The sequence below is a fragment of the Clarias gariepinus genome, chromosome 1, assembly GCF_024256425.1.
Source record: "Clarias gariepinus isolate MV-2021 ecotype Netherlands chromosome 1, CGAR_prim_01v2, whole genome shotgun sequence".
Classification (NCBI taxonomy): Eukaryota; Metazoa; Chordata; class Actinopteri; order Siluriformes; family Clariidae; genus Clarias; species Clarias gariepinus.
Genome location: NC_071100.1, coordinates 30,532,282 through 30,603,707, shown reverse-complemented (window position 1 = coordinate 30,603,707; position 71,426 = coordinate 30,532,282). Strand labels below are relative to the sequence as shown.

Below are 71,426 nucleotides of genomic sequence, written 5' to 3'. Positions count from 1 at the left end.
AAAAAAAAAAAAATCTATATGAGGAATAAAACTGAAAAGCTTATAGAACCAGGGAGTCTCCCATCCAAGCACTAACCAGGGCCAAGCCTGCTTAGCTTTTTAAATCAGGCTTGATCAGCCATTCTCATACCAGTATGCCTGGATGTGAAAACTGGGTTGAACGAAGGCCTATTTGACCATTTTTTTTTTTTTTTAATTTAAATTAAAAAAAAAAAAAATCATATGAGGAATAAAACTGAAAAGCTTATAGAACCAGGGAGTCTCCCATCCAAGCACTAACCAGAGCCAAGCCTGCTTAGCTTTATAAATCAGGCTTGATCAGCCATTCTCATACCAGTATGCCTAGATGTGAAAACTGGGTTGAACGAAGGCCTATTTGACCAATTAAAATGTTTTTTTTTCATTATTCAAAAAAAAAAAAAAAAAAAAAAAAAAAGCTTTATGAGGAATAAAACTGAAAAGCTTATAGAACCAGGGAGTCTCCCATCGAAGCACTAACTAGGGCCAAGCCTGCTTAGCTTTATAAATCAGGCTTGATCAGCCATTCTCATACCAGTATGCCTGGATGTGAAAACTGGGTTGAACGAAGGCCTATTTGACCAATTAAAATGTTTTTTTTTTATTATTTAAAAAAAAAAAAAAAAAAAAAACATATGAGGAATAAAACTGAAAAGCTTATAGGACCAGGGAGTCTCCCATCTAAGCACTAACCAGGGCCAAGCCTGCTAAGCTTTATAAATCAGGCTTGATCAGCCATTCTCATACCAGTATGCCTGGATGTGAAAACTGGGTTGAACGAAGGCCTATTTGACCAATTAAAATGTTTTTTTTTCATTATTCAAAAAAAAAAAAAAAAAAAAAAAAAAAGCTTTATGAGGAATAAAACTGAAAAGCTTATAGAACCAGGGAGTCTCCCATCGAAGCACTAACTAGGGCCAAGCCTGCTTAGCTTTATAAATCAGGCTTGATCAGCCATTCTCATACCAGTATGCCTGGATGTGAAAACTGGGTTGAACGAAGGCCTATTTGACCAATTAAAATGTTTTTTTTTTTATTATTTTAATTAAAAAAAAAAAAAAAAAAAAAAACCTTTATGAGGAATAAAACTGAAAAGCTTATAGAACCAGGGAGTCTCCCATCGAAGCACTAACTAGGGCCAAGCCTGCTTAGCTTTATAAATCAGGCTTGATCAGCCATTCTCATACCAGTATGCCTGGATGTGAAAACTGGGTTGAACGAAGGCCTATTTGACCAATTAAAATGTTTTTTTTTTATTATTTAAAAAAAAAAAAAACATATGAGGAATAAAACTGAAAAGCTTATAGAACCAGGGAGTCTCCCATCCAAGCACTAACCAGGGCCAAGCCTGCTTAGCTTTATAAATCAGGCTTGATCAGCCATTCTCATACCAGTATGCCTGGATGTGAAAACTGGATTGAACGAAGGCCTATTTGACCAATTAAAATGTTTTTTTTTTTTTTTTTTTAAATAAATAAAAAATATGAGGAATAGAACTGAAAAGCTTATAGAACCAGGGAGTCTCCCATCCAAGCACTAACCAAGACCAAGCCTGCTTAGCTTTATAAATCAGGCTTGATCAGCCATTCTCATACCAGTATGCCTGGATGTGAAAACTGGGTTGAACGAAGGCCTATTTGACCAATTAAAATGTTTTTTTTTTTTATTATTTTAATGAAAAAAAAAAAAAAAAAAACTATATGAGGAATAAAACTGAAAAGCTTATAGGACCAGGGAGTCTCCCATCTAAGCACTAACCAGGGCCAAGCCTGCTTAGCTTTATAAATCAGGCTTGATCAGCCATTCTCATACCAGTATGCCTGGATGTGAAAACTGGGTTGAACGAAGGCCTATTTGACCAATTAAAATGTTTTTTTTTTAATTATTCAAAAAAAAAAAAAAAAAAAAAAAAAAAGCTTTATGAGGAATAAAACTGAAAAGCTTATAGAACCAGGGAGTCTCCCATCGAAGCACTAACTAGGGCCAAGCCTGCTTAGCTTTATAAATCAGGCTTGATCAGCCATTCTCATACCAGTATGCCTGGATGTGAAAACTGGGTTGAACGAAGGCCTATTTGACCAATTAAAATGTTTTTTTTTAATTATTTTAATGAAAAAAAAAAAAAAAAAAAAAAAACCTTTATGAGGAATAAAACTGAAAAGCTTATAGAACCAGGGAGTCTCCCATCGAAGCACTAACTAGGGCCAAGCCTGCTTAGCTTTATAAATCAGGCTTGATCAGCCATTCTCATACCAGTATGCCTGGATGTGAAAACTGGGTTGAACGAAGGCCTATTTGACCAATTAAAATGTTTTTTTTTTATTATTTAAAAAAAAAAAAAACATATGAGGAATAAAACTGAAAAGCTTATAGAACCAGGGAGTCTCCCATCCAAGCACTAACCAGGGCCAAGCCTGCTTAGCTTTATAAATCAGGCTTGATCAGCCATTCTCATACCAGTATGCCTGGATGTGAAAACTGGGTTGAACGAAGGCCTATTTGACCAATTAAAATGTTTTTTTTTTTTTTTTTTAAATAAATAAAAAATATGAGGAATAGAACTGAAAAGCTTATAGAACCAGGGAGTCTCCCATCCAAGCACTAACCAAGACCAACCCTGCTTAGCTTTATAAATCAGGCTTGATCAGCCATTCTCATACCAGTATGCCTGGATGTGAAAACTGGGTTGAACGAAGGCCTATTTGACCAATTAAAATGTTTTTTTTTTATTATTTTAATGAAAAAAAAAAAAAAAAAAAAAAAAAAAAAAAAAACTATATGAGGAATAAAACTGAAAAGCTTATAGAACCAGGGAGTCTCCCATCCAAGCACTAACCAGGGCCAAGCCTGCTTAGCTTTATAAATCAGGCTTGATCAGCCATTCTCATACCAGTATGCCTGGATGTGAAAACTGGGTTGAACGAAGGCCTATTTGACCAATTAAAATGTTTTTTTTTTTATTATTTTAATGAAAAAAAAAATAAAAAAACATATGAGGAATAAAACTGAAAAGCTTATAGAACCAGGGAGTCTCCCATCCAAGCACTAACCAGGGCCAAGCCTGCTTAGCTTTATAAATCAGGCTTGCTCAGCCATTCTCATACCAGTATGCCTGGATGTGAAAACTGGGTTGAACGAAGGCCTATTTGACCAATTAAAATGTTTTTTTTTTTATTATTTTAATGAGAAAAAAAAAAATAATAATAATAATAACTATATGAGGAATAAAACTGAAAAGCTTATAGAACCAGGGAGTCTCCCATCCAAGCACTAACCAGGGCCAAGCCTGCTTAGCTTTATAAATCAGGCTTGATCAGCCATTCTCATACCAGTATGCCTGGATGTGAAAACTGGGTTGAACGAAGGCCTATTTGACCATTTTTTTTTTTTTTTTTTAATTTAATTAAAAAAAAAAAAAAAAAATCATATGAGGAATAAAACTGAAAAGCTTATAGAACCAGGGAGTCTCCCATCCAAGCACTAACCAGGGCCAAGCCTGCTTAGCTTTATAAATCAGGCTTGATCAGCCATTCTCATACCAGTATGCCTGGATGTGAAAACTGGGTTGAACGAAGGCCTATTTGACCAATTAAAATGTTTTTTTTTTTATTATTTTAATGAGAAAAAAAAAAAAAAAAAAAAAAAAAAATCTATATGAGGAATAAAACTGAAAAGCTTATAGAACCAGGGAGTCTCCCATCCAAGCACTAACCAGGGCCAAGCCTGCTTAGCTTTTTAAATCAGGCTTGATCAGCCATTCTCATACCAGTATGCCTGGATGTGAAAACTGGGTTGAACGAAGGCCTATTTGACCATTTTTTTTTTTTTTTTAATTTAAATTAAAAAAAAAAAAAATCATATGAGGAATAAAACTGAAAAGCTTATAGAACCAGGGAGTCTCCCATCCAAGCACTAACCAGAGCCAAGCCTGCTTAGCTTTATAAATCAGGCTTGATCAGCCATTCTCATACCAGTATGCCTGGATGTGAAAACTGGGTTGAACGAAGGCCTATTTGACCAATTAAAATGTTTTTTTTTCATTATTCAAAAAAAAAAAAAAAAAAAAAAAAAAACCTTTATGAGGAATAAAACTGAAAAGCTTATAGAACCAGGGAGTCTCCCATCGAAGCACTAACTAGGGCCAAGCCTGCTTAGCTTTATAAATCAGGCTTGATCAGCCATTCTCATACCAGTATGCCTGGATGTGAAAACTGGGTTGAACGAAGGCCTATTTGACCAATTAAAATGTTTTTTTTTTATTATTTAAAAAAAAAAAAAAAAAAAAAACATATGAGGAATAAAACTGAAAAGCTTATAGGACCAGGGAGTCTCCCATCTAAGCACTAACCAGGGCCAAGCCTGCTTAGCTTTATAAATCAGGCTTGATCAGCCATTCTCATACCAGTATGCCTGGATGTGAAAACTGGGTTGAACGAAGGCCTATTTGACCAATTAAAATGTTTTTTTTTCATTATTCAAAAAAAAAAAAAAAAAAAAAGCTTTATGAGGAATAAAACTGAAAAGCTTATAGAACCAGGGAGTCTCCCATCGAAGCACTAACTAGGGCCAAGCCTGCTTAGCTTTATAAATCAGGCTTGATCAGCCATTCTCATACCAGTATGCCTGGATGTGAAAACTGGGTTGAACGAAGGCCTATTTGACCAATTAAAATGTTTTTTTTTTATTATTTTAATGAAAAAAAAAAAAAAAAAAAAAAACCTTTATGAGGAATAAAACTGAAAAGCTTATAGAACCAGGGAGTCTCCCATCGAAGCACTAACTAGGGCCAAGCCTGCTTAGCTTTATAAATCAGGCTTGATCAGCCATTCTCATACCAGTATGCCTGGATGTGAAAACTGGGTTGAACGAAGGCCTATTTGACCAATTAAAATGTTTTTTTTTTATTATTTAAAAAAAAAAAAAACATATGAGGAATAAAACTGAAAAGCTTATAGAACCAGGGAGTCTCCCATCCAAGCACTAACCAGGGCCAAGCCTGCTTAGCTTTATAAATCAGGCTTGATCAGCCATTCTCATACCAGTATGCCTGGATGTGAAAACTGGATTGAACGAAGGCCTATTTGACCAATTAAAATGTTTTTTTTTTTTTTTTTTAAAAATAAATAAAAAATATGAGGAATAGAACTGAAAAGCTTATAGAACCAGGGAGTCTCCCATCCAAGCACTAACCAAGACCAAGCCTGCTTAGCTTTATAAATCAGGCTTGATCAGCCATTCTCATACCAGTATGCCTGGATGTGAAAACTGGGTTGAACGAAGGCCTATTTGACCAATTAAAATGTTTTTTTTTTTATTATTTTAATGAAAAAAAAAAAAAAAAAAAACTATATGAGGAATAAAACTGAAAAGCTTATAGGACCAGGGAGTCTCCCATCTAAGCACTAACCAGGGCCAAGCCTGCTTAGCTTTATAAATCAGGCTTGATCAGCCATTCTCATACCAGTATGCCTGGATGTGAAAACTGGGTTGAACGAAGGCATATTTGACCAATTAAAATGTTTTTTTTTCATTATTCAAAAAAAAAAAAAAAAAAAAAAAAAAAAGCTTTATGAGGAATAAAACTGAAAAGCTTATAGAACCAGGGAGTCTCCCATCGAAGCACTAACTAGGGCCAAGCCTGCTTAGCTTTATAAATCAGGCTTGATCAGCCATTCTCATACCAGTATGCCTGGATGTGAAAACTGGGTTGAACGAAGGCCTATTTGACCAATTAAAATGTTTTTTTTTAATTATTTTAATGAAAAAAAAAAAAAAAAAAAAAAAACCTTTATGAGGAATAAAACTGAAAAGCTTATAGAACCAGGGAGTCTCCCATCGAAGCACTAACTAGGGCCAAGCCTGCTTAGCTTTATAAATCAGGCTTGATCAGCCATTCTCAAATCAGTATGCCTGGATGTGAAAACTGGGTTGAACGAAGGCCTATTTGACCAATTAAAATGTTTTTTTTTTATTATTTAAAAAAAAAAAAAACATATGAGGAATAAAACTGAAAAGCTTATAGAACCAGGGAGTCTCCCATCCAAGCACTAACCAGGGCCAAGCCTGCTTAGCTTTATAAATCAGGCTTGATCAGCCATTCTCATACCAGTATGCCTGGATGTGAAAACTGGGTTGAACGAAGGCCTATTTGACCAATTAAAATGTTTTTTTTTTTTTTTTTTAAATAAATAAAAAATATGAGGAATAGAACTGAAAAGCTTATAGAACCAGGGAGTCTCCCATCCAAGCACTAACCAAGACCAACCCTGCTTAGCTTTATAAATCAGGCTTGATCAGCCATTCTCATACCAGTATGCCTGGATGTGAAAACTGGGTTGAACGAAGGCCTATTTGACCAATTAAAATGTTTTTTTTTTATTATTTTAATGAAAAAAAAAAAAAAAAAAAAAAAAAAAAAAAAAAAAAAAACTATATGAGGAATAAAACTGAAAAGCTTATAGAACCAGGGAGTCTCCCATCCAAGCACTAACCAGGGCCAAGCCTGCTTAGCTTTATAAATCAGGCTTGATCAGCCATTCTCATACCAGTATGCCTGGATGTGAAAACTGGGTTGAACGAAGGCCTATTTGACCAATTAAAATGTTTTTTTTTTTATTATTTTAATGAAAAAAAAAATAAAAAAACATATGAGGAATAAAACTGAAAAGCTTATAGAACCAGGGAGTCTCCCATCCAAGCACTAACCAGGGCCAAGCCTGCTTAGCTTTATAAATCAGGCTTGCTCAGCCATTCTCATACCAGTATGCCTGGATGTGAAAACTGGGTTGAACGAAGGCCTATTTGACCAATTAAAATGTTTTTTTTTTTATTATTTTAATGAGAAAAAAAATAATAATAATAATAATAACTATATGAGGAATAAAACTGAAAAGCTTATAGAACCAGGGAGTTCTATAAGCTTTATAGTTTTTTTTTAATTAAAAAAAAAAAAAAAAAATCATATGAGGAATAAAACTGAAAAGCTTATAGAACCAGGGAGTCTCCCATCCAAGCACTAACCAGGGCCAAGCCTGCTTAGCTTTATAAATCAGGCTTGCTCAGCCATTCTTATACCAGTATGCCTGGATGTGAAAACTGGGTTGAACGAAGGCCTATTTGACCAATTAAAATGTTTTTTTTTTTATTATTTTAATGAAAAAAAAAATAAAAAAACATATGAGGAATAAAACTGAAAAGCTTATAGAACCAGGGAGTCTCCCATCCAAGCACTAACCAGGGCCAAGCCTGCTTAGCTTTATAAATCAGGCTTGATCAGCCATTCTCATACCAGTATGCCTGGATGTGAAAACTGGGTTGAACGAAGGCCTATTTGACCAATTACAATGTTTTTTTTTAATTATTTAAAAAAAAAAAAAAAAAAACATATGAGGAATAAAACTGAAAAGATTATAGAACCAGGGAGTCTCCCATCCAAGCACTAACCAGGGCCAAGCCTGCTTAGCTTTTTAAATCAGGCTTGATCAGCCATTCTCCTACCAGTATGCCTGGACGTGAAAACTGGGTTGAACGAAGGCCTATTTGACCAATTAAAATGTTTTTTTTTAATTATTTAAAAAAAAAAAAAAAAAACATATGAGGAATAAAACTGAAAAGCTTATAGAACCAGGGAGTCTCCCATCCAAGCACTAACCAGGGCCAAGGCTGCTTAGCTTTATAAATCAGGCTTGATCAGCCATTCTCATACCAGTATGCCTGGATGTGAAAACTGAGTTGAACGAAGGCCTATTTGACCAATTAAAATGTTTTTTTTTTTTTTATTATTTTAATAAAAAAAAAAAAAACTATATGAGGAATAAAACTGAAAAGCTTATAGAACCAGGGAGTCTCCCATCCAAGCACTAACCAGGGCCAAGCCTGCTTAGCTTTATAAATCAGGCTTGATCAGCCATTCTCATACCAGTATGCCTGGATGTGAAAACTGGGTTGAACAAAGGCCTATTTGACCAATTAAAATGTTTTTTTTTTTATTATTTAAAAAAAAAAAAAAAAAAAAAAACATATGAGGAATAAAACTGAAAAGCTTATAGGACCAGGGAGTCTCCCATCCAAGCACTAACCAGGGCCAAGCCTGCTTAGCTTTATAAATCAGGCTTGATCAGCCATTCTCATACCAGTATGCCTGGATGTGAAAACTGGGTTGAACAAAGGCCTATTTGACCAATTAAAATGTTTTTTTTTTTATTATTTAAAAAAAAAAAAAAAAAAAAAAACATATGAGGAATAAAACTGAAAAGCTTATAGGACCAGGGAGTCTCCCATCCAAGCACTAACCAGGGCCAAGCCTGCTTAGCTTTATAAATCAGGCTTGATCAGCCATTCTCATACCAGTATGCCTGGATGTGAAAACTGGGTTGAACGAAGGCCTATTTGACCAATTAAAATGTTTATTTTTTATTTTTTATTTTTTTAAAAAAACATATGAGGAATAAAACTGAAAAGCTTATAGAACCAGGCAGTCTCCCATCCAAGCACTAACCAAGGCCAAGCCTGCTTAGCTTTATAAATCAGGCTTGATCAGCCATTCTCATACCAGTATGCCTGGATGTGAAAACTGGGCTGAACGAACGCCTATTTGACCAATTTAAATGTTTTTTTTATTTAAAAAAAAAAAAAAAACATATGAGGAATAAAACTGAAAAGCTTATAGAACCAGGGAGTCTTCCATCCAAGCACTAACCAGGGCCAAGCCTGCTTAGCTTTATAAATCAGGCTTGATCAGCCATTCTCATACCAGTATGCCTGGATGTGAAAACTGGGTTGAACGAAGGCCTATTTGACCAATTAAAATGTTTTTTTTTTTATTATTTAATAAGAAAAAAAAACATATGAGGAATAAAACTGAAAAGCTTATAGAACCAGGGAGTCTCCCATCCAAGCACTAACCAGGGCCAAGCCTGCTTAGCTTTATAAATCAGGCTTGATCAGCCATTCTCATACCAGTAAGCCTGGAAGTGAAAACTGGGTTGAACGAAGGCCTATTTGACCAATTAAAATGTTTTTTTAAATAAACAAAAAAAAAAAACCATATGAGGAATAAAACTGAAAAGCTTATAGAACCAGGGAGTCTCCCATCCAAGCACTAACCAGGGCCAAGCCTGCTTAGCTTTATAAATCAGGCTTGATCAGCCATTCTCATACGATTATGCCTGGATGTGAAAACTGTGTTGAACGAAGGCCTATTTGACCAATTAAAATGTTTTTTTTTTTTTTATTTTAATTAAAAAAAAAAAAAAAACTATATGAGGAATAAAACTGAAAAGCTTATAGAACCAGGGAGTCTCCCATCCAAGCACTAACCAGGGCCAAGCCTGCTTAGCTTTATAAATCAGGCTTGATCAGCCATTCTCATACCAGTATGCCTGGATGTGAAAACTGGGTTGAACGAAGGCCTATTTGACCAATTAAAATGTTTTTTTTTTCATTATTTAAAAAGAAAAAACATATGAGGAATAAAACTGAAAAGATTATAGAACTAGGGAGTCTCCCATCCAAGCACTAACCAGGGCCAAGCCTGCTTAGCTTTTTAAATCAGGCTTGATCAGCCATTCTCATACCAGTATGCCTGGATGTGAAAACTGGGTTGAACGAAGGCCTATTTGACCAATTAAAATGTTGTTTTTTTATTATTTAAAAAAAAAAAATAAAAAAACATATGAGGAATAAAACTGAAAAGCTTATAGAACCAGGGAGTCTCCCATCCAAGCACTAACCAGGGCCAAGCCTGCTTAGCTTTATAAATCAGGCTTGATCAGCCATTCTCATACCAGTATGCCTGGATGTGAAAACTGGGTTGAACGAAGGCCTATTTGACCAATTAAAATGTTTTTTTTTTATTATTTATTAAGAAAAAAAAACATATGAGCAATAAAACTGAAAAGCTTATAGAACCAGGGAGTCTCCCATCCAAGCACTAACCAGGGCCAAGCCTGCTTAGCTTTATAAATCAGGCTTGATCAGCCATTCTCATACCAGTAAGCCTGGAAGTGAAAACTGGGTTGAACGAAGGCCTATTTGACCAATTAAAATGTTTTTTTTTTATTAATATAAAAAAAAAAAACCATATGAGGAATAAAACTGAAAAGCTTATAGAACCAGGGAGTCTCCCATCCAAGCACTAACCAGGGCCAAGCCTGCTTAGCTTTATAAATCAGGCTTGATCAGCCATTCTCATACGATTATGCCTGGATGTGAAAACTGTGTTGAACGAAGGCCTATTTGACCAATTAAAATGTTTTTTTTTTTATTATTTTAATAAAAAAAAAAAAAAACTATATGAGGAATAAAACTGAAAAGCTTATAGAACCAGGGAGTCTCCCATCCAAGCACTAACCAGGACCAAGCCTGCTTAGCTTTATAAATCAGGCTTGATCAGCCATTCTCATACCAGTATGCCTGGATGTGAAAACTGGGTTGAACGAAGGCCTATTTGACCAATTAAAATGTTTTTTTTTTTTCATTATTTAATAAAAAAAAACATATGAGGAATAAAACTGAAAAGATTATAGAACTAGGGAGTCTCCCATCCAAGCACTAACCAGGGCCAAGCCTGCTTAGCTTTTTAAATAAGGCTTGATCAGCCATTCTTCTACCAGTATGCCTGGACGTGAAAACTGGGTTGAACGAAGGCCTATTTGACCAATTAAAATGTTGTTTTTTTATTATATAAAAAAAAAAAAAAAAAACATATGAGGAATAAAACTGAAAAGCTTATAGAACCAGGGAGTCTCCCATCCAAGCACTAACCAGGGCCAAGCCTGCTTAGCTTTATAAATCAGGCTTGATCAGCCATTCTCATACCAGTATGCCTGGATGTGAAAACTGGGTTGAACGAAGGCCTATTTGACCAATTAAAATGTTTTTTTTTTTAATTATTTTAATTTAAAAAAAAAAAAAAAAAACTATATGAGGAATGAAACTGAAAAGCTTATAGAACCAGGGAGTCTCCCATCCAAGCACTAACCAGGGCCAAGCCTGCTTAGCTTTATAAATCAGGCTTGATCAGCAATTCTCATACCAGTAAGCCTGGAAGTGAAAACTGGGTTGAACGAAGGCCTATTTGACCAATTAAAATGTTTTTTTTTTATTATTTAATAAAAAAAAAAAAACTTATGAGGAATAAAACTGAAAAGCTTATAGAACCAGGGAGTCTCCCACCCAAGCACTAACCAGGGCCAAGCCTCCTTAGCTTTATAAAGCAGGCTTGATCAGCAATTCTCATACCAGTAAGCCTGGAAGTGAAAACTGGGTTGAACGAAGGCCTATTTGACAAATTAAAATGTTTTTTTTTTTTATTATTTAAAAAAAAAAAAAAAAATATGAGTAATAAAACTGAAAAGCTTATAGAACCAGGGAGTCTCCCATCCAAGCACTAACCAGGGCCAAGCCTGCTTAGCTTTATAAAGCAGGCTTGATCAGCCATTCTCATACCAGTAAGCCTGGAAGTGAAAACTGGGTTGAACGAAGGCCTATTTGACCAATTAAAATGTTTTTTTTTTATTATGTAAAAAGAAAGAAAAAAAAAACATATGAGGAATAAAACTGAAAAGCTTATAGAACCAGGGAGTCTCCCATCCAAGCACTAACCAAGGCCAAGCCTGCTTAGCTTTATAAAGCAGGCTTGATCAGCCATTCTCATACCAGTAAGCCTGGAAGTAAAAACTGGGTTGAACGAAGGCCTATTTGACCAATTAAAATTTTTTTTTTTATTATTTAATAAAAAAAAAAAACATATAAGGAATAAAACTGAAAAGCTTATAGAACCAGGGAGTCTCCCATCCAAGCACTAACCAGGGCCAAGCCTGCTTAGCTTTATAAATCAGGCTTGATCAGCCATTCTCATACCAGTATGCCTGGATGTGAAAACTGGGTTGAACGAAGGCCTATTTGACCAATTAAAAAATTTTTTTTTTTATTATTTAAAAAAAAAAAAAAAGAAAAAAAAACTATATGAGGAATAAAACTGAAAAGCTTATAGAACCAGGGAGTCTCCCATCCAAGCACTAACCAGGGCCAAGCCTGCTTAGCTTTATAAATCAGGCTTGATCAGCCATTCTCATACCAGTAAGACTGGAAGTGAAAACTGGGTTGAACGAAGGCCTATTTGATCAATTAAAATGTTTTTTTTTTATTATTTAATAACAAAAAAAAACATATGAGGAATAAAACTGAAAAGCTTATAGAACCAGGGAGTCTCCCACCCAAGCACTAACCAGGGCCAAGCCTGCTTAGCTTTATAAAGCAGGCTTGATCAGCAGTTCTCATACCAGTAAGCCTGGAAGTGAAAACTGGGTTGAACGAAGGCCTATTTGACCAATTAAAATGTTTTTTTTTTATTATTATAAAAAATAATAATAATATGAGTAATAAAACTGAAAAGCTTATAGAACCAAGGAGTCTCCCATCCAAGCACTAACCAGGGCCAAGCCTGCTTAGCTTTATAAATCAGGCTTGATCAGCCATTCTAATACCAGAAAGCCTGGAAGTGAAAACTGGGTTGAACGATGGCCTATTTGACCAATTAAAATGTTTTTTTTAAATTATTTAAAATAAAAAAAACATATGAGGAATAAAACTGAAAAGCTTATAGAACCAGGGAGACTCGCATCCAAGCACTAACCAGGGCCAAGCCTGCTTAGCTTTATAAATCAGGCTTGATCAGCCATTCTCATACCAGTATGCCTGGAAGTGAAAACTGGGTTGAACGAAGGCCTATTTGACCAATTAAAATGTTTTTTTTTTATTATTTAATAAAAAAAAATAAACATATGAGGAATAAAACTGAAAAGCTTATAGAACCAGGGAGTCTCCCATCCAAGCACTAACCAGGGCCAAGCCTGCTTAGCTTAATAAATCAGGCTTGATCAGCCATTCTCATACCAGTAAGCCTGGAAGTGAAAACTGGGTTGAACGAAGGCCTATTTGACCAATTAAAATGTTTTTTTTTTATTATTTAAAAAAAAAAAAAAAAACCTATATGAGGAATAAAAATGAAAAGCTCATAGAACCAGGGAGTCTCCCATCCAAGCACTAACCAGGGTCAAGCCTGCTTAGCTTAATAAATCAGGCTTGATCAGCCATTCTCATACCAGTACGCCTGGAAGTGAAAACTGGGTTGAACGAAGGCCTATTTGACCAATTAAAATTTTATTAATTTTTTTTTTTATTTAAGAAAAAAAAAAAAAAAAAAACCTCTATGAATAATAAAAATGAAAAGCTTATAGAACCAGGGAGTCCCCCATCCAAGCACAAACCAGGGTCAAGCCTGCTTAGCTTTATAAATCAGGCTTGATCAGCCATTCTCATACCAGTATGCCTGGAAGTGAAAACTGGGTTGAACGAAGGCCTATTTGACCAATTAAAATGTTTTTTTTTTTTATTTAAAAAAAAAAAAAAAAAACTATATGAGGAATAAAACTGAAAAGCTTATAGAACCAGGTAGTCTCCCATCCAAGCACTAACCAGGGCCAAGCCTGCTTACAGTAGCTTTCTAAATCAGGCTAGATCAGCCATTCTCATACCAGTCTGTCTGGAAGTGTTAAATGGGTTGAAGGAATCCTTTTTGACCAATTAAAATGATTTTTTTTTAATTATATGAGGAATAAAACTGAAAAGCTTATAGAACCAGGGAGTCTCCCATCCAAGCACTAACCAGGGCCAAGCCTGCTTAGCTTAACCCCCTTATCAACAAAATAAAGATAAAGACTTGCACAGGACTGCATTTCAATATGTTTAAAGGCAGAAATGTGATTTAATAGATTTGACAACAGCCTTTTAACATTTGAAAATTATGCTGTAAATAATTTAGTATAATTGAGAAGGGTTCATAGGCTTTGGAAAATGTGGTCATTAAATCAAAATTTCTGTAAAAGTAATGGAAGATGACTCAAAATTCAATCCACATAGACCTCTGTTTTGCTAACAGTAAAATGTTTTGACCGATGTATCTTAGCAATTAAAAAGAACCTGTAACCTGCCTGAAAGTTCTAAAGTCTCAACATACTAAAGAGAGTAATGAGGAAAACAAAGACCTCATCATGCCATCATACACCACTTTCTCACTGTTCCCAAAAATAGAGCTTACAAAATGATAATTTCAGACATACATCTAAGAGAAAATCTATTGAAGGAACAGAAAGGTTGAGTTTAGGAATGACCATATCAGTCTGCAAAAGTGACATTTATTGAGGGAATAGGAATAATAATAAAAAAAGCTTAAACCAATCCTTCAGGCAGAACATTAAGTTCTTTCTAAAAGGGCTTTCCAATCACATACATTACAGCATAATGCCTAGTGCTGTTCCCTTTCAGTCGATTCACTCGGTACAACACATATTGTATGGGATATCACGCCCTCTCGTATCCTGGCTGAAGCCACCTTTATTCACGCCGTAAAGGCAGGCAAACCTGTGGTGACGTCTCCTCTTTGGGAGAAAGGCATTCGCATATTAGCCTATTTAGACGACTGGGCGCTAATAGCGAGCTCAAGCGAGCAGGCAGAGAAACAGACAGCACTGGTTCTGTCTCACATTCAGACTTTAGGGTTCTCAGTAAATATGCAGAAAAGCTCACTGACTCCGAGTCAACAGTGTTCATTCCTGGGTCTGGAGATATGCTCCGTTACCAGCCGAGCACGTCTCTCAGAGCACAGAATAGCCGCGTTTCAGCGCTGCCTTGTTCTGTTTCAGTTGCAACACAAACTTCGTTTCCGAGTGTTTTTACAACTAATGTGAATGATGGCGTCTATGATCACTGTGGTGCCTCTCGGGCTGTTGAACATGCGTGCATTTCAGCGCTGGGTGCGCTCTCACCGCCTATGTGCGGCGCGCCACCTCAACAGGAGGCTGACGGTGACACCATCATGCATGTCAGCCCTTCTCTCCTGGAGGGAACCCAGGCTATTACGTCAGGGCTCTCCGATAGGCAGGGTATCGTTTCGCAAAGTGGTGTCAACAGATGCCTCCCTCAGCGGCTGGGGCGCTCTGTGCGACGGCTCTGCGGTCAGGGGGGCGTGGTCACAGGAACAACGCAGGCTTCACATCAACTATTTGGAGCTGTTAGCAGTGTTCTCAGCCCTGAGACATTTTCGTCTGGCTCTGACAGGCCATCATGTTCTGATCAAGACAGACAATACAACAGTGGTGTCGTATATAAACAGACAAGGGGGGACTCGTTCACTTTCTCTGCTGAAACTATCTCATTCTATTGGTCCAGTGTTCATCTTCTGTCACTCAAGGCCACTCACATTCCAGGGCACCTGAATTTGGGGGCGGACCTTCTATCCAGAGGGGGCCCGCTTGTGAGGCAATGGAGGTTTCACCCATGGGTGGTAGCTCAGATCTGGGAGCGCTTCGGCAGGGCAGCAGTGGATCTTTTTGCATCCAAAGAGAATGCTCACTGCCCACTATTCTTCTCCATAACAGATCGCAAGGCCCATTGGGGATCGATGCGCTGGCACACTCATGGCCCCCAGCTCTATTGTATGCTTTCCCTCCAGTAGAACTGATTCTGCCTGTCACAGAGAGGGTACGTCAGCAGGGCCTGTCACTAATCCTGGTGGCACCTCATTGGCCGGCGAAGTTGTGGTATGCAGAAATAGTCAGCCTGCTAGCAGCAGAACCATGAAAACCTCCTCTCCTCAGGGACCTTCTGTCTCAGGCAGGGGGAGAAGTAGTGCACCCGCGTCCCGAGCTGTGGAACTTGCACACTTACCTGTTGAAAGGTCCAATTTGTTAGCAAAAGGGCTTCCCCCGAATGTGATTGAGACAATCCAAAGTGCTCGGGCCTCGTCTACTAGAGGTTTATATGCTTACAAGTGGCGAGCATTTGAGCAATGGTGTCAAGAACATAATGTTCTTCCATTTCAGTGCTCCATGGTGGAGATTTTGTCTTTTCTACAAAAACTATTAGAGAAAGGCCTTTTCTTCTCTACTATTAAAGTATATTTGGCGGCTATATCAGCCTGTCATGTTGGTTTTGACGGAGTGTCACCAGGGGCTCATCCGCTGGCAGTACGATTTTTAAAAGGAGTGCGACGTCTGCGACCCACTGCGAGGTCCAGTGTTCCGTCTTGGGATTTATTGTTAGTGCTTGAGGCCCTCTGTGGTCCTCCTTTTGAGCCAGTTGAGTCTATAGATATGAAAATTCTTTCATATAAGACGGCACTTCTTCTTGCTTTAGCGTCTGCTAAACGAGTGGGTGATCTCCACGCTTTGTCCGTGCATCCATCCTGTACACAGTTTGCTGCTAATGGGTTAAAGGTTACTCTACAGCCGAACGCAGCCTATGTACCGAAGATCGTCTCCACTGATTATAGCTCTATGGTCTTTGACCTTTTTAGCTTTTTTCCTCCTCCTTTTGCTTCTGATGAGCAGAGAAAATTGCATAATTTGTGCCCCGTACGTGCACTACGGGTGTACATGGACCGTACAGTAGATATGCACTTATGTGATCAACTGTTTATCTGCTTTGCCAGTCCAGTAAAGGGTAAAGCGCTGTCTAAACAGCGGCTTGCCCATTGGATTGTGGAGGCTATTACACTAGCTTATAGCAGTAAGAGTGTCCTATTGCCTCTGGGTGTGAAAGCACATTCAACGAGAGCTATGGCAACATCATGGGCTCTGTTCAAAGGAATGTCCGTGGGTGATATTTGCGCGGCAGCCAGTTGGTCCTCACCACACACTTTTGTCCGGTTCTACCGACTTGATATAACGGCCCCCTCGCTGGCTCATTGTGTCCTCTCTGCGGGGTCCATAATGCAGTAGAGTAGCTATCAGGGTTCTTGTGGCTAACTTTGGTAGATACTCGGCGGGGCGTAAATATATGTCCCATACAATATGTGTTGTACCTCGTTCCTCTCCTTCAGGGAACAGAGGTTATAGTCATAACCATTCGTTTTTCTCTCCAGGGAAGGAAGGTTTCACCTAATATTAATTGTAAAAGTGATGTTAGGGTTTTTTGTGCAAATTCTATATTATCATCACCAGTTCAAAATTCCCCCAATGCATGCTAAATATTACTTGTCTCTTTTTTCTCATTTTCATGACAATAGCTGTATTTAACTTTCATTACATATTGGCTATGTCTCTAGCCCCTAGTTTATACTGTTACGTCCCAGTCTAGGGTTGGGCAGTACAGCAAATGTTAAGTTTGGGGTTCTATTTTAAACTGTTTGAAAAAGGTTGAATATAATGGTGTAATATACCGGAAAGAAATAGACAGGCACTTCAGCTGGCAAAAAGACAGGGTTTGTATTGCTTTACACAGAGCAAACAAAAAATACTGACACAACACCAGGATCAGCTTCAGGGTGGACCCAGGCCAAAATAATAAACAAAACGGGTATCTGTATTTTACAAGCTTGTTTACCTAAACAAAACACAAACAAAAATACAGATAACTCACCTATCTCCCTAAACGAAAAAAACAGTGGATAAATTCCCTTTTCCCCAAAACAAATGGCAGCCACACCCCTACTACTGGTGCGTGCACAAACATAAAGTGAAATTATTTACAAAAAATATATACAACAAAAACCAAGCAAACAAACCAAAAGGGACAAAGCAATAATCAAAGTCAAAGGGTTGCAATAAAGTCAAAACCAGGGTACACAAGCCAATATCAAAAACACCAAAAGAACAAACTCTCTCCGTCCAAACAATCAACACCTCGCCTACACGCCTTCCCATTCCCGCGTCTCCGCCGGTTTATAACTGGTCCGCTCGTTGCTGACGTCACTCAGGGCGGAAGTGCACGTGTGGAAGGTCAGCCAGCCGCTGGTGTAGTGGCAGTCGAAGCGGAGTGGAATGGGAGCGGAGCCGAACCTGGACACGCAGTAGTGGCAGTCGGAAAACCTGGAGTGGAATAAGGAGCGGAGCGCGACCTGGGCACAATATACACACACGCTACAAAGCACAGAAGCCTAAACACACACAGCGCGACCAACATGTTGCGGGTTGTAACAATACAAACAATGAAACCAGAGTTTTAAAAAGTGGGTCAGCTCTTTGCATACTTTGTACCACTAAATGTGGACTGCTTTGGATTCTATTTCTGACTCATGTCTGTCTTAGCATGTGTACCCATAAAACAAACTCAAGTGTTATACTGAATGCTTAAAGATTAAATCTTTCTTCAGTTCTGCCAGCAATAATTAAAATTTCCTCTTGTCATCACATTGTGCATTATACGCAACACATCTTGCTACCAGATTGATAATTTTAGAGAGAGTTTTTAAGCATAAAATTGTAGGCTTTAAATAGTTCACAGATAGCAGTTGCAACGATAATGCAGTCTTACATACTGTATTTTGTACTATATTTTTCATTATTAAGAGGCAGCAGCAGTTAAATCATTTGTTTCCTTGAATCATTATTTTAATAATTTTCTCTGAAATCATTCTGATCCAGGATGGTTCTTTTCTCTTCTTTGGCAGCTGTCCTAGTTCCCGTTGGGACAGTGTACTTTTTTCCTGCTCTTTTATGAGTCCTTGCCAAGAGTCACATTCCAGTGCCAGAAATCTGGCATTAGGGCAAGAGAGAAGCTTCTATACAGATGGACCACACATAATATATGCACACAATATACCATATCCATAAGATCATACCATGTAATTATCTGAAAGGGTAGCCTCCAATACTTTTTTTGCTAGTACCATGATGGGTCTAGAGAAGGATTTTTGTAACACTTTAACTTAGTAACTAATTAACATGATTAAACCATATTGTTTAACATTATTGCGCAATAAATAATGTGAACAAAGCTATAAACACACATGCACTTGAAAGAGGTACCAACATGTGGACTTATTTTTAGTCATCAGTTAAATAAAGAGTCAATGCAATGTTTAATTGTGAAAGTGGTATTTTATTTGCATTTAAATATCAATTCATACGCATTATTTAGTTTCTTTGGTAACTTTATTTATAGTTCGTCAATAATGATAAATTTGAGAAAAATCTCATAAAATAATAAATATAAATAATGAAAACTTAAAAGTGTTATATACTTTTGCAGAAAAAGTACATTCCTATGTAGTCACAAATTGGCAATGCACTATTAGTCCACTGCTCTCAGTAGGCCATTTTGCGTTTATGGCATTTGGCTTATATTTGTCTTTGTATACATTTATGCAGTTAAGACTTGAGGGTCTTGCTCAAAGACCTAGCCATGGTGGCTTTGTGCAGGTGGGGTTTGAACCCATTAGCTTCTGAGCCACAGTTCAACAAACAAAACACAATCCAATTATAGATTATTTTATCAGCAACAACTTGTGTTAAAAGTAGAATCCTTTAGCTTTGATGACAAACTGGAATGGATTTAACACATTGAAATTTTTAAATAAAACTTTCAATGAAAGTGGTAAAAACTAAGATATTTAAAATAAAAATGAGTGAGCCAGTATGACCTTTTTTTTTTTTTCCTTTAAATTTAATTAGTCATTTACAAATTGTGCTTGGTGTTGAACATTAAGTATTCATAATCCTGATCATGTCTTTTTTCAACTTTCATTAAGCATGAATAATTTCGGATGTCACTGCATGACAAATCTCAAGGGGTTAGCCATTAAATGTATCAGTTTAATCAGACTTTTGGTCCCTAATGTATGATGTATGATTTTTTTTTTTAATAAAGTGTATACACACACACACACACACACTGCTCTATCAGCTGGGCCTATGTTGTCATTACCTTACTGATTCTGATTGGCTTATAGACTGGTACAGGGACCTTATGGCCAAAGAGAATTCTAGGTATGACTGTCTGGTTTCTAAGGTCATAGTACAGTTTGCGGCCATTCCCAGCAAACGCCAGTCTAGTCTATTCACTTATCAGTTGGCATGCAAATAAAATTGTGTAAAATTCCAAGAATCCTTATTATTAGATTTCGACTTTTAAGTCTAGAGTTGCTGGCTGTTTAAATTCATAGCCTATCCCACATACACTGCAATGTTCTATGCTTGAATCATTACTGCTTCTTTTTAGCATGGGCATTATTTTGAATTATGATTGCTAGCTAAAATGTTGTGCATATCAAGAATTTTGCACAACATTTAAGCCATTAATCATAAATCAAAATAAGTATGACCTTAGTCACAGGAGCAAGAGATATTACTGAAAATATGCCAAACATCTTTAAAACAAGGACACACTCTTGTGAAATCCTAAAGATTGCTTCTGAGAAGTTCTGGTATGGTATTAAAACACGAGACATCATATCCAGAAAACATATGAGTCACTTCAGACCTTTGTTATGGGTTACAGCAAAGCAATTAATCTGTTTCCATCATTTTATTTCTTGACTGTTTGCCTTTTTTTTAATGACGACTGCACAATGCCTATCACTTACCTGCCAACTCTGCATTTATGACTTCTAGCTGCACATTCTAAAGCATATTTGCAGTTTTACAATGCCAGCAACATTTTAGATTCGTCAGTTTGTAAGCTGTAGCTGACGTTACCTTTAATCTGAATCTGGATGAAAGTCTAGTGGAAAGGTGAAGGGTAGAGAATAGAAGCTAAAAGTGAGTCAAAAAGCCTTGCAGTCAACTTTGCTGTATACTTTGTGGGCATTATCTATGTTAATAATTATATTTTTACGTTTCATACACTGTAGGACCCAAAACCTCAGAAAAATTTCTGTCTGTATTTCCAGGCAGATTTTGTCATAGCATCACGCAAAACTGGCTGGACAGAATTAAGTAAAAGTGAAGTTTTGAGAAGTTTTATAATGACATCACAGCATCTACCACTTTTTCTGGACATATATGCTGCTTTTTCCCTTGAGGTGAGTGTGCCTATACATGTCACTCAACAGATCCAATCAACGCGATAGTGTACAGACAGAGAATATGGAAGACTGTAATGCATCTAAAAGCTGCCACAATCCTCACGAAATACAAACGAGGCTTCCTCAAAAAAAAAAAAAAAAAAAAGGCCAAGCAGGCTATGAAAGCTAACCCTTCAAAGATGAATGGGCAGATCACTTACTCTCTTACTCACTCATCGTCTATACCACATTAACCTGTATTCAGGGTTGCAGGGAGCCTAGAGACTTAGGGCATAGAGCAGGCTACACCCTGGACAGGGTGCCACACTATGGGCAATTTGATAACTCCAATTATTACAGGCTTTATCCTCTATTCATGGTCGCGGGGACCTGGAGCCTATCCCACTGTGAGCCATTACACTAAAATCAAAATGTTAAGTAAAAGGGAAGTTATGAGCAATTATGTGACAGATTATATCATAGCATCAGGCAAAACTGGATGGAGAGTATTAAACTTCTGCAGTACATGGATATCACTTTAAAATTTAACCTGCACCATCAATCTACTTTAAAATATGTTATTACTAAGCTTCTTACTCAATGTAAACAGACACCTGCACAAAGAGATAAAACTTATTCTTTATCCGAAGTACTTTTTCTATTTCTTATCAGTGATTCACTCTCTGATTACAGAACAGGGAGTGTACATGGCTGATGATGAAAGTACAACATGGCGAAACCAAGGCGCAAGACACTTAACTTTAAAAAATGTATTTCTTTGTATTAATAAGTTAGGCAGAGAGTTCTGCTGTACAGAATGACAGGCAGACATGTACGTCGGCTTCAACCCAAAATAATAATCTCACTGATCACATTAAAGATGATTAGCTTATTTTTAGCTTTGACCTTGTAACTATTTCTAAAAAATTTTTTTCCATCGACGGGTACTTACACTAGCAAATAATGTGAGTTCCCTTTTTTATTATTAATATAATTTTTTTTGTTATCATTTATTTTTTTAGATTTAGGATGCATCTGGTTACACGTTCCCTCCTTTCTGTAACAATGGTGGTTTTACAGGCCAGTTTGCTAACCTTACATTCAACCCTTCTCATTTTCCATCTGGACCTTGGGACCGGCAACAGCTAAATAATTTTGTATAGGTATAGGATAAGGACATTGCCCAAGGACTCAACTGTGACAGCTCGGTCTCAAAACTTTAACCCTCCAATCAGCAACTCAGGGCCTCAAACAGCTGAGTCATCACTGCCCCAGAGACCATTTGAGGCCCATTAAATCTTTTTTTTTTTTTTTCTTACAAGTGGTGCTCTTCAGTAATTCAGCTCTAGTTCTCGAATTCTATTGTAAAAAAATACCTTCTATAAATTCTCTATGCTTTCACTGCTCTTCAGTGCCTATGGTGTAGTGATGATTAGAATGTATGTATGATTTTTGGGTGTCTGATGACAGGTTTGCCTTCTATACTTTTTCCTTATAAAACATTTTAATTTACTAACAACATTTTATAAGTAGTCCTGAGGTCATGAGGTTACCAGATAGATTTCTAACATTACCATAGCAAAAAATGAACTTTCTAAATAAATTAAAAGTATCTATCAATAGAATTAGCTTTGTAACAGAATCAGTTATAAAAGCACATTCCAAATTAATTAAAGGTATTGAATTCATCTTTATCCTCAGACTGGTGGGAGCTTACAGTGTACATGAAGTCAACTTGTAGAATTAGTAGCTTACTTCCAATAAAAGTACATTGAATAATGAATTTAGGGTGTTTTAATGGTAGGTTGTTTTACTTAAAGGGGTCATACAGGCCTACATGCACTTTTTTAAGCTGTTTGGACTGAACTGTGTGTTAGGAGAGTGCGTACACAACCACTCTACAATGATAAAGAGCCGCCCAGTGGTTTTCTTTTCATTTATTACAATAACATGTCCCTTCTGAAATCAGGCCAATCGTACCTGTAATTCCTTTTACTATGACTCTTTGCAGATCGCCTTTTCTAATAATCACGGTGAATGCGCAGTGTAAGTTAACTTATACTCTCATAGGACATGGTTATGGCTTCTTCTCTGTGTACATCCGTCTCTATATAATCCCTAATCGCCCGTTTATAATAAACAATGCATTAAGGTGATTGTCTAGTTGCAAACTGTATACATAGTCGGAAAACTATATTATGCTTACCTTTGTTACGATAGATGGTTTATAAAAATGTCTGTCGAAGATTAAGAAGTCATGTAAACACATCAGTAAACACATCGCGTCCGTATCTCTCTCGGTAAGTTTCTCCGCTTTATGTTGTTGTTGCTCGCGGCAGCGCAACAGCCCGTTAATTCATGCCCATGCAGTGATGAGAAAGACAAATCGAGTCGATGCATGTCCATTCTTTTAATTTCTGCGTTGTCAGGCGATATTACAAACTTCCGCGTAGGTTCCGTACTTAAATCAAACCAAAAACGACTGAAGAAAACAGGCTCAGGCTCTATATTTCAGCGTTTTCCAGTTTGGACTGCATTACCCACAAAGCACTGCGTTGTGTCAGGCTCAGCAGAGGTCATGAGCATTTAAATTAGCATGTACTGAAACAGGTTGCTGAGAACAGAGCTTGTTTTTACCAGGTAAAAGTAGTGTTTTTTTTACACAATCCTTTTGAATTTTTAATTAACGTATAATACAAACTTTTTTATTAGGACCCTAAAGATCATATTAACATTTAATGAAAAATGGGATGTGTAGGACCTTTAAAGTGTTCTTCAGAGTAAACTAGGAAAAAATAATCAAAATTGGAGTATACATGAAACAGCATGGTGTACAGTGTACTGTAGCGCACATACTGTATGATGTGCCTACATGTGGGCATGTACACGGTTAAACTGTGGCTTGTTTTTTAATAAACCCTGCCTCTAGTTAAGTCAACTATAACTGACCACATGATCAAATATTAGACTGACTTTAATAGTCTAGGATATGGAAGTGCAGTGTATTCTTTCATGTCTTGTGGAAACATTAAAATTTCGAAAATGAGGTTATTTTTGCTGCTTTACCTTCTTTTTTGCTTTTCTTTAATCTTTGCTTTGCTTTACTCTTTTTTTTTTTAGTTGATGTTAGGTGGAATGACTGCACAGTAGCTTAATGGTTAGCGCTGTGCCTTGCACCTTCAGGATCCAGTTTCAATTTCTGCCTCTCCCTGTTCTTGGTGGGTTTCCTCTAGGTGCTCTGGTTTTCTCTTACAGGCCAAAGACATGGAGATTAGACTAATTGCCATTCCCAAATTGCCCATAGTGTGTGAATGAGCATTACGTGTTTGAGTGTGCCCTGAGATGGATTGCCACCTCGTCCAGGGTGTACCCTGCCTCATGCCCCAAGTCTCCTGCTGGAATAGGCTTCAGACCCCAGCGATCCTGTATACGGGATAAAGCTGAACAGACGATGTGCGAGTGAGTGAGTGGTAGAATCACATTAGATTTAATCATAGCTATTTTTATTCTGCTATCAGCAAAATTTAAGGTGGAATAATTTCTTGCATACTGTGCAATACTTGTATACTGTTATTGATTATTTTGCATGGCATACACTTAACTGATAATTGGATCTTCAAATGTACATGAATTTTGGAAAAATACAGTATGTAAATATGCCTTCTCCTGACATGGAGAAATGTGGCAGAGCGTCAGTCTGATGCTTTCCAGTTCTTCAGTCGCCTTCCATCTCCTAAAAACATGCCAGTAGGTGAATCTGCAGACTAAGACAAAGTAATTATTGAAAGTGAGTGGGTATTATATGTTTGTAGACTAAAGCATGGCTTTTGTTCTGTCAAAACAGCACTGCGGTTTGTTGTTTTCAACAATCTTTTTTAAATATGTGCATTTTTTTTTCTTTTGGTATATAGGTTTGACACACAAAATTTATAAAGAATTTCATAAAGAAACATAAAAAACAAGTTTTTACAGTGTTTATATGTACAATAAGACAATTAGTGCACAGGCTACAATTTAATTTATATGTTATGTTGTTAAAGTGCCTCTTTTAGTGACAATTTTTTGACATTTTTCACTGGGAGAAGATGTCGTGATTTCTGGGCATGATCTCAGCAGTAGAATACAGAGGTCCGACTTCCACATTGACCTTGATCTACTGTAACACAGCTGACTAACCCAATGACGGAGCAGCTAATGTACTTGGAATTTTGTTGTCATTCACCTCTCTGCATATTTTATCTACTTGAGATAGAAAAATGTCATAGCTGCAGATATTTAAAAAAGAAAAAGCGAAGTGTGAAAGATTAAACAAGCTCAAAGGTCATAAAATCTTCATTCTGCATGCAAGGACAGTGTATTGCTCCAGATATTGACCAATTTTAAAAGCCATTGGTTCTTGGCTTATGAATTGATCTAATTCTAAGTCAAAAACATATGCACTATCCAAATTATGAGGTTTTTAAAAATTATTTGCAAGTAGAAGACTTTTTAATATGCTAGGTTTATAAAATGAGATCATTTGTTTGTTTAATTTGTGTGGAGCTAAATAAAAATATAAGGTAGCTTTTTAGCAAATAATACCTGGTAAATAAGTTCTCCTAATTATGCTGTATGCATGGATAATACACCAAGATATTTGAACCCTGCCTCAGATATTTGAAAAGGGGGCATCGTTCTGTGTCAACATATTGAGGGATATTAAAGGGCAAAGCTAACGGTTTGCCAAGATTAATTGCGTAATCAGACACTTTGCAGTATTTAGATATCGGATTGAGAACATATTTAACAGAGGTCTCTGTACTAGACATATTTAAAAGAACATGATTAACTTTTCATATTTTACCATACATTTACTATTTGTACATCAGGCGGTTAAGTGTGAATAAAGTAATTGAAATTAAAATGCTATTTTATTAATGTTTTAGAAAAGAGAGTGACAGTCACTGCTGGTTTGTATTTCTAGTAAAATACAAACTAGTAAATAATCTGTAATAATAAACACAAAACATGTGGTGTAGTGGTTAGCACTGTCGCCCTGCACTTCCAGGGTCTGGGTTTGATTCCCGGCCAGATTTGATTATTGTTTCTGTGTGCATGGAGTTTGCATGCTCTCCCCGTGCTTGTTGGGTCTCCTCTGGGTACTCTGATTTCCTTCCAATCAGAGTGGCATTCCCAAATTGCCCATAGTGTGTATGTGTGTGCCCTGGGATGGATTGGCATCATGCTCCCTGTGACCCTGAATACAGGATAAAGCGGTATATACGATGAGTGAGAAACTCACAATGCCTCTATAACAAATCCTGTTAGCTCTGTATTAACCAAATACTGTAATTACTTAATTTAGTAAGGTTCGTGCCCTGTAAGAAGGGGAACACTAAGGTGAAATATTATAAATATAGCATTACAATATAATAAAGAGAGAATTTCTTGCAGAATTTTACCAGATATTCATCTAATGCTTGGGCTTTGCCAGAGAGCATTGTGTGCATTATTTGCAACAGTTTTGCTTTCTTTTCTGTATTTTTTTTTAATTAATGATTATCTCATTATATGATCAGAAAGTATAATCATCTGATCTAAGCTCATATTGTAATCTCTTCTCAGTTCACAAAAACCACTAATCAAACAAGTAAACAACAAAAAGTTGACCTCAGTTTATCTCCATGGTCCACCAACAGTCTACAACCATTTAACCAGTTAATACCAGTCCTAACTGCCTATTTGGAAGATGACAGTATGACTTCCTGAACAAGAGGAATGATGTAAGATGAATCATCTATATTTATCAGTAACATTTTCTTGCTTGGTTATGTGACCATTGACCCATGATGATAAGCCTGAGATGATTTGTGTTGTTTCTTCTTGCATTTTTGCTTAATTTCACACTTCCCATAGCCCTGACTGTAATTTCACCCAGGCCCCCAGAGGACTGCTTATCCCCATCACAAATATTCAGCAAACATGTGATGTCACAACTGGGTACAAAAAGGCAAAGAGAGACAGGGAGGGAGGCAGAGAGAGACAGAGGTGAAAACTGGGAGACTGGGTGTCTCTTTAGTGACTGGAAAATATAAGAGACTTAAGATTGTGACAGTAGCCTCTTTTGCCTGCAGTTACTCATCAGTTCTGAGAAAGTTGTGCTTAAGCCTATTCTCTCGGCATGAAGGAGCAAAGTCATTTCAGCAGAAAAGCTATTGCAGCCTGGTGCTTGGTGTTTATGGTGCTCATCCAACAGGTATGTGTATTCTTTCCTTGAAGTTTAATGAGTTATCAATGTAGTTTCACACAAAGCTGTAATAATAATAATAATAATAATAATAATAATAATAATAATAATATCTGTTCCATGTGTTGAATCATGTTTCCTGCTATACAAAAATTTATATTTGAGGTTTTAAACAAATAATATATTAAATCTCTGTTATCTTACCTGAGCATATTCAAATGTGTTTTAGGTAACTTCCAGCCCTGTTCCAGAGATGAAAGCCGCATCAGGCTCTGTGCAGGGAGTTCAGAGGTCACTCAGGAGAATGGCCCGTATGACGCCCCTTTGGAGAATCATGGGTACTAAACCCCATGGGGCATACTGCCAGAATAACTATGAGTGTTCCACAGGAATATGCAGGTAATCATATTTCAATATAGAAACTGATGATTACATTATTGTGTTGAAATGTGAGCTGTTGTTTAATGCATGCATTTTTTAGAAACAAATGTTCATTATTATGCTTACAGGAAAGGACACTGCTCCTTTAGCCAGCCTATAAATTCCTAAGAGTGGAATGGCTTATACGTTCTCCAGCCCACATGTCACTGACTGTCCAGAACACTGCAATTAAAGGAATTGTACAAAAAGGTGGTGAAAGAAAATGTAATGTGCAATTTAATGTCAGAAATTTATGTCGATAGAAAGTAAAAGTAGTTTTTAGATGGGCAAATAACTTGCTTAACTTAATCACACAAGTTCATATATGCAAAAGTTCACAGTACAAGTAAACTTTTTTCCGTTTAACAACATAAACCTCATAACCTGCAATATAATACATATTTTTATATTATTATTATTATTATTTGTATTTAATATTCAGTTTTATCATATACTGTTCATATGTCAGATTTTGGCTGGTGCTAGTGATGTGGTAATGGATAAAATACAAATAGAGTTGGCTAACACAACCAGCCTTGAGCGAGGGTGTTTCTATAAGAACGAATGTTGCTATTAGATAACTTAATGCCTGAATGCTGCACAAGTAGATCTAGCAGCAATTTGCACGTACAGCCTGGGCAGACTTTCAACCCGAGTGTCATTGACCTACAGATAACCTTCAGTAGAAAGTGAGAGAAAGTGTGATCAACAGTGCAAAGATTAAAGACCTTAGTTGAATGAATGAAGAGAATGATATTGCAGTTACACAGATTACTTTTCAGTTTTCTGGTGTGCTAAAGTTTTATTGCTTTTTATGTGAAAAATATTTTCTGCCTTTTTTTATAAGTGCTGATAGAGAGCTGACTTTTCTCATACTACTCACATAATCCTTTTAGAATAATTAACATTCTTTTGTTGGATAATCTATTTATTATATTTGATTCTTTTATATGCTTCAGTGTGCTTGTTTGTATGCTTTTGAATGACCTAAAATATATTTCTTAAACTGTCACCTTGTATGTGTAATGAAAAGTGTTTTTTTGCTTTTATGTATGCTACTCATAATGTTTAAATGAAACAATATTAACTAATTAAAAATTTTTATTACCACACATATGTAGCTGGAATGTCTTATATTACCAATACAAGGCTTTGAAAATTAAGTAAAATGAGTGATTACAATACACACACAGAAAAGCGTCTCAAAAAGCAAACGTTGCAGCAGAAGACCACATCAGGCTCCACTTCTGTCAGCCAAGAACAAAATGACTAGACTGCAGTCGGCAGAGTGGGCACAAGTGTACTGGACAAACCTAGCATTGTCTGATGAAGACACACAGATGGTAGTCAGAATTTGGTGGTAACAGCATGAATCAATGAATTCAGCATGTCTTGTGTCACGAGTGCAGCTAAATAATCTGCAGAAATTCCATCATGTCAATATGGACCAATGTCTTAATGGATTCCATGTCATTAAGAATCGTGGCTGTTTGGAAGGCAGGGGAGGCCGACATCAGTATTAATATAGTGTGAGTGTGTATTCTTATGTTTCTTATGGCACTGTCTATACACTGTTCAGCCATAACATTAAAACCCAAAATATTGTGTGGGTTCCCATTGTGCTGCCAGGGCATCTTTGGTCCCTCAAGCCACAGCCTCTGCGGGAGTGTTGTGGTGTCTGGCGTGAACATATTAACAGCAGTTTCTTTGGATGCTTTGAATTCGCTGGGTGTGGAAAATCTAGATCTGATTTTTTTTTTTGTCTATGCACATCCCATGGGTTCTCGATTGGATCAAGATCTGGGAAAAATGGAGGAAGCAACCTTGAATTCTTTGCCTGCTAAGCTTTATACACAGCAAGCTGTGATGCATTGTGTTCTGATACCTTTCTATCATTGCCAGCATTGACTTTTTTCAGCTATTTGGACAGGCCTCCATACAAGCACACATAAACCCTGGATGCCCATAATCCTGTCATCAGTTTGCTGGTATATAATTGATAATAAATGTTATTTAATTCAACTTTGTGGTGTACTTAGTGTTGTGACTGATTGGTGTATATACAGTCAGAGATTACAGCTGCTTTCAAAATCTTTTTTTGAGAGACAAAAATCTTTCAAAGATTTCATGCACACATTAGAAGGCTGCTTAAAAAAAGTTCGTTTTTTTTTTTTTTTTTTTACAGTGGACTGGCAGTACTGTGGACCTTTAGATTCAAGTGTTCAATTCCCACCTCGGGTTTGTGTGCATGGACTTTTCCCGGGGTACTCTGGTTTCCTCCAACAGTCAAAAGCCTTAGCAGATTGGGCTAATTGATGTTCCAAAATTGCCCTGTGTGTGTGTGTGTGTGTGTGTGTGTGCGCATGTCCTGCAATGCATCGGCATCCTGTCTAGGGTGTACCCCACCTTGTGCCCAAAGCCTCCTGGGATAGGCTCCCTGTAACACAAGGGCGCAGATTTGCTCTGGACATTGGTGGGGACCTATGACTTCACCCCCAAATTCACTTTTTCTAAGTCTTAGTGTGCAAATCTCGAATCAAATCATTAATGTTTGCAAAGTCAGTGAATGCATTTTAAAAACTATTTGTGCGAAGTGGATTGTCTATTGGTGAACTGTCAACAAAATTCTAACATGGCAAGATTAGTATGTAACATATCAATTTCTTTCACAAGACTGATTTCTGACAAATAGTCGTCATTAGATTAGGAGAACTGACAGGGATCATATTTATACTTTTACATTTAGCTGTTTAATCTGCTGTATTCACAGACTATAGCCTGTCCTGCTATAATGAATGTGCCTCAAAGCGGTAAAAACAAACAAACAAACAAAAAAACACTCGCATTAACCTTAACTGTTGTCGTTACTTTGATGGATTCATTAGCGAACTTGAAGTGACTTACACTTCACTTTCTTTAAAAAAAAAAAGCTCCTTATGTCCAGCTTTTTTTTTTTTTTTTTTTGCTGCCGCCATCCTCACATGGATGTCAACCAACGGAAAAAAATCCACTGCATTTGGCGCTGCTTGTATCTGAACGCAGCCATAGGCTCTCACATGATAGCAGGAAAAGGCACAGCCAATCAAAATGTTCATGTGTTTTGGGGGCGGGAGGACTCAAGGAGAGAACGTGATTTATCCCTTTCTGCGTGTCTAGGTTAATGTTGACAGCACATTTTTTTTTTTTTTTTTTTTTAAGTGGATTAAATTATTGGTGGGGACATTTCACTGGTGGGAGGATATTGGTGGGGACACACCCCCTCCCTCCACCCTAAATCTACGCCCCTGCTGTAACATGATAAGATGTATAGAAGATGAATGAATGAATGAGATTAAAGAGAGTGCAGCGCCTCCAATTCGGAATCCTGTTGAAGACATTGCGTTGTGTGTGCTGCCACCTAGTGGCAAAAAGTGATACAAATTTAGTGAAAAAACAAATCCAAGGTAAAGGTCAGCCTTTCACTTTATCTCTGCAACAGCTAAAAACAAATTTGACACCATACTATTTTGTTACTATTTTAAACACAAAAAGCAGTTTTCTACACAGCAGTATGTACATTGCCCTGGACCAGTGCACAAAGACACTTTGTTCCATGCATATTTGCACACCATCTTTCTTACAAAATTTCTTAAATGCTCTTGTACAGTACAGTATATTTCAATTTGTACAGTATATTTCTATTTTTCATGTACAGCATATTTCTATTTTTTTTCCTAGTTTAATTTAATTTTTTCTATTTAATTTTTCTATCTTATTTCTTTTATTCATATTTATTTCTATTATAAGCTTTCATTCTCTTTTAGGGTCACTGGCAGTCGTATAAGCATTTCACTACATTTCGTACTGTGTATGACTGTGTATGTGACAAATAAAATTTGAATTTGAATTTGAATTGTCTGGTTCTCTGGCTGTTCGGATTATTAAAAGTAGTCTCTTCCGTTTTGTGTGAAGCGAAGCCCATAGTTGGCGCTCTTGTTCAGGTTTTTGGTATGCATGCGAGGTGTTCACACTTCACTGCTCTTCTCCTGCTTCAAAGCTAGCTATCAAAATACAAGCCTGATTATTTAATTCACATGTTAGCTTTTGGTTTCATACGCAGCAGTAGGGCAGTTTTTAAGCTCATTTCAATTGCACTTTAAATGTGTACACTTTAACTCTACTCTTCCGGAACACCGCACCTAGCGTGTTTGTTTACTTTAAAGTGTTACTTTGTAGCCGCGGACGGTCTCACATCAAAGGCTGAAACTGCTACAAGTAAATAGTTACAGTGTAACGATATTTGGCAGCTCTGCATTAATGCACTACCGGTTCGTAGACCCTACTTTGGATATGTGCAGTCTGTAGATTTACGGGAACTCGACTGAACTACATTTGCGGTTCGTAAACTTTTTAAAGGATGAAACTCGGGGACTGAAGGAGCAGCGAAAATGAGGAGTCGCAGTAATTCAGGAGTCAAACTCGACAACTATGCTCGGATAATTCAACAAACTATCCTTCGGCATCAGGTGCGTACATATATGGAAACGAGCTGAATGAAGTGGATGATTCAGAATGTTATCTTCGACCATGTTCACTTGTTTAAAGAGCACACACACAATGTGGGATAACGTGTGATATTTGTCCTACTTGTTCCTTGTCATCAGTGTGACTTGAGACTATCAGTTCCTCTCTAGTTAAAATTCGAAGCAGGCTTTGTTTTTAATACCAGAACTGGTTGTGTTTAGCATCATAACACACAAACTACAGTAACTGGCCCAGTATCATTTACAGTTCAGATCTGATCTGGCTAGTGTTATATGTGCTTCAAATATGTATAGTATCCACACTCTATTTCAATTTTCAGCTCTTTCCTAACTAGAACATTGTGCACTTGCTGAACTGTTTCCTGGCATTGCAATTCATACATATCATCTTGCAGAGTTCTGTGAAAGTCGCATACACAGAAAGACTATGAATACATTTTGTCCAGTGCATGCTGTAATGTTCAGTCGGTTCAGTTACATTCTTTTCTTTCCTGCATTTAACTTTTTTTCCCCCACAATCAAAGTAATCCGTTATACGAGGGGTGTTCAAGTCAAGACTCGTGACCTTTGATTGTGCAGAATAGCAGAACATGAGAGTAAAAACTCCTTTATTTCTCTATATAATTCCCATCTATACTGATGCACTTTTCAGTTTTCACTACCTCTTGGATACTATCAAGGTAGAAAGTTTTCTCAATATGCCGGAGCTATGATTAGACCGCCTGCTTCATGCCCTAAAAGCTGGCCTCCCAGGAACTCCTTTAATGGCATTTAATTAGAACTGTACGGGGGATGTGGCAATGACTCCCAGCCGAGTTCCTTGAACGTGCGAGTAGTGTTCACAAACAATTTTGTGTGAAGTTCCCACAGACAGATCTGTCACTTACGCAGTTTGGTCACAGGTTACCTGGCAACTTTAAAAGGGGGCTGTACTTTTAAAGAAGTGTGTGAATTACGATTTTGGCCAAGGTGGCTTAGAGCCCAATACAGTTGTTTTCATGAACCTTCAGGGAGTGCAATGGGAATGCCTGATCCTTAAAACATTTGCTGCATTCAAATTATTTATAGTGACAATTGATTGTATAGCGCCATGCTTTGTTGATCAACAAGCTTTTAAAATATATACACTGACTAGTCATTAATCTTGTGTATCTTGCAAATGTCTCTTTTTGTCTACTTTTAATTGTTTGAATGATGTAAAGGATCCAGTGACTGGTCTTCTTCCTGCGAGTGAGGAACAGCCCGATGCCTGGGTCAGGGATAACGTCTACAGCATCATCTCAGTGTGGGCTCTGAGTCTAGCTTACAGGAAGAATGCAGACCGAGATGAGGACAAGGCCAAAGCTTACGAGCTAGAGCAGGTAGAGGACTTGAAGGATTTGACCCTGGAAAAATGATCTGTTCAGGAATTCAGTCAGGTGTGCAAAGTGTGGTGCATTATACAGATTATAAACCCAGTTACACTTTTCAGACCTGAGTTATACCTGAATGGGAAACATGATTAAGCGTAATATGTCAAAAGGGTGCAAAATAAATGAATGCATGGTAACCTAGTCAATAGTTGAAATTAGTGGAGGGTGGGGAATAGGAAATCTGTTTATATTATCTGTTTATAATATTAATCTGCATCTTATATTAATCTCCCAAATGTCTATGGGCAATACATTTTTAAAAATAGTATTTTTTACTTAAAAACACTTTTTCTGTATGATTGGCATTTTCATGCTTATGATAAGTTATTCTCTTATCATAAGCATTTTTAAGGATGTGTTTGGGGGGGAAAAAAAGAATCATACATTTTGTTAGGTATTTTGCTACAACTTATCTTTGTATGGAGTCTTTTGGCACACAGTAAAGAATGACCTTTGAATTTTTTTTCTAATGTGACCTACTCAAGTAAACCAAGCTGTCCTTATTGTATATACTCAAGAGATGTGTGACTAGCTATTTATGTGTATACTTGGTATGTGTGGACTGGAAAAGCTTTTGCAGTGTCAGATTACCATCTAAGGGTGAGATGAAAAGGTCAGAGCATGGTCTGTGCATTTGTTTCTTTTTGTTACCATTTGTAATTAATCTATAGTTTGTCTCTTTCTCTCCCTTACACTTACATTAACCTTATTTTTTTCCTCTATGTAGAGTGTTGTGAAGCTTATGCGAGGCCTACTTCAGTGCATTATGCGGCAGGTATTTTAGCACTCTTTCTGCTTTCTTACCTTTTCCAGTCATGAAACATACTGACATAAGATTTGTGTACATACCAATCCTTAAAGAGCCCCAGGCCGTCATGTTATTTTATTTCCCAATGGTACACTTTAGGCATACCTCAGTCACATCTGTCCTCTCTTTGTCCTGTACAGCTGAATTTACGATCCAAAGGGTCTGTGTGACTGACTTTTGCTTTTGATCCTCAGCTGGACAAAGTGGAAAAATTCAAGTACAGCAAGAGCACCATGGACTGCCTCCATGCCAAGTACAACACCTGCACTTGTGCCACAGTGGTGGGCGATACTGAGTGGGGCCACTTACAGATGGACGCCACCTCGCTCTTCCTGCTTTTTCTAGCGCAGATGACGGCCTCTGGTATGCCGTGCAATGCATCTTTACCAAAACATACCTGATTGTTCTTAAGCTTTAAATGTCCGAACCAGTGTTTGTTCATAGGCCTCCTAGTGATATTTTTTTCCATTGGTGTGAGATGCTGCCCATCAGTTCCAACTTAAAATAGTAAATTGGTGTAAGAGTCTGCTATTGTCAAAGTTTTAAAATAAAACACTAATAAGAATGCAAAATTGTCGAAGCAAACAGAACAAACTAAATTTCAGGGGATCACTATTTATTTACTACTATTTCTATATTAATCTAATACCATTCTTTCTTTTCCTTTAATTCAGTTGCTTTTGGTTAGCATTAGCCATTTGGATGTTGGCTAGGTGCATCATGACTGACAGCCTCCCCAAAAAGTTTGAAAAATAGTTTATACATAAATGTGTCTAAGGTTTTCAAATTTGGTATAACAGATTATAATTAATTATCTGATTTATTTGCATATTTAAAATCATGTTGGATATGAACTTAGCTCAAATAAATCCAGCCTTGGGTGTTTGAAACTGCATCCAGATTATCTCTTGTGATTTGGGCATCTGTAGGTTTGCACATTGTATACACTCAGGACGAAGTGGATGTGATCCAGAATCTGATGTTTTATGTTGAAGCTGCATACAAAGTTGCAGTAAGTCTCTCTAAATAACTAGAATTACAGTATGTGTTTTACATGTGTGTGTGCTGTAGGTAGGTAATTTTTCATTATGTGACTCCAGCTTTAATAAATCTTTTCTGGCCAGGATTTTGGAATGTGGGAGAGAGGAGACAAGACTAATCAGGGCATCCCTGAGCTCAATGCAAGCTCTGTCGGCATGGCCAAAGTAAGTTGGTTTTGTATACAACGTTGGATGTTTTTTGAGTATAACAGACTAAACATGTGCTGATCAGAAATTTTAGTAGGACAGTATTATTAAGTATATATAAAGTCTCAATAATGTATTTAAATATACAAAAGATCTGTTATGTCTTGTGGCCATGTCTTATTTACGCTACACACTCACATGCACATTCCCACCAACAAACTTTAGATCACTGCTTCTGAGCAGCTGAGAATGCCGCTGAGGTTAATGACGCTTTCACTGGTGTGCTCGACCTATTATGAACTCAGCAGGTCAGCTCTGCCAAACTCCTTTCACCCGTCTCCCACGAAGTCCAGCCAACTCCTAGGGCAGTTCCTCTGTTTTAATGCAATGCAACAGTGAAATCATTATTCTCATTTGATAGAAAAAAATACTATTGATTCTGTTTTATTAACCCGGAACTCTGAAGTAGAAAGGCTCTGTGAAAAGTTTAATTTAGTGCCTAACATGCACTGTGTTAACATGCACAGTGGATTTAAATGTTGTGTTTCTGTTATGGCCTGTACGGTGGTGTAGTGGTTAGCACTGTCGCCTTGCACCTCCAGGGTCTGGGTTAGATTCCCGGCCAGGCTCAATTCCCATATCTGTGTGCCTGAAGTTTGCATGTTTTCCCCGTGCTTGGTGGGTTTCCTTCGGGTATTCCAGTTTCCTCCCACAGTCCAAAGGTTAGGCTAATTGACGTTTCCAAATTACCTGTAATGTGTGTATGTGTGGGTGCCCTGCGATGGATTGGCACCCTGTCCAGAGTGTACCCTGCCTCATGCCCTAAGCCTCCTGGGATAGGCTCCAGGTCCCTGTGACCCTGAATACAGAATAAAGTGGTATAGAAGATGAGATGAAGAGGAGTTTTTTGTTATAAACCTTGAGTTTAAATGCAATGTATGAATGGATGCTTTGTTGCTGTAGGCAGCACTGGAGGCACTGGATGATCTGAACCTATTTGGGGCTAAAGGAGGGCCAAGTTCAGTGGTCCATACTCTGCCGGACGACATCCAGCACTGTCAGGTGAAGTCAAAATAAATGAATTCTAAATCTTCATTACATCATTGCCTTAATGCAACTATTGCCTACAATATTGCCTATTGCCCATAAATTGATAGATTAAGCATGGCCAAGGCTATGAATCCACTAATCTATTAATTTGAATAGTACTTGATGTACAAGTATGCCTAATCTGAAAAAATAATCAAATCACACCTTAAACACAAATAAGGAATGATATAAACTGATCTCACTTGCAACTGAAATTAAAGAGTCTGTTTTACCCACTGCAATTGACACTTTTTTTTCGGTTAAAATAAACACTTTCTTTGGTTATGATTACTGAGCTCTCTATATAAACCTACTTGATGGAGGTTTTTTGCTTAGGGACTATCAACCATAATGCAAACACATTTTCGGTATCTCTCATTTTTACTCAGTGTGTTGTGTTTTTTTGTGCGTATTTTTAACTGGGAATAACCTGAATATGGTTTGAATATACTGCAGTATACATGTACAAATAATTTGACTTTAGATACTGTCCTTTTGTCCAGTCCATTCTTAACTCCATGTTGCCCAGAGCATCCACATCGAAAGAAGTAGATGCTGGCGTTCTTGCTATTATCTCATATCCGGCCTTCGCAGTGGAGGACATGGAGTTAGTCAACATCACCAAGGAGGAAATCATTTCCAAACTACAGGTTGGATTTTAAGTCATTTAAGAATACACATTATGGTAACATTTTGAATGTGAATGCCTTTTTTAACTGTGTTTTTTGTGTTCTGTAGGGGAGATATGGTTGCTGTCGGTTTCTTAGAGATGGTCATAAAACTCCTAAAGAGGTTGGATATTAGGAATTTCGCATCACGTGTACCTGATATATATTGTAGATATACAGTGTAATGGTTGGTATTATCATATCATCATTTCCCGTTCAGTATATCTTCTCTGTGTGCACAGGATCCCACTAGGTTGTATTATGAATCTGCTGAGCTGAAACTGTTTGAGAACATTGAATGTGAATGGCCTCTCTTCTGGACCTACCTCATCCTTGATGGCATCTTTCTAAACAGCCAAGAGCAGGTGAAAACCCAATATTTTAGAAAAGTTAAATAGTAATGTTGCAAAATATTTTTGATATAAACTGCTGTCCATAATCAAGAGAAAATTAGATATAAATAAGGACTGTGTCAATGCTCTATCACGTATTCTTAAACTTTATCTCACTGAGAGGGGTTTGGTCATACACAACCATACACAGTATGATTATGCAGTGAAATGCTTGCATGACTGTTTGTGACCTTCAAAAGAAAAAAGGGAAGTAAGGAGGCATAAATTCTAATAGGAAAAAATATATATATATATTAAATACACAAACTATGTATGTACTATGTTTTGTTACAATTAAATAAAATAGAAGCAAATAAAGTAGAAATATGTAGAAGTATGTGAAAATGTAAAACTATAAAAAGTAAGAACTACTGTATATAAATAAACCGTAATAAGTATGGAATGTGTAATGTGCAGACAGCAGCAGGACAGTGTGGTCATTAAGTGAGAAATAGAATGATGCGCCATGGTGATATTATCCATCTTTAAAGTGCAGTAGTGCAAAAGTTTTCTATGCAAACATAGAATTTTAAAACATGAGCCAGAAAGTGCAACCTACGATTGGCCAATGTCACTGTAACTGACATGAGAGTGTAAATAAGACATAACTCCCACTCAGACAGCATGGCCTGTTTTGCTCTCTTTGGCTCCTGGCCACAGATGGCTGTGACACACTTAGGACATGACTTTACAATCACCAGGTGATGAGACAACTTGTATTAGGCTCCACTTAGGAGACCCTGTTGTTGAGATTTGTATTCTGCTCTGGATCATGTTTTCTCACACCTACTTAAAACATGCTGATAGATAAATACACTGAATTGCCACTACAGTAGGTGTAAGTGAGGTGTAAGCCTGTGTTCATGGTGGTGTGTGATGGACTGGCATGCTGTCCAGGGTGTATTCCGACCTTGCGCCTAGTGTTTTTGTTATAGTCTTTGAATCCCTGATTAGGACAGAGTGGTTAGGAAAGATAAATGGAGGGAAAAGATTCTGATTTGTTAAACTGACTTTTATCAGGTGCAGGAGTACAGAGAGGCACTGGATGGTATACTAATCAAACAGAAGGACGGGATACGTCTGCTACCCGAACTCTACAGTGTCCCTCCTGATCGGGTATGGTTCATTTAATTGAAATTTTACTACAACAGCAGTAAAACATTTATGGAAACTTGGCTGGATTTGAGAATCGAACAATAATCTTCTAGGTAGATGAAGAGTATATGAATCCTCACTCCGTAGCGAGGATCCCTATGGGAAAGTGCCCTCTGAAGTGGGGCCAGTCACTGTACATACTGGGAAGTCTTTTGGCAGAGGTGATGGCACACTTCCACATCTTTAAAAAAAAAGGCCTCAATATATGAATTGCATTATTAAAATCATGTTCTTCTAAAATAAAAATAAAAACCCTCAGGGCTTTCTGGCTCCCGGAGAGATAGACCCACTCAACCGAAGATTCTCCACCATTCCCAAGCCTGATGTTGTTGTTCAAGGCAAGTTCCATTTTTATACAAATGATATCAGCTGCAATAGATTAAAAATTTCTTATAACGCTCTAAGCCCTGGAATTTATGTGTATTTGTACTTGGTCTTGTGTAGTGTGCATTCTGGCAGAGAATGATGAGATTAAGGAATTGCTCCTGAAGAATGGGATATCAGTAGATGCAGTCACAGACATCCACCCCATCAGAGTGCAACCTTCACGAGTTCTAAGTCACATTTACGCTCGACTAGGTAGGAGCCATGTACTACTCTTAAAAAATGTCCCAACAGATCAGACTGCTAGAAATGATTTATTTGGCTAATTGTTTCTTTTTTTATCTTAAAGGACGTAACCAGAGGCTTGGGCTTACTGGCAGGCCGTATCGCAGGATTGGTGTGTTGGGGACCTCAAAGCTGTACATCATCCGCAACACTATCTTCACCTTTACACCTCAGGTACTGGACCAGAGAACACATTTTAAATATGGATATTATTTGTAAATTGCATGAAAAAGAGTGCAATGCAGTTATATTTCTAGTCAGTGTATTTCCTTTCATTCTTAAATTTTCCCATTTATTTTTTATTCTCTTTTCTTCTGGTAGTTTATTGATCACCAGCAGTTTTACTTGGCTCTTGATAGCAGGATGATTGTGGAAATGCTGCGTACTGACCTTTCCTACTTGTCCTCTCGCTGGAGAATGACCGGCCGGCCTACTGTCACCTTCCCTGTCTCCCAGACCATGCTGAGTGAGTGGGACTGATGTTCATGTTATTCTATGCCACAGCAATAAAGGGGTTATTATGCATTTAAAATTTGGGTAAGCTTATTTATGATGCAGCTCATAATGGTCTGTCGGTTGGATCATGGAAATTGGTTAAGTAGTCAATCACTACCTAATGCATGCAGAGGTGGTTGGAGTAGCCAAAAATTGTAATTAAGTAAAAATAGCTGTAATTCAAAATAATATTACTAAAGTAAAAGTAGTCCTCCAAAATATTTACTCAAGTAAAAGTAAAAAAAGTATTAGGTAAAAAGACTACTCAAGTACATAATTATGTAAGCAGCAAAATGATAAAATAATGTACACATTCTGACATTTCCAAATAAAAAAAATAAAATGGATAAATAAGACTAAATATCTTTACAACATAGCAAATTAAGGAACAGAAAACAAATTTTCCTAATCTCACTTTTTTCAACATAAAGCTTCTGAATCAAATACCTACTCACTCACTCATCTTCTATACCGCTTTATCCGGTATTCAGGGTCGCGGGAGCCTATCCCAGGAGGCTTAGAGCACAAGGCAGGGTACACCCTGGACAGGATGCCAATCCATTGCAGGGCACACACACATACACACACTCATCCACACACTACGGGCAATTTGGGAATGCCAATTAGTCTAAATAGCTGCATATCTTTGGACTGTGGGAGGAAGCAAATACCTACTGTAGGTAACATGTATGTTTGAACAGTGTAAATTATTTTCAGTTTAAGCTATACTGTATATTCAGTTGCCCTCCAAATGGCTCAGCAGAAAGAAAATAACATTAGAACATGTACAAGAGGTCTCACTGTACCATAAACTGATGCAAGAAACGTATATTTTTTTGCCTCTAGCTTATTTGACAATTATATATGTTAACATTGCAACATTAAATAAAACAGCTAAACTAACCGCGAAATGTTTCCTTCGCTGTCTATCACGTCATGTGTGTGTGGTCATGTGACTACATTTGGTTATTGTTATCGCAACTGATTAGTCAAACGGAGTCATGTAATTATTGTCTACCACAGTCATGTGGTAGATCCACTGGCGAAGTGTAGCGCTTCTTCTTCACAAATCTACTTAAGTAAAAGTAAAAAGTATGGTGCAGTAAAACTACTCAGTGAAGTAATTTTTTTTTATGTAAATGTAATGGAGTAAATATAACTTGTTACTACCCACCCTTGAATGCAGGGTAACATTTTCTAGAATGAGACAGTCTGTCTGCAATCGAGATACTGTGGATCGCTTAATCCTGCCGCATCATGTCCAATCATACAATATTATGATACTTGTAGGTTGAATAGGTCTGTCTTTTCTAAATTATGTGTAAATTAAAAAAAAAAAAAATCCAACTATAATGAAAGGCAATTAAAAATAAAACTGTCCAGCTTAAAGATTTTAAAGAGGCACAACCACAAGGAGAGACATGGTTCCTCATGAAGTGATGTAACTTTATTTTCAGCTGAGAACCACACAGACCTGGACCCTGTAGTATTGGCCACTCTGAAGAAACTTCAGGATGGCTATTATGGAGGAGCAAGGTCAGAGCCAAGCATCAGTATGAGACATGTAATTAACCATTCCTTTGTCAAGTTTTAGGCAGATATTTAATTTCACCTCTCTGTTTTTTTAGGATACAGACGGGAAAGTTGTCAGAGTTCTTGACCACATCCTGCTTTGCTCATCTAAGCTTCCTGGATAGTGGTAAACCTCGCTCCAGCAGTCTGAGCTGGGGTGAGGATGAGGATGAAGAGTACAGCTTTCATAGTGAAGGCACTGTGCATGATCTCAGCATTAGTGATGGTAAGGAGGAACAGCCACAAGAAACATTACCATCAGCATAAAAACCATGTTATTATTTCCCTAAAATATTTATTATAATTTAAAATCATTGGAAGGAGAAAAATTCTAAATCTTTTCTTTTTATAACATGCTGCCCAGTTCCTGCTTGCACCAATTGATATTTGCTATTTACATATTCACCAGTTGCTATGAATCCACAAATACTGATGAGCCTTGGGATATTGTAGGGTTAGATTGTGGCTTAAAAGGGTGACCCACCGCGGTCAGCAGTTTGCCAGCATGGGCGTCTATTTTAAAATCCTGTTGAAATTTTTTTTGAGGTAGTGCTAAAGCTATTTATGACCCATTGGTCTGATGCAGGTCCACTGTACAGTATAAACCATGTGATCATGTGTGGCCTTCTGTAGGCAATTGTAGGCATCTGTAGAAGCGTTGTGTCATGTGATGGCAAGGAATTTTAAGCACCTTCTATCCAATTTGGTTTTCTTGTTCTTTTACTTCCTTCCATCTCTCTTGGATTGTTGACTACATACCATCCAATAGTGCAACTTAAATAGACTGTCCTGCAATCATGTAAATTGGTAAAAAGCTGAGCCATTTTGCTCCTATCAATCTGAAATGGATTAAAAGTAATAAAATCAGTATAGTAAATAAATGTAAGAACTTAAATATAGTTACGTCTGTGTGCCCATTGGTTGCTTCAAAAGTAGACACATTTCAACATTTGGCTGTTGAATTATCTTTAAGATATCTAGCCTATAACAGAAACTTCGCAGAAGGTAGCCTGTAGTCATGATTATACAGTACAATGTCTTCATATACAAACATGATTTCACTCTCTATTATATTATCATATATTCTTCACAAAAAGAGCACATTTCAAGACCTTTGCAGAAGTCAGAGGTTATTTTTTTTATCAACCAATAACATTCCTTGAATTGCTGCATCACCCTTAAAGATAAAGGCTTTTGTACTTTCCTTACTCAGAGTTGCTCTGAGAAGTTTTCTAAACCGCTTTTAGTCTAGGACTCCCAGCTAGAACTTTTTAGCTAAGATAGGAGCTCTCTGAGAGAATTCCAAGAAGCTTTGTGAATACAGGATGTTCAACTCTTGTAGGCATCTGTCGAAACTCTATTTGCTCACCATCTCTCAACCATATCTTAAATTAAAAGAGGCTCTAATTGCTTCTTTATTAGCTAATGATATCCAAGCGTGTTGGAGAGCCGGCTAGTTATGTTCCTCTGTATGCTTCTAGTGGTTTGTTTGCTGCATCAACTAATGTGAAGCTGGTTTTTGGATGATTTTTGAGTTTGTTTCAATGTATTGATTCATTGTTAGAGATGAACTAAAATGAATGTTTTTATTTGTGGATATATATTTTTGGATACTATGTAGGTATTTAAGTAGTTCCTTTACTTTATTTCTTTAGACCTTTTTGTTCATATTTATCCAACTTCCAAGCAAACACATCATCAGACACTTTTCTCCTTGCAGATGGAGATGATCTTGCACAGTATTTGGATCAGCTTTTGGCCACAGCAGTGCCTCGGCGGGTGATGAAAGCAGAGGACAATGTCAGCGGGCTCTGCCGCTTCAGGGCTGCAGCCAATCAAACAAGAGAGATGGTGTCTTTAGTCAACAAGGCTAAAGATCTTCAACTACATAGTGAGCATCGCTACTGCTTATTGTGTTCCCCCTGCAGTTTGCCTATGCGTTTCATCCATGTTGTTTTTTTGATGCTTTTATTATTACAGATGTGCAAATGTATTTGCCCACCAAGCTCTTCCGATCCCCTCAACCGTCTCTTAACTTAAAAGACTCCTCTAGATCAGAACCAAGCCCGGTATATGCACAACCATTTATGCATATACACACGAAAGATGAAAAAGTAAAAAATCTTTTTTGCTGTAGCTAATTATTTCTACTTTAGGCCCCACAGGTGTTTGTGTCATCAGATTTCAACCTGCCCCGTGGTGCTGATGGAACTGTAGATTACATGGCTCTGGTTCAGCTGCTTAAGGATACACAGGGTCTCCAAGACCAGGCAGACATCCTATACATCCTCTTTAAAGACAAGTCAGCTTTCACCTTTATATTTGTTTATATATATATATATAGGCATTATCATCTAATGTGTAGCTTAGAATATCTTTAATAGTTTGTTTGCTTGACAATTAAATGTCTAATATGTCTATGTTGGTAACATGCTATTCATTTATAATATCAAAAGTTTGGTTGTGCAGTTATCCTCAAGGTTTTAACTCAGTTTGTGTTAAGTACACAAGGGGTTTCACTTCACCCATAATGTGAGGCTACAAACATAATGCAAAATGTGTACAATGTAAAACAATGTTTTGGCCTGTCTTTACTGTTTCGTAGTAATTTATGCTCCTAAGTGTGACTATTGTGTGTTATTTTAGAGGGATGGATTGGGATACACAGCTTCATGGTAAAGGTACTACAGTGCACCGTCTGCTGCTGGAGCTGTATGAAAAGGCAGGAGACCTGCGCTGCTGGGGCCTCATCCGTATGATCTCCGGCATGCTACGCAAAAAGGTGGAGGAGCTTGACTGGGTAAGTTGGCAGTCTTAGAGCTTTGAGATTATTATTCTCGATAATTTAGCTTTGGTTTAAGGTGTTTTACAGAATACGCCTAATGATGAGGTGTGTGTTTGTGTTTGTAGGCTTGTTCTGATTTGCTAGCTCATCAAAAGCACTTAACAGTAGGTTTACCTCCCGAACCAAGAGAAAAGACCATTACTGCGTGAGTTGTGACATGGACACTCTTGACAATTTGTTTTAGTTCAAAATGTTTTAGTTAATTTAATTAAAATGTTAGAATTTCAACATCGTGTCTACAACTGCAGCTACAATACTGTCTGATTTGTGTCTTGGTGCAGGCCAATGCCACCTGACCTGCTGGTTAAACTTATAGATGAGGCCAGTGAGAACAACATAACAATCTCAATCCTCACTCAGGTTTGAATGCACTCTTGACTCTCAAACATCAGGAATCTTCATATAAAATAATATAATTTGTCATTTTTTTGTGTGAAAAGAATGAAATCTCTGTGTGTGTTTGACAGGAGATTATGGTGTACCTGGCGATGAACATCAGGACACAGCCAGGTCTGTTCAGTGAGATGTTTAGGCTGAGGATCGGCCTCATCATTCAGGTCATGGCAACTGAACTGGCCCAGTCTCTTAACTGTTCAGGTACTACAGACATAGTTCCAAACAAAATGACATCTTTTCTGTATTAAATCAATGGATTGATTAATGACTTTATGTACTGTATCTCTATTCCAGATGAGGAAGCCACAGAAAGTCTGATGAGTTTGAGCCCTTCTGAGATGAAGAATCTTTTACATCACATCCTCAGTGGCAAAGAGTTTGGGGTGCAGAGGCATGGTCAGTTACTTATGTTTTGCAAAATGTAGATTGCTCAATTGTCTTATTGTTTACCAGTTTTATTTCTGAGTCTGTGATCAATGTCAGATTTTTCTCTGTAAATAACAGAATGTTAATCTTTTTTGTAATTTTAGTTTTTATTTAACTACACATTTAAAGTTTGGGGGCAGTGGTGGCTCAAGCGGTTGAGGGCCTGTAATGCTTGATTAGCCGTTCAGAGGGTTGGGAGTTGCCTGGTGGCTACTGTTGGGCACTTGGGCAAGGCCCTTAACCATATAGTGATATATAATACCCAGGCACTAAAATACAGGGGTATACCCTCAGTGCCAGTCCCAAGCCTGGGAAAATGGGTGGGCTGCAGCAAAAAGGGAATCCGGGAAAACACTCATGCCAATAAAATGCAGATTGATTGATACGATGTGGTGACCCGAGAAAGAGAAAAAAGTTCACGTTTAAAGGTCAGGTTTAAGGTTCTTGAAAATGACATCAGATGAATGAGTATGCAAATAGATTTTTTAGATTTACATGGTCAAAGGTATACAGTAGGTCCAATTTACAGCTGGGCAATATGAAGGAGTAATATCAATATTGGGGAAAATTATTTCATGCTACATGTAAAACATTGTAGATATTGTAGGTATTCTTGGTGTTTCAGTTTTCAGATATACTGAACATTAAAAATCTAAACACAAAGAAATTGCGCATGCTCAAAGTCTTCTTCTCCGTGTATAGTGCATCTCTATGGCAGAATTACAGCGCCCCATACTGGTCTGGCATATATACTACACCGTTTACAGTGGTTTCGTGTATACGCAGATATTTCTTGAGACGACGCCGTGTTTACGAAAAAAAAGGATCGAATAGGGAACGCACAGGCTTCGTGTGGACGAACCCTCAGCCTTCAGCACACTTCATTAATTACCAAGTTGTTTACGGTGTTTTACCATGTTTTTTTCTGTTTAGTAGATACGGGTGTGAGTCCTGGCATCTCCATACATGAAGTTGGCCATGTGGGTGCCACCAAAAGTGAGCGTGCTGGCATCAGCAAACTGAAGAGTGATATGAAGCTGGTTAGTAATTACTTAGCAACCAGTACAGTGCCACATCCCTTTTGTTGTATTGCCTCAGACAGCAGCACTGGTATAGGGAACTTTAACTTCTCACTCAACTGTCCTCTGTTGTGGGAGCGGTAAGAACAAACTGTGTTTTCGTTTTCAGCTGGAAGACAGGAGATTATCTTGGGCTACTCAGAGTAAGGTGAATCATGCCATGCTTCAGTCTGGCTCACTTTGAAGCAATCAGAAAAATTTCAGACTTGCTGTAATAACTAACGCTTAAAGGGATCTCTGTATACAAAATAGTAGTCCAGTGATACCTCGGCATACGAATTTAATCCATTCCGGAGGTGAGTTCTTAAGGTGAAAATTTGTATTGCGAAACGTATTTTCCCAGAAGAAAATGCATTTCATAAATCAGCCGTAAGTAAATATCCGTACCAGCCACCAAAAAATATTACCAATATTACCAATTTTTTACACTATGATTAAATTTTTTGCTTATAAAAACAATCAAAACATTTAGACAGGACTGTACACACACCGGACGCGCACACGACTGGCTCGGTTGCTCGTTTGCTGAAAATGCTTCGTATACCGAGACAAATTTCTTGCAAAATTTTAGTTCTTCGCCAGGTGGGGCTTTTGTATGCTGAAGTACCACTGTATACAATTTATAAATAATATGCTGACAGAATCACCACCTCGCAATGGGTAAAAAAGAAGCTACTGTGATCAGTGATTGGTTTTCTCCTGGCTAGCATGCATGTTAGTGTGATTAATGTGTGGTCTGTGTGAAAATGTTCAGAACAGCTTTTTCCAGCAGAATTGTACTGGAAATCCTTAACTTTACACTGTTTTCTGTTTTTTGATTCTCCCTCTGTAGACCTTCTTAGGACAGTCCTTTGATACTGACACCACAGAGTGTGTTGTAAGTCTTGGTTTGTTTTTGTTTCCTCTGTTTTATTCAAAATTCTTCATTGTTAGTTTTTTTTTTAATGAAGCCACTAGTTAACTAAAAATACCCTGAATGCATTGCCCTTGTTGCTATTATTTATTTATAACTTCCTTTTTAAGTGTGTTCGATAATAACAGCGATAATAACATGTACTGTATGTACTCACTTATGTGACTGCTACAAGCACCGTCTCTCTTCGTTGGAGTCATTTGATGGCTCTGTGAGTGCTCCTGTTGCGCTCGATAGCCGTCAGGGCCAGTGGCTTCGCAGGAGGAGGCTGGATGGAGCCCTCAACAGAGTTCCAGTAGGATTTTATCAGAAAGTCTGGAAGATTCTGCAGAAGGTTAGCAGCATTCCAAACACATTTGCTATGTTTACATTTGCAGAGATTTTGGCCAGTATGTATGAATTCATTGCAGTTCCAAACAAAATGTTTATGTGAGTCTTTAACTGAATCATCTGTACACAACCTACAAGTTATATATAATTTAAAGTAATGCACATAAGGAGAGCAAGGTTTAGCATTAATGAGAAACGCACCCGTTCAGGCAGTGCATTGAGCATTTTAATTGCTCTGCATTTGTTTGTATTTAATTTCTTTCATCTTAACAGAACCCAATCCATGTATAATTATTGAATGCACAGTGAAAAAAGAAGTGTTTGTGGCCACAACAAGGTTGCTCAACATTTTATAGTTGGCCAACATTCAGAAACCATGATATTTAGACACAGAACATTTTATTGACACATTGTCCATCAGTTAAATACTGTTACTTACTTAATTATTGTTAACAACATTAAAGGCGTGCGGTAGTGTAGTGGTTAGCACTGTTGCCTTGCATCTCTATGGTCTAGGTTCGATTCCCACCTTAAAGTCTGTGTGCATGGAGTGCGCGGTAGCATGTTTTTCCCGTGCTTGGTGGGTTTTCTCCGTCTACTCCAGTTTCCTCCCACAGTTCAAGAGTATATGCAGATTAGCCTAATTCACTGAAAGAGAGATTGGTAGGAATTAAGGAGACAATCGGGGTTTCTGTATTAAAATGGTAATAACTACAAAATAGTTTTTTTTATGAAGTTTTTTTCCACTCCATGTATATTCTGATTCTTTACTGAATGTCCTATGCTGAGCCAACTTTTAAGTGTTTAATATACAGTTCATTTCTCATCTGTCTCAAAATGACAACTTTATCTAAGTACATCCAACTTCGCAATTATTTACAAAATATTAAAATCTGTGACAAACATTTTTTATTTTCAGCTGTTTTAGTGTAGATTCATGACTGTCATTGAACATGCATTGGTTCCAGTAGTGAAAATGTAAATCTAAATATTATCCTTCACATTGTATTGTATTGCTGATTAAATGTTTACCATGGTACGGCTTTCTGTACAATTTGACAGCCATATAAATAGACACTGTATTTTCAGCAAGTACTTTATAATTATAGAACTATAAAAAGATTAAATATATGCAACCCTCTCCCTCTCTCTCTTCCTCTTTCTGATAGTGTCATGGGCTGTCTATTGAAGGCTTTGTTCTCCCATCGTCCACTACAAGAGAGGTTTGACATTAGCCTAACCTGTTTTTTTTGTGATTATTGTATTAAATTAGGCCGTATGTGTGTGTGGGTTTATTTCACAAAGATCTAAACAGAAGTCAGAAGCCCATGTCCCATCAGGCTAGTGTGAAAACCAATTCATTCACATATGCATAAAAAATGACGTTTAAGTCAGGGCTCTTCAAACAGGCCTGAATGGCTAGTATCTAGCACAATTTTGTGATTTCTCTCCTGAAACTCAGCTGATCTAATAAGAAGTTAATTGTTAGTTTCAGTGTTGGTGAATTACAAACTGTGCTGGACACTGACTCTCCATGACTGGGTTTGAACAGCCCTGAATCGAGTTTTATTGCTAACAAGGAAATCTTTTTATTCTGCCTCTTTAGATGACACCAGGTGAGATTAAGTTTGCTGTGCATGTGGAAACAGTCCTGAACCGAGTGCCTCAGCCTGAGTACAGGCAGCTGCTGGTGGAGGCGATCCTGGTGCTCACCATGCTGGCTGATGTTGATATTCAAAGCTTTGGCAGCATCATCCATGTGGAGAAGATTGTCCACATCGCAAATGACATGTTCTATCAGGACCAGGTACAAGTGTGTGTATGTGCATGTGTGTTTGTAAATGTAAAGCAAGGCGTAATGTCTGGGAAATCTGGGTGTGTGGCAAAAAGGTGTAATTTTCATTCCAGATTAAGAGCTAAGTATGTATTTATACCTTCATCAACAACAATGTAAAATCCTGATTTATTTAAAAATGTAACCATTCTCCTTTTTTATTACAGAAAGCTCTTAATGCTGAAGAGAACATTTTAGAAAGAGACACAGCCACAGGCATCTGTCGGCTCCTGTACGATAGCGCACCCAGTGGCCGCTTTGGCACGATGACGTACCTCACAAAGGCAGTGGCTACCTACGTACAGGACTTTCTGCCCAGTGGTTCATGTGCTTTGCAGTGATGTACTTTCATTAAAGTAAAGATACAGTAGCATGGTTTTAAAGATGGTTAAAATGATTTGTATCATTTTAGGTCATTGTACATATTTAAGACAGGAACTATGATGGGGAAGAGGGAAGTTATTAGTTTTCATAGCCATTGTAAGTGACTGCAAAGTTTCTCTTTGAGTGTATTTAACAGTGTGTAAACATTTGGTCATTTTATCATGGACCGTTTGTTTATGGTACATAACATAATATACCATATTTGAATGAGGTTGATTGCATGAAAGTACAGTTGTTAGTACAGCAGCTTTTTCTTACAGACAAGAGCAGAGTTCTGCCTTTTCTTTTTTCATTTTTAAGACAACAGTTTCAAATCATCTCATGTCACCCAACGGTCTAACTGAAGTTTAGCCATCAGAAAAGCATTAAGAAAAAGACAATTTTTTTTGCAGCATGTTTACTTGTTATCAACATTTGTATTGTAATTCAAAGATTATGGTGATATTTACTAGTTAAAACATTATTTAATTTTTTCAGCCTCATCAGCAAAATAATTTCTTTTAAATGCCAATATTTTTCACATGTTGAACATAATATGGAAATTATTACATAGTTTGTGAATCTAAAATAGGTTTTCAGATGTGGTAAAATAAATAAGTAGATGTATTGTGAACTTTAAACTGCTACTACTACGAACTACTTGTTTTACAATAATTTATTTGCATGACAGGTAGTTACAGAGAAAATGAACAGATTTTTTACAAGAAGATCTTGTTTATTGAAATAATTAGTAAATAAACGCTCATATTGCACTATTTGTTCAATAGCAGAGGAAGATTACTCAAGTTTTCCTGTGATATTGCTGTTTGCAGTTATAACCTTTTCATCATTATGTAAGACCAGAAACACACTGTAATGAACAGAAATAATTATAATAATAATAAAAAAAAGAGAATGTTTTCGTACTGTGTTTGTGATGACCTGAGGTACTGTAAGCTACTATTTATTGCTGTTACTTAGTTTTAGAAAGCAGACACAAGTGTCTAAAAATGCCTTTGATCAAATGATTTCTACCGATAATTAGCTTTTAAATGAAATTACCTGGACATGGTTTAGTAATGTACATTAAAAAGGCAGTCTAATAAAGTCTGGGGTAAATGCTATCAAATGTCTAAAGAAATTGCCAACTAAACACGATTTTTGAAAGTTTTTGGAAACTTAAGCTTTCAACTTTTTGTGGTGCTCCTTGCCATTCATTATGATCTTCGTCATCCTTAAAAAATTAGAAGAGTGCTTGCAGTGATGAAAGTTACATATGTCTACATGATTCTTAAAAAAGGAAGTATTTTCAAGATTTGCCTTCCCTAATCATGTAGCAGGTGTTTTGAAATCAGACGTTGAGACAGTGATGAAACAGAGTAATATTTTTAAAGTACTTTTACCACTGTAAAATGGTAAACAGGGCACTTATACTTTCGCTGTGAGTAATATTTTACCCAGGGTATCTCTACTTTTATTGAAGAACAGGATTTGTGCACTTTGCTCACATCTACTTTAACCTCACATAACAAGGCAGAGACTGATGCTGGTAATCAAATAGGTTTTACATTTTAAATATTAAATAACTCTTTCAGTCCATAAGCTATAATAAATTTGGTAAAAATGTATTTCCTTAAGTACTAAATAAAGTACTTTTTGGGGAAAACTACTTTTAAAATGAGATTTTCTCATAATACAAATTTATTCAGGTTGAGATACGTGTGCAAATGGCAACCTGTAGTTTATAGATCTACACTGTAAAAAAAAAATCACATTTATGCCATGACAGTTTTCACCTTGGAAAATTTAAGCAGTTATTTTAAAAACTGGAAAATATTGCCTTTTGGTCACTGAGGTTAGAATGAAAGTTGAACATGGCATTTACAGTAGTGTAATAGAATTTTACAGGTTTTTTTTAGACACAATTTACCAAGTCTCTGAAAATACCCCACTAAGATAGCAACATGTGCGTGTGTGTGTGTAGTTGCACGGCTGGAGGCTCCTGGAAGACTCAGGTGTCAGTGCCACGCGTTTAATGTAAACAGATACGGCATGATGGATTTGCCAGGAGAGTGGAGATGAGAAAAACAGACAGGGACGAGTGGCGAAGTAGCAAGCAGACAAGAAAATGTGAGAAAGACGTAAGTGTAACTTTGCGTTTGTGTGTGTGTGTGTGTGCCAGGGAATGGGGATGGCTTTATGTCAAATGGATGAAGTAATGAAGGAGGTACTGGTGTGTGTTTAAACTGAGTTACAGGTCAGAGAGACTAATTGAGTAGAGGGAAGATCTTGGTCAGCAAGTTGCTTCAGGTCAGCAAGATGACCAACAAATGCATTATGAGAGAGTGTGCAAGTGATATAGCCCATTAATATGAGAAGCAGAGCTGATGAAACATGCTTGGTCTGTATGCTTCTTGCTTGATTGTAAATGCTCTGTAGAACAGGCTAAGCTCTAAGAGCTTGCTGATGAGTGCTAAATACTGCTAAATTTTCCTGACTGCACAATAGTATAACAAAATTTTATAATCTTTTTGCCATTTCTACGTAACTGTGTGTCATGGCATTGTTACCTGAGAAAGTGTAGCATAAGGGATGATGTTACAGTTGTAAGTATTGGGCTGCCCTTTTATAGTGATTTGAGCTCTTTACCAAAGTTACGCACATTGACTCTTCTATGTGTATGTCCTGATTTGAGATGTAAGATGACATAAAGTACACATGCAAAGCCACATGTGCCAATTAAGCAAGATGCCCATGTGTCATAAATGAACCTTTTTACAACAGGGATGTACAGTGGTTAGATACAGTGTTGTATTCTCCTGCCAGGGAATCAGTCCATTCAAAGAACTGCCAGTTGGTCTGGAGCTCAGGATCTGGTTGTCACGGTGACAACAAGCAGACAGGTACAGTATGTGAAAGGAAACACTTGTTGCTCTTCCACCTCTCTCCTGCAGTTTCCCTGTGTCATGCTTTTAGTTCAGCTGAAATATCGCTAGCAGACATTTGAGCATTTCATTCTTATTACCAGCTGCATCAACAATATGGCGTGATGTTAAGGACCAGCTGATGAAAGTGCATAGATGGCTAGGTAAAGCCAAGATCTTGGGAAAACACACTGAAGTGACAAAAGTCGTTTTGACGAAGGAAAAAGGTGAGTGCTCAGTCTGTGTTAAGTAATGGTCTAACTTGGCTCATTTTCACAGTGTACGCATTTAATAATAATTTGATAAATGCAATGTGTGCAGAATCAAAGGATAAAATTTATCATATTTGGATAAGATTATTATTATTTTTTTTTTTTGAAAGTGCTGTTCTCCATCCAGCAGCTTTTCTTTAACCAAGCAGGAATTCCTTCTGAAATTCACTTTTTAATGTCTCAAAATCTTCAAACATCTTTTCTAAGGCAGTTTATTCTGGATAATTTAGGGATCTAGATGGCTACTTCAAAGACCATCCTTTTAATTAAATAAAACAAAAATGCTCGCATTTATTCAGTATTATTCTACATAATGGTAAATATATTAAGTCTTATTCTACTTCTATAAAAAAAAATCTGTGATTCAATTTTTTTTCGATTTGTTCATATGTAGTGGGTACAAAGTTAATATATTTTTACTGATATAATATGTTATAAATATATTAATGTTTTAAATTATACAGACTTACGTTATATAATTTTTTTATTTGTAGTATATTATGGAAAAGAAAGTTGTTAAGAGTTTACTACAAATAACAGTTTTTTTTCTTTCTAATATTATTAATGTATAAATGTAATTGTTAAAATAATAGTAAGAATAAACAATTTAACCTAGAGTTTATTTCTGATTTTTTTATTACATTCAGTTAAAATATTTTTTAAATATATAGTATAATGTAAATTTTTTGCTTCCTAATTCATTATTTGCCTTTGTTATATTGTATATGTAGATGTACAGTACAGTTGTAGATCAAATCAAAATATGAACACAACAATAAAATGCATTTATTAAATACATTTTCATGTCATTTTACAGTTTATTTCTTGAAATATTATATATTTTATTTTGTAAAAATGTTTAAGTGCATCCAGGCATTTTATGCTGTTTGGCTGTAAATAGGTTGCCTGGTTTGTTGGGGTGATGGTAATGGCCTATGTGGAATTTGCATGAGCTCTTGAACCCACAAATTATCCTGGCATACACACTGACACAGACGGAGTGCTAGATCATATTTTGCTGCTTGATCCTGGCCCCAGGCCTGCCCCTTTTCCCCTGCCAAAATCCAAAGAGCTAAAACAGCCTCTTTGAATCATAGCTGCCTCCTTTACTCTACCCATCATTCAGTGTTAACTAATAATCTGAAAGAGTGTATCTCTTGGTACACAGTCCGTCAAATCAAGTATCAGTTTATAATATTTTTTACAATTAGTTTAAATTAAATTATTTCAGGAAAAGTACTAAAGATTTCAGGTCTCAGTTTCCTCTAAACAAACTTTATTAAAATCCTGAACTTTTAGGGTTGAAACACAGCAATGCAATGCTTTTCCAATAAGATTTAAATTGTTTTAAGGAAGGAAATCGTGATTTCATTTACTCATTTATGTATACTTGCTACTTAGATTTGATCATCTCCAATTATATATGATGATTTTTAAACTGAAAATTCTAACCCAAAAATACATAAACTTTTATTTTACAATAATGACCTTGAAAGTTAGTTTTCTGTTTTGAAAATCTCAAGAGGATTACTAAATACTAAATCATTTGCTTCCAGTGCAAAGCATATTAGTTTAAATTAAAACAGTGACTATGACATTACTAGAGCATGTGTGTATCAAAATTCATGCGGATCCAGTGAAGATAAGTATAGAGGTTTTTATAAGATTAAAATCATGTCCTGTCCACTGTCTTGTTGTCCTGACACTGTGTCATCGTCTCCTGGCCTCTGCAGGATGCCACAGAGAATTTCTCTGTTTCATGGTCAGAACTATCACAAGCTTAAGCGAGCCTGTTTAAGGCATGGAGCACTTTTCAAAGACCCATATTTCCCTGCCTGTACTCAGTCACTATTCTACAAGAGAGCACCACCTCCAGGACTCACATGGAAAAGGCCACGGGTAAGAAATATCATAATCTATGTACTATATGGACAATAGGTTAATGTTAAATCAAAGTTACAGTTAATATTGTGTTCACTAGCAATTATGTTAGCCACTGGTACAGTTGTACTCACCATTACTCCTTAGGTTTCAACTAAGCAAAGAATATAAACCAATAGGAAATCTCTGCCACAAAAAAAATCTCTAAATGCGCACCATCATCACCTCCTTGTCAAAAGTGAGTTGGTGCTGCTGTTTCTTTGGGCTATAGATTTGTCTATTTGTATAGACTATGAGGGTTTCGAAGTTCATGATATTCTCTTTATGTGGGCGTCTAGCGAGTGCCAGTCTAATTACGGTTGCACAGTCAGCGGTGCTATTACAGATATGTTTGATTAAAGGCCTTTCTGATGCTGGCAAGGCATTAGCCTATTGCAATTCAAAACTGTGTCTGTTGTGTGGTTGGCGTCAGGAGCATTACCAAAGTTTGTTTTGGTTGTGCTGTAAAAAACATTTAATAATTATTTAAAAAGTGTCTGTATCTGCTAAAGTGTGGCCAATTAAGTCTAGCAGTAATGGGGCTTTCAGTGGTGGGTCTGTGAGCCGTGTGTGAGGTTTAAAAATGAGACTAAAGTTAGCCACACAGACACAAACCACTAAAAGCTAGCTAATCTGAACAGCATCAAGTTAGCTGGTACTGTATAAAAGCATATAACTATAATTTGGCCAAAGACTGCATGTAAATAATCATCACTAACTCAATGTTGAGCTCTTAGTTTATCTTAACAAGATGGTAGCAAACTAGCAGACATTAAGCTAGATACCTGATTAGCAGCCAAAAACATTAATGTAACTGTGCACTTATAGAAAGCTTTGATATTAATTCCTGAGGTTTACTTGAGTAAATCTGTCATTTCCTTTTCCATGAAAAAGACACAAAATACCTAATTAAAGGACTAGTATGGGGTATTTAGTTGGCTAAACAAAGCTTACATTTATGTAAACAAAGCTCATAATTTTAGTATCCTCTGTACCATACATCCCCAACAAATAGATGGCCAGAGAAATCTGATCAGATCTTAGGACACCATCTTCTGACAAAGTGGTTAACTGATATCAACCTGATACTTGATACTTGGTCTAAAGGGCAACAACTGTGATCACCCAAGAGGATTAAACGCATGGAATAATCATCTAATTAGTAATTATTTGTTAAGCTATTGGTAAACTCACTGTTAGTGTTAGAAGTGTAAAAACATCAGTCTTTGTGGAAAAACAAAAAAAAAAATTCTGTTAATATTTAATTTTAATCCAATGCTATAGTAGACAAACATGTTGACACACACAGTGGCAATCTTTCATATGCTTTTGATTTTCAGAAAATCTTTGAAATATATATTGTACAACCTGCTATCCAATGCATTTTTATTACTGTATGTGAAATGAAATGCTACCCCTGTTTGGCATCAGTAACCTGACACCAGGAGATCCTTGGAGACAGGATCCAATGTCAGTGTGTGTAATGAACAGGTCCTGGGTGACAGCACTTCCCTCTTTTACTCAGTATGCACACGTGTTTATTAGAATCTCTCACATAAATGTCCACAGTATTTATCCACAAGATATGATTTATGCCTATTTAAATTATGTTAATAAAAAACATTAAGTCAATGTATTATACTTCGGGTAACGTCTAGGGAACTCTCTCTCTCTCTCTCTCTCTCTCTGTGTGGTCCAGGAACTGTATAAAGACCCACGTCTTTTTGTGGATGGAATCAGTACCCGAGATCTGCACCAGGGGAGTCTGGGTAACTGCTGGATGGTGGCAGCTACTTCTTGTCTTGCAACAGAGCCATCGCTTTGGAAGAAGGTGTGCATGTGAAAGAAGAGGTTGAGAAAAGTAGACTATGTAGATTTTCCTCAGTCGTTAACATTTCCTATCCCTCCCTGCACATGATATGCATATCCAGGTCATCCCAGATCACATGGAGCAGGAGTGGAACCCCAAGTGTCCACACCTGTATGCAGGAATTTTCCACTTCCGCTTCTGGCGGTTGGGTCAATGGATAGATGTGGTGGTGGATGACCGCTTACCAGTCAGTGAGGATGGAACTCTTCTCTTTTGTCGTTCAGCCACACCACGGGAGTTTTGGAGCGCCCTGCTGGAGAAAGCTTATGCCAAGTATGACATAATAATTACATACATTTTTTATAAGAATACTGCAATAATAATCTCTAATTTTTTTCTTTTAGACTCAATGGCTGTTATGAAGCCTTAGAGGGAGGAAACACTGCAGAAGCTCTGGTAGATTTCACTGGAGGAGTATCCGAGCCACTGAGTTTAAATGGAGAGCAACTGAGCCAAAATGGTGACCAAAGGAGGGCACTGTTTCAGATGCTAGCCAAAGCACACAGCTGTAAAGCTCTCATCACTTGCTCCATACGGGTATATATATATATATATATATATATATATATATATATATATATATATATATAAGAGAACATACAGTATTCACATATTCTAAATGTCTTTGCATGTACAATAACAAACTGTATGCTGCCCTGAACATCCAAAGGACTCCCACCAATTAAGCAACAACTTGAACTGTTTAATCAATTGATGTCTTTTTAAGCCACTGTTTGATTTCTCTGTCTGTCTGTATTTATGTAGCCAGGAGAAGGAGAGCAGGTTGAGTCTGTACTGGAATGTGGTCTGGTAAAGGGCCATGCATATGGTGTAACTGCATTTAGGAAGGTCCGTATTGGGGAAAATCTGTTAGCTGTTTGCGGAACATCACGGCTCTACATGGTGCGAATGAGGAACCCATGGGGCACAGCAGACTGGACCGGAGCCTGGAGCCAGGGGTAATAAGTAGCCTATCATATCCGCAGGCATTGATTTTCCCGATTATGTGTCTAATTTTAGTAGTCCTTAGGCTGATATGACCACGATACTCATAGAAGATCTTTTTTTTGTAGAGGTGACAGTCCATGTTTTTTTAATGCTTATCATTTCCATATTTTATATCTGCAGGTCCCAGCAATGGCAGCAGGTGGGTCGCTGTGAGAGAGAGAAGATGGGGCTGATTGTCAGAGATGTTGGAGAATTTTGGTAATAAATCCAATTTTTTTCTTCACAAAAACTGAATCACAATTCAAGTAGGTTTGCATCAATAATGATACTGATATTTTTTCTGATGCTGTGCTTGTATACTTGTAATATGCCTGAGGACTCCTTTATGCTCTATATTATAAATCTTAAATTTAAAACTTACCACAAATAATACGTTGCTAAAAGAACACTAAAGGTACTTAATAGATAAAGCTAAATAAAATGTTTTGTAACAGTTTCTTAACTCTCAGTAGTAATTTGGGATTTCTTATAACTTATTATAAGATGTGGCAGACCTTTGTTGGTTTCCCTTATCAGGATGGAGTTTGAGGACTTCTGCCACTACTTCACAGATATGGTGGTGTGCAGGCTAGTTGAACGATGCCCGTTGTGGCATTGGGGTCACTGGAGAGAGACACATTGTACTGGAGAGTGGACTCATGCTCCTCTAGACTCAACAAGACCAACTGATTCTCAATCCAAAACCCAGAAGGTCTTCTCAAGTTCCCAATGGTCTCTTCCAGTTATTGTGCCAAGAGGAGAGAAAAAAGAAAAAAGGCTGAGTGAAAAACAGCTGCATGAGAGGAAGGAAAACTGGTTAAAAGAGAAGAAAACAAAAGATGAACATAAAACTAGGCCAACACAAAAAGGAAAGAGGACAACAAGGGAGAACGAAGATGAGTTTCAGGGAAAAGAGAAAGCAGTGGCTGAGCAATGTTGGCGAAGAGAAATGGACAAAAGAAGCAGGTGTGGGGGATGTATTAACCACAGAGAGACATTTCTTCATAACCCTCAGGTACGGCGGGCAGGTCACCAGAGAACACTGTCAACAAATTCAAGGAAGATCGAATGATGGCACACTGTAAACCCTAATGCTCAAAGTAATTAAACATATTGAGTACTGTTAACTTAAATAATTACAATTAGTTCAAATTACTAGACCTTTATGAGTATTTAGAACTTTTTGGTATTTATGAGTTTGTAGAAATTACACTTTTCAAGTTAGCTGAACAAATTTTATTTTATGTATCTTTTAAGTACTTAAGTAACAGTAACTGTCACCTTAAAGTTCCACCAACTTAAAATCTTTCAGACTAGCGATTTTGTGTCTGACGTCATCAAGGCAATGGGGCACTGGTGGCTCAGTGGTAGGTGTTTCACCTGCCATGTGAAAGGCCCGGCTTCGATTCCCAACAACTGGATGAAGTGCCTGTCCCAAGACCAGATAAAATGGAAGGGTTACGTCAGGAAGGGCATCTGGTGTAAAACCTGTGCCAAGCTTGTGTGCGGGACGGATTGTCTGCTGTAGCGACCCATTGCTAGGAGCAGCCGAAAGACCAACAACAATTTATTTGATTTGCAACAACTAAAAAAAATGAGTACAACAAACTCAAAAACTCATAGTTCCATTTACTTAAAACTGGAAACAGTATTACTTAAAAAAATTGATGTAACTAATTACCTCAAATTTTTTGAGTTTTGCCAACTTATTCGGGTTTACAGTGCATGTAAAACATACAATTTACTCATTTTCGAAATACTCCATAAATGGATTTTTGGGTTGAATGGATGAAATATTTCCACCAACTTGCACAATTACAATACATTTTCTAATTGCTCTTTACAGAATAGGTGACCTGGGTTTTTTTTTTCTTTTCCATTGTTCCTTTAGCAAAATAATGTTCTACACTTTTACTTAACAATCTTCTCTTCTTCAGTTCATGTTCGAGCTGGAAGGAGAGGGGGATGAGGTGCTCATATGTCTGCAGCAGGAGGACAGAAGGATGAAAAGGAGGGAAGGAAGGGGTGAAAATCTTCCAATTGGCTTTGAAGTGCTGAGGGTAAGAGCTGTTACTGTTATGAGTTATAAGCAGATATGGTACATGGAGAATTAATGTTGATGGAAACCAAATGTACTGTACTTAGGAAAGGTAATATTTATAAAAAATTGTCCTTGTCAGAGGACAATAATCAGACCAAGATATTCAAAACTGTAGTGTTACGTTTCAAATTGCCTGTATATTTTTAATGTTTTTTTTTAGGTTGAGGTGAACCGTGTGAGTAGGGTACAGTGTTTTACTGAGCAGGCAGCCAGTTCAGTCTACATGGACTCACGTAGCATTACCCTGCGTGTAACTCTTGAACCTGGACGCTACGCCGTCCTACCCACCACCTTCCAGCCTGGGGTTACTGGTCGCTTTCTTCTCCGCCTCTTCTCACACACACATGTCAAACTCAGGTGAGAAGCTACAGACCATGTGCACGCTGTATTAAAGTGCTTCAGAAACGACTTATCTACCTATTACTTTACATTGCTTTCTCAACAGTTTGCTCTTTTATAAAGCTACATAATGGACAGGCTCTCTCTCCAATCACTGTTAATCAATCTTCCAGTGCATGAGACTAAGTGTGTATGGTCCACTGTTTTTCTGTCTGTAGGGAGCTGAAGGACGAGTTGCCTGCTCCCTCTCTGTGGCAGTGTTGTGTGCCTCAGCCCTGTGCTGTTCTTACAGTGCATCTTCACAGAGCCTCCTCACTCAGCAAAGCCAAACAGCTAGGTTGCTACAAGTTTACCACCATACTACTATTGTTAACGGCCTCAAAAGAACACAGCAATAACAGCATCAGTTTTCTCTTTATGATATATCATTTATACATGTGAAATGCTAAAATCAGCACTAATTGTTCATATTTGAAAGGTGCTTTAATTTAAAGTAAGACCTTTTATAGGGAATGTGTCGTTGTTTTATTCATATAGATTAAAACTTTTTCAATTCCTTTCTTTTTTTTTTTTTTTTTTTTACAATTTGTTAATTTTCCTGATAATTTAGACTCACAAACAAACAAACAAAAACACTCAGTTTGACAAAATACTATGTCCTGCTCCTACAATTCCGTACTTGGACCCATACAGACTGAGTTCTAGCATCGTATGTCCACGGCAGTCAAAATCTCTTTTACTTATATTGCTATTGCTTGAAAACAGAACACAATATTTCTTTAAAATCTTATGATTTTATTTCAACAGAGCTGCATAAACTGTCAATCATACAGTACATCTCTCTGCATCTTTTTTTTTCTCACAGCTCCAGATGTATATGCTCTCATCAAGTGTGAAGAGTACACTATAAGGACACGTGTCTTTAAAAAAGATGAAAGTCCTGAATTTAACACTAAAGCCATTTTTTACAGGAGGAATCCTAAGAGGAAAATCTGCATAGAGGTAAGTTATAAGTTATCTTCTGAAATTTGCACAAAAAGTCTCAGTAATATACAGTAGAAACTTTCACCAGTGGTTGTACTGTATGTGTGTGTGTGTGCGTGTGTGTGCGTGTGCGTGCATCAAGCTATGGGGAAGAGGTTTGCTATTTGACTCCTTCCTGGGAAGAGCTTATCTTCAAACAGGGGCCAGCGAACGAGGACGGACTAGAGTGATTGAACTGCAAGGTGGTCAATCACACGGTTGCATCTATGTTGAGACTTCCACTAGTCTGTGCCTGACAGACTTATGACATTTCCGTTGACTTTTACAGTGGAACTGAGCTATTACTGAAATCTAAAAACTGGCTAGAAAAGCAAGCTTGGGACCAGACTGCTGCAAGTTTCTTCTCTACAGTCTGGTATTGAAATGCATTTACCTGTTCTCATAAGGCCAGCTACTTTAGTTGTTTAACAGGTACTGTAGCATGAATGTGTGTGCATAGTATCTTTTGTTGTGATTGTAGAACAGGAATTCATGTCAGTCTGGCCATATGTAAAGCCGAAGTTGTAGCTCACAAAATGTTTGAATATCTCTCTAGTCCAATGAATGTAAAATGGCATTTGCTAGTGTGTTTTACACTAGCAGTTATACAGTAGTTAATCAGGAATTAAAGTACCTAGTTATCTGCTGGACAGATATTCAATGCTAAGCCTAAAATTTACATAAGGGCATTGTTGCTGCTGACACTGTTACATGTAACCAGGCCTCTGATGCAGTTTGTTAATCCCAGGCCACCTAAGAGTTTTTTTAATCATTAAAGTTCAGCAGTGTTTCTGTTTTCTTTGAATAAAAAGATGTTGTCTATTGTGGGTGGTCAAAGAATTATTTCCTGTTGAAAAGATTGTGACACATACTTGGCATACTTATTATCTTTACAAATGGGATACAAACACAAACAAATAATAATAAAACAACAACACACTTTTCTCTTTTTGATCTACAACTTATGGAGTAATTTGAGCTACAAAAGCACTCGTAGGCATCATTGCTCCTGATTTACAGATTTTGTACATTTTTGTAACTTTTTGTAGTCTTTAATCCCCAGTTACCCTTATAATTTGTTAATACATTATCTGTCATCCAGTTCAATAGATACAAAACATGAAACCATCATTTTTTAAACACCATATTCAATGTTACTGGGAGATGCTCTATATCCACCCAACTCTAATCAACGACTAATGTGCACTTTATACTTTCATTATTTTTTCATAATTGTTTTAATAGTTTACATTATATTCATTAATTGTATCCAGTATATCCAGATACTCCATTTTGCTCTCCATTTGGATGGGACGATGAGGACCGCATGAATGGAAAAGTCTAGATCTCACTCCATGTGATTTTTTCCTGTGGGGCTATTTCATGTGGGGGGTTTTCTCTTCCATGTGTAATAAAGAACATGTACAATTTGTTTTAAAACATTTATATTAGAAATATGGACTTTTTACCAATTAATAGTGCCTGGTTACTTTTTACCCACCCTGTACAGTGCATCCGGAAAAGTATTCACAGTGCATTAATTTCCCACATTTTGTTATGTCACAACCTTATTCTAAAATGGATTAAATTCATGTTTTCCTCAGAATTCACACAACACCCCATAATGAGAACATGAAAAAGGTTTACTTGAGATTTTTTTTTTAATTATAAAAAAAAATAAAAAATTAGAAAGCACATGTATATAAGTATTCACGGCCTTTGCCATGAAGCTCAAAATTGAGCTCAGGCGCTTTCTGTTTCCCCTGATCATCCTTGAGATGTTTCTGCAGCAATCCACCAATCAGGCCTACAGTATACTGTATGTTAGAGTGGCCAGACGGAAGCCACTCCTTAGTAAAAGGCACATGGCAGCCCACCTGGGGTTTGCCAAAAGGCACCTGAAGGACTCTCAGACCATGAGAAACCAAATTCTCAGGTCTGATGAGACTCTCTAGCCAGTCTACCAGCCTGATTGGTGAATTAGCCCTTCTCCCCTGATCGCTCAGTTTAGATGGCCGGCCAGCTCTAGGAAGAGTCCTGGTGGTTTCGAACTTCTTTCACTTACAGATGATGGAGGACACTGTGCTCATTGGGACCTTCAAAGCAGTAGACACTTTTCTGTAACCTTCCCCAGATTTTTGCCTTGAGACCATCCTGTCTCAGAGGTCTACAGACAATTCCTTTGACTTCATTCTTGGTTTGTGCTCTGACATGAATTGTCAACTGTGGAACCTTATATAGACAGGTGTGTGCCTTTTCAAATCATGTTTAATTAACTGGTGGACTCCAATTAAGCTGCAGAAACATCTCAAGGATGATCAGGGGAAACTCGTGAATTTTTGAATACTTATGTATATGTGTTTTCGTAATTTTTTTATTTGTAATAAATTAGCAAAAATCTCAACCTTTTTTTTATGTTGTCATTATTGGGTGTTGTGTGTAAAATTCTAAGGAAAAAATGAATTTAATCCATTTTTAGAATAAGCCTGTGACATAACAAATGGTGAAAAAAGTGATGCGCTGTGAATACTTTCCAGTATTACTGTATATACAGCAAAGAAACCAAAACTAGTGACCCAAATAATTATTACTGCCAGTCCAATGAACTTAGTAGCAGAGGGAAAATATGGTTAATATTTAATAATAGTATCATATGCTAAATAGATTTTAATGTATGCAGTAAAAAACAAACCAAACAATGCAAAATGAAAACCTGTTTGTCTTGTTGTGGAGCTTGGCTAGAGGCACATTACAGAGAACTGATAGTTACAGTTCCAGAACACACAATTTAAGCAAGTTTAAACAAATCTTGATTTAATGTTATATTGCCAGAATTAAGTGGTACAGAGAAAACACACAATAGCAGAGTTAAAATAAATTTTTGGGTAATGGTTAGTAATTATTCTGTATATTTTTGGTTACATACATATACAGAATTTGTAGTAATAAATTAAAATTTTTCTTCACCAAATCAAAACATGTTTACCAGGTAATAGTCAAAGTAGGCAGATAGGACTGTGGTGTGATTATATAACATCCAGGAGTAAATAGCATCTGCGATGGATTGGCACCCTGTCCAGGGTATACCCCACCTCTTGCCCTAAGGCGCCAGGGTTCACCCCTACCCATGACCCTGAATACAGGATTAAGTGGTATAGACAATGACTGAGTGAGTAAGTGAGTAAATAGCATGGTTGGCTACAAACACACGCGTATAAATAGCCACATGGTTATTATGTTGGTTATTATATATGTTTTATATAATACTATACTATATATAATATTATTATATAATACTATTTAAATATTTACTTCTAGTTTTTTGTGCAAAATGATATGTGCATATCACTAACAGTCCAAAATTCAAAACAACTCCAAGTTACAGAGTAAGCTACACAAAAAGATGGGTGTGGTTTGGTGGGAGACAAGAGTATGCTTACCTGCTGCACCCAGTGCATTCATGTTTGTTATTTCAAACATCTAAAACCAATTGTTTCAACTAGAAAAGGACTATAATTAGGTAAAGACAAGACTTGGTAAGCCAGAGGGCAATTTTTTACTTTCTTTTAGTTTTGTGCACGACACTAGGACGCAATAAGGCATTGGAGCTTATAAAGGCTGTGTCCGTAGTGTTAAAAGTTGCCATTTCTGGAAATCAGGTAAGGCTGAACTTGTTTTATGATTGCAGGAATTTCAGGTTTGTACTGTAGGGCTGTACGTGTTTTATGTTGTGTTTTCTGCACAGGCTTATTTTGTGATTTGTTAATTTTCATTTTAAACATAAACACGGTTCAGAATTTTACATTTCACAACTGTTGGAAATGAAAGGGGGGGAAAACGGAAAGAAAATGTAATAAAAACAAATGCTTGGCGTTACTACTGCAATGTGTGGTATGTGAGTTTGGAAAGAAATGATGACATACGTCTTGTGTTATTTGGAATGCTTATTATAGCAGAAATATAATATTTTCACACAAATCATGCCCACAATACTCTTGCAAAAGCCAATCCAGATCTTAGATTTTCTGTTTTATAATTTAGCCTAAGGAAGAGATTATTATCATTTCCAGTGGATTTTTTATTGTCAATCCTCTGTACAGCTAGTATACATTGGAAAACAATGGACCAGGACCAAAGTGCAACACACAATGCAGTGGCACAGTACACAGAACTACATAAAATGCAAAAACACAACAAAGTGAGATGAGTAGGAAAATGCAATAAATACACAGGACAGTGCACATCCACTAGACCGGACAAAAAAACAGTGTTGAGTGTGAAAACTCGTAAGACAATTGTCTGGAAAATCATGACTCTGATAATGATAATAAAAAAAGCAAAATTACTAATAATGGGGGGTCAATAGCATTATAATGTCCAGATGTATAGTGATTGATGCAAAATTGTAGCTGTTTTGAGACAGAGTAATAAATGCAAGTGAGCTTTAGGAGAAAGCATGGAGGATTTATAGGAGGATATTCACATACAACCTCATACAACAAATATTATAGATACACTGTATGGCAGAAAATCTGTGGATGTCTGACCTTGACACCCATTTACAGACCTTTACCAGAACTGTTGTTGTGAAGTTGAAAGATTGAAATTGTAAAAGTGTTTCAATGTATCGTTATCCATAATATTTTAAAGAAACTAAGGTCCAAACCTCTTCCAGCATGACAGTGCCCCTGTGCACAAAGTTAGGTCCATGAAGAAACCAGTTTCCTGCATCTCAACTACCAAGCAACTTTCAGTCAAAACAAAATGTTAAATTGAGATGTTCCCATCATTAGTACATGACCTCACTACCTGTAATGGTCAAATGTCCAAAATTTCAGTATAACATATAAAAATGTGTCTTTCAGTGTAGATAGGAAACCTATGCTCTAATGTCATATAAATCTTTGTTATTAAGTAATAATGTCTCAGAATCACACAAATGTTTTCCTGCTGTATAGAATAGACTAAATAATACACAGTAGGTGTAGACCATGACATTCAAGTGGCACATGACATTCTGTCGTTGAACTGTGTGGATGTTTGAAGTCTGGAATCTTTTAGAATGTGGAATATGGGAGATTATTGTTGCTTTGAATAACAGTGACATTAACAGTTCTGGAGAATGGCTTGAGGCAAAGGATAGGAAATTTCATTAGAATTTTCAAATAAAAAAAATAGAAGCTACCTGTCATGCACACTCAGTCCGCGACCGGCACTAGGACCCGGAAGTAAGGCGGTCGCGAACCAGGAAGTATAAAAAGGGTAAACAAACCACTACACTCTGCTCAGTCATTTGAGTTCGCCCATGTCGCCTCGGACCGTTTCACCGAACTGTGAGTACTCACCCTCTTGGGTTTACTTCCAGATTGAGTGTGTGTTTATAGGACGCGGGTTAGATTTGTGTCTCTCCCTTGCTCCCCATTTGTGAGAGTCCTTAGATCAAATAGCGTGATTATCCTGCCTATTCGTGTCACTCCGCGTTTGGGTTTACCATTTACGCTACAAAGGGCTAATCGCTAAAGCTACGTCTTCTGTTCTCCTCGGGTTAGTTCATGACAGAATGACTGAGCCTTCCGCGGTAAACCCAGCGGATCACGCGCGTCTTTGCGATGTGGTGGATCGGCATGCCGAGCTAATCGACAAGCTAACCGGAGATCTTGCTACTCTGCGCCGGAGCATCCAAGACGTCGCGGCCTTGCGCCGCGAGGTGGCGGAGCTTCGGCGGGAGAACGTTGCTGGCGCGGCTAGCCGGCCCCCCGCCGCGGAGGCCGCGGCGCCGCATCAAGCCCCCCCCCCCTCCTTCTGATGTTTTTCTCTCGCTTCCAGATAAATGGAATGGCACAGACGGGAAATGTAGTGTGTTTTTGACAGCGCTAGATCTGGTGTTTGAGTTCAATTCCACCAAATACTCCACCGATCAACTCCGCATTGCTCTTCTCGTCTCGTTGCTAACTGGGCAGGCAGCTGAGTGGGCCACGGCGGTACTGCGCTCCGACTCAGACACAGCGCACTCCTACAATGAATTTTCACGCCAACTACAGCTCACTTTTGAACATCCTGCCGGTGAGGTGGAGACCGGTACCAAACTTTATCACTTACGGCAGGGAGGGTCGTCCGTGAGTCGCTACACGGCGGATTTCCGAACCCTCGCCATCCAGACCACCTGGGGAGATGCCGCCCTCCGCACAACTTACTTCGAGGGACTGGCGTCTCGCATTAAAGATGAGCTAGCCGGACGAGAGTTGCCCGCGACCCTGGAGGGTCTCATCCAATTGGCCCTCCGGATTGACCAACGCATGCTCTCGCGCCCGAAGCCAGCTCCTCGGACCCTGCCGCCCTCCATGTCCTCGCCCACCTTCGCACCCAGGCCCCGGCTTTCGACGCCCGATCTACCGTCACTCCTACAACCACCGGACCTGCCGGATCTCCACCTCCCGCCGTGGTTAACACAGGAGCCGGGGAACCCATGCTATTAGGACGCGCCTCTTTGACCGCTGAAGAACGGGAGCGACGATTTAAGGAGGGACTCTGTGCCTATTGCGGGTCAGCGACGCACCACCGAGCTATCTGTCCAGTTCGACCGGGAAACGGCCAGACCCGGTGAGGCAGGAGGACCACTCACCGGGTCATATCCAACTCTCCTCCACTTCGACCGATTCCTCCCGTCTCACGGTTCAAGTACACCTCCATTTTGGCCACAAACAAGTTAGGAGTACTGCGTTCATCGATTCCGGTGCCGCAGGCAACTTCATTGACTTCTCTTATGCCCAAAAATTGGGGTTAAAATTCGAGGCGTTATCCCAGCCGGTTCGGATTACCGCTGTCGACGGTCGGACCCTCTCCACCAGTCCCATCACCACCCAGACTCGTCCCATCATCCTCATCATCGATAAACATCAGGAACAGATCAACTTTTATGTCACCCCCATCTCCTCTCCTCCAATCATCCTAGGTTTTCCGTGGCTCATCCAACATGACCCTCTTATCTCCTGGAGACAGAACCGGATTCTACAGTGGGGCGCGACCTGTACCGAACTGTGCCTACGGGCTGCGGCTGGGACGTGCTCTAGGGAGTCCGAGGCCCCCGATGTCGACGTCAACGCCATCCCCGCCGCTTATCGGGACCTGGCGGAGGTCTTCTGCAAGAGACGGGCCACTCATCTTCCTCCTCACAGACCGTACAACCTCGCAATAGACCTTCAGCCGGTAACTGTCCCACCCCGCGGCCACCTCTACTCATTGTCATCCACAGAGATGCAGGCTATGGAGGAAAATGTGACCAACGCTCTCCGCCATGGTACCATCCGGCCATCCTCTTCGCCTGCTGCCGCGGGGTTCTTCTTTGTGAAGAAGAAAGGAGGTGAACTTCGCCCATGTGTTGACTATCGGGGGCTCAATAACATCACCATCAAGAATCGACATCCGTTGCCTCTTACCAACTCAGCCCTGGACGTTCTCTCTGGTGCTACCATTTTCACAAAGTTGGACCTCAGGAGCGCCTACAACTTGGTACGCATCAGAGAGGGCGATGAGTGGAAGACGGCTTTCATCACCCCTACCGGACACTATGAGAGTCTAGTGATCCCATTTGGACTGTGCAACGCCCCCGCCGCTTTCCAACATTTCATAAACGATGTCCTCCGGGACATGCTAGGCCGGTGGGCATTCGTTTACCTGGACGATATACTCATCTACTCCCGTTCTGTTGATGAACACATCCAGCACGTCAGGGCGGTTCTAAAGAGATTACTTGCCCACCAGCTGTACTGTAAGTTGGAGAAGTGCGCCTTTCACGAGCGCTCCACCACGTTCCTGGGTTTCATCATCTCGCCCCAGGGTGTGGCCATGGACCCGCAGAAACTCGAAGTTGTGCGTCATTGGCCCCTACCCAAGACCCTCAAGCAACTTCAGCGGTTTCTCGGGTTTGCGAATTTCTATCGTCGCTTTATCCGGGACTACAGTACAGTTGCCGCGCCACTGACCGCCCTGACTCGCCCATCATCTTCCCCTTTTTGACTAAACCAGACCGCCATCTCTGCCTTTAAGAAGCTCTGCTCCCTTTTTACCACTGCTCCTATCCTCCTCCACCCGGACGCCAGTAAACCATTCGTTGTAGAGGTGGACGCTTCAGATGTGGGCGCTGGAGCTGTCCTCTCTCAACGAGGTCCAGATCAGAAACTACACCCATGTAGTTTCTTCTCCAAAAAATTCGATTCCACTCAACAGCGATACGGGGTAGGGGACCGCGAGCTGTTGGCCATAAAGTGGGCTTTGGAGGAATGGCGTCACTGGCTCCAGGGCGCCAGGGACCCATTCATTATCTGGACGGACCATCAAAATCTAATCACCATCCGAAACCTCAAGCAATTAAACCCCAGACAGGCGCGGTGGGCTCTATTTTTTGAGCACTACAATTTCCATCTCTCTTACCGCCCGGGGTCTAAGAATACCAAAGCAGACGCGCTTTCTCGTCAACATGAAACTGACAGCCCCCGGGTAGACCCCGCGCCTGTCCTACCACCCTCAAAGATCATCGCACCCCTACTATTGGATCTGGAAACGAGGGTTCGCCAGGCGCAGACCACAGAGACCGAACCGGCAGGTGTGCCGCCTGGACGGCTCTATGTGCCCACCAACATGAGGTCAGAAGTACTCCAGTGGGGTCACTCCTCCCCCATCTCGGGACACCCGGGCATACGACGCACACTGCAGTTCCTCCAACGGGACTTCTGGTGGCCATCCATCGTAAAGGACGTCCGGGAGTTCGTTCAGGCGTGCCCGGTGTGCGCCAGGGCAAAGGACACCAACCAACCTACCTCCGGCGAACTCCAACCTCTCCCCGTCCCTCGCCGACCCTGGACGCACATCGCCGTCGATTTTATCACGGGCCTGCCGGCCTCCGAAGGAAAAGACACCATCATGACCATCATCGATCGGTTCTCTAAGGCCGTGCACCTGGTGGCCCTCGCCAGACTCCCATCAGCCAAAAAGACAGCGGAACTGATATTAGAGCACGTAGTCTGTCTACATGGGTTCCCAAAGGACATCGTCTCGGACAGAGGCCCCCAGTTCACTGCCAGGTTCTGGAAGGCTTTCTGCCGTCTGATCGACTCCACCTGCAGTCTATCTTCTGGATACCACCCTCAGACTAACGGTCAGACGGAGCGGGCCAACCAACAACTGGAGCGCTATCTGAGATGCTTCATAGCAGACCGACAGCGCTCCTGGGCTCGCTACCTCATCTGGGCAGAGCTTTCACACAACCTCCACGTCTCATCGGCCACAAAGCTCAGCCCCTTTGAGGTATGCTACGGTTTCCAACCTTCAGTATTCAACCACCAAGAACCGGAGGTCGACGTACCGTCAGCCCAACAGTTGGTCCGCAGGTGTCGGCGGCTGTGGAACATCGCCAATCGGGCCATCCACCAAGCCAACGCCCGTTACACCACCCAGCATCGCCGCCGACACCCTCCGGGACGATTGTACCACGTAGGTGACAAAGTTTGGCTCTCCACAAGAAACCTCCGCCTTCAAACTGAATCCAAGAAACTTTCACCCAGATTCATCGGTCCCTACCGCATCTCCCTTCGGATAAACCCAGTCACCTACCGGCTCCAGCTGCCTGCGGCGCTCCGAATCCACCCAGTATTCCACATCTCCCAACTCAAACCTTTCATCACATCACCCATGATTCCACCCACCCCCCCAGCTCCTCCTCCCCGGATCATAGACAGTGGTCCCGCCTACACCGTACGCCGGATCCTCGACTCGCGCCCTCGGGGTAGAGGAATCCAGTAACTGGTCGATTGGGAAGGTTACGGCCCCGAGGAACGGTCGTGGATTCCGGCTCGGTTTATCCTCGATCCTGAACTTATACGGGACTACCGTCGTCGGGTATCCTCCACCTCAGGACCGTCTGGAGCCGGTCCTGGACAGGGGGGTACTGTCATGCACACTCAGTCCGCGACCGGCACTAGGACCCGGAAGTAAGGCGGTCGCGAACCAGGAAGTATAAAAAGGGTAAACAAACCACTACACTCTGCTCAGTCATTTGAGTTCGCCCATGTCGCCTCGGACCGTTCCGCTCAAGTGGCAGAGATACCTGGGGTCCGTTCTTTGTACGTCGCTTGACACATCCGAGATGAACTGACACATCTAAAATGAGATCATCGTGCTAATTCCGATCCGGCTAAGTTGGTTCTTCGAGCTCACCTGTTGTTGATGATTAGTATAGATGGATTGAGTTGTCTAGGATTATTGCGCATTCGTGCGTTGGTTTAAAAGGCGATATGCATCGACAGTAGAAACACTGATCACAACCCCTTTGATTGGTTGACGAAATGGAAAAAAAGCAGCTCAATTTTTTTTTGTAACACGTGTTATGCACTGAAATGCCCCTGCCATGGATTCCCCCCCCTACATAATCGCTTTCAAATATTATATTA

General features: G+C 38.5%; 5 protein-coding genes across 10 annotated transcripts in view; all 5 read left to right on the top strand.

The window, feature by feature from the left end:
- Nucleotides 1-15,656: 15,656 nt before the first annotated feature.
- On the top strand, nt 15,657-16,799 carry LOC128520900 (uncharacterized). The gene has a single exon (XM_053495342.1). It carries the CDS (start codon nt 15,657-15,659, stop codon nt 16,797-16,799), a length of 1,143 nt encoding a protein of 380 aa, XP_053351317.1.
- Nucleotides 16,800-26,831: 10,032 nt separating this feature from the next.
- On the top strand, nt 26,832-28,977 carry leap2 (liver-expressed antimicrobial peptide 2). Its single transcript, XM_053499998.1, has 3 exons — nt 26,832-27,038; nt 27,259-27,428; nt 27,539-28,977. Exons 1-3 carry the CDS (start codon nt 26,964-26,966, stop codon nt 27,576-27,578), a joined length of 285 nt encoding a protein of 94 aa, XP_053355973.1. The 5' UTR covers nt 26,832-26,963; the 3' UTR covers nt 27,579-28,977.
- Nucleotides 28,978-31,450: 2,473 nt separating this feature from the next.
- Nucleotides 31,451-50,472, top strand: phka1a (phosphorylase kinase, alpha 1a (muscle)). 4 transcript variants are annotated; one of them, XM_053496767.1, is made up of 34 exons: nt 31,451-31,756; nt 31,845-31,954; nt 33,175-33,333; nt 34,112-34,159; nt 34,387-34,555; nt 35,122-35,204; nt 35,317-35,397; nt 36,343-36,441; nt 36,972-37,118; nt 37,207-37,260; nt 37,379-37,501; nt 38,549-38,644; nt 38,737-38,844; nt 38,943-39,021; nt 39,128-39,262; nt 39,357-39,466; nt 39,614-39,758; nt 41,245-41,323; nt 41,416-41,585; nt 43,080-43,250; nt 43,340-43,428; nt 43,516-43,661; nt 44,006-44,159; nt 44,270-44,349; nt 44,486-44,564; nt 44,672-44,801; nt 44,895-44,996; nt 45,960-46,066; nt 46,215-46,253; nt 46,938-46,982; nt 47,194-47,352; nt 48,518-48,571; nt 48,955-49,155; nt 49,350-50,472. In XM_053496767.1, the coding sequence occupies exons 2-34, from the start codon at nt 31,877-31,879 to the stop codon at nt 49,521-49,523; spliced, it is 3,693 nt and encodes a 1,230-aa protein (XP_053352742.1). In that variant the 5' UTR covers nt 31,451-31,756; nt 31,845-31,876; the 3' UTR covers nt 49,524-50,472. The 4 variants fall into 4 exon arrangements, with proteins under 4 accessions (XP_053352742.1, XP_053352751.1, XP_053352768.1 ...); XM_053496776.1 differs by having other exon boundaries at nt 31,451-31,954; nt 45,963-46,066; XM_053496793.1 differs by lacking the exon at nt 46,215-46,253 and having other exon boundaries at nt 31,451-31,954; nt 45,963-46,066.
- A 4,002-nt stretch (nt 50,473-54,474) lies between these two features.
- Nucleotides 54,475-61,249, top strand: LOC128531641 (calpain-5-like). Its single transcript, XM_053505683.1, has 12 exons — nt 54,475-54,640; nt 56,361-56,492; nt 56,593-56,804; nt 56,876-57,068; nt 57,297-57,490; nt 57,660-57,737; nt 58,056-58,533; nt 59,456-59,578; nt 59,780-59,976; nt 60,177-60,295; nt 60,824-60,960; nt 61,085-61,249. Exons 1-12 carry the CDS (start codon nt 54,476-54,478, stop codon nt 61,247-61,249), a joined length of 2,193 nt encoding a protein of 730 aa, XP_053361658.1. The 5' UTR covers nt 54,475.
- Nucleotides 61,250-64,430: 3,181 nt separating this feature from the next.
- Nucleotides 64,431-71,426, top strand: part of LOC128531647 (transmembrane protein 272-like) — a 16,362-nt gene continuing 9,366 nt past the window's right edge. The window contains exon 1 of one of the 3 annotated variants that reach the window (XM_053505712.1): nt 64,431-64,517. The gene's annotated coding sequence lies outside the window, so the exon portion shown is untranslated. The other 2 variants (XM_053505729.1, XM_053505704.1) reach the window with 2 other exon arrangements.

Bases quoted from the DNA above. Each gene is read 5' to 3' on its own strand.
- LOC128520900 (XM_053495342.1), top strand. From the start codon at position 15,657: ATGAAAACCTCCTCTCCTCAGGGACCTTCTGTCTCAGGCAGGGGGAGA.
- leap2 (XM_053499998.1), top strand. From the start codon at position 26,964: ATGAAGGAGCAAAGTCATTTCAGCAGAAAAGCTATTGCAGCCTGGTGC. The intron at 27,039-27,258 runs GTATGTGTATTC...AATGTGTTTTAG, and splicing joins TTATGGTGCTCATCCAACAG to GTAACTTCCAGCCCTGTTCC. The intron at 27,429-27,538 runs GTAATCATATTT...TTATGCTTACAG, and splicing joins TGTTCCACAGGAATATGCAG to GAAAGGACACTGCTCCTTTA.
- phka1a (XM_053496767.1), top strand. From the start codon at position 31,877: ATGAGGAGTCGCAGTAATTCAGGAGTCAAACTCGACAACTATGCTCGG. The intron at 37,119-37,206 runs GTTGGATTTTAA...TGTGTTCTGTAG, and splicing joins AAATCATTTCCAAACTACAG to GGGAGATATGGTTGCTGTCG. The intron at 39,022-39,127 runs GCAAGTTCCATT...GGTCTTGTGTAG, and splicing joins GCCTGATGTTGTTGTTCAAG to TGTGCATTCTGGCAGAGAAT.
- LOC128531641 (XM_053505683.1), top strand. From the start codon at position 54,476: ATGCCACAGAGAATTTCTCTGTTTCATGGTCAGAACTATCACAAGCTT. The intron at 56,493-56,592 runs GTGTGCATGTGA...ATGCATATCCAG, and splicing joins AGCCATCGCTTTGGAAGAAG to GTCATCCCAGATCACATGGA. The intron at 56,805-56,875 runs GTATGACATAAT...TTTTTCTTTTAG, and splicing joins CTGGAGAAAGCTTATGCCAA to ACTCAATGGCTGTTATGAAG.